At 34.6% G+C, this 72,089-nt stretch overlaps 1 protein-coding gene across 2 annotated transcripts; it reads right to left on the reverse strand.

Annotated features, from left to right (window-relative positions):
• Window positions 1–17,700: 17,700 nt before the first annotated feature.
• Window positions 17,701–40,731, reverse strand: LOC107863618 (heavy metal-associated isoprenylated plant protein 4). Of its 2 annotated transcripts, XM_047408211.1 has the most exons (4): window positions 36,039–36,265; window positions 18,787–18,856; window positions 18,323–18,596; window positions 17,701–18,246 (listed from the first exon to the last, which is right to left on the reverse strand). In XM_047408211.1, exons 2-4 carry the CDS (start codon window positions 18,847–18,849, stop codon window positions 17,996–17,998), a joined length of 588 nt encoding a protein of 195 aa, XP_047264167.1. In that variant the 5' UTR covers window positions 18,850–18,856; window positions 36,039–36,265; the 3' UTR covers window positions 17,701–17,995. The 2 variants fall into 2 exon arrangements, with proteins under 2 accessions (XP_047264167.1, XP_016565112.1); XM_016709626.2 differs by lacking the exons at window positions 18,787–18,856; window positions 36,039–36,265 and adding an exon at window positions 40,465–40,731.
• Between the last annotated feature and the right edge of the window lie 31,358 nt (window positions 40,732–72,089).

Consider the following 72,089-nt stretch of genomic DNA (forward strand, 5'->3'; position numbering starts at 1 on the left):
GACCAACCTATTGCAATAGATAATAAATCTATCGCAACAGATATACTATCTGTTACAACAGATAGACAATCTATTGCATTATAAAAAAATCAAATTTTGTAAAATATACAAAATTTTCACGGTATTTGTATTTGTACATATTCTTCTTTATACACAGGCTCCAAGCATTTAGTTAGTACCCCATAAGGCCAGCTCTCTTGTATTTTTTCCACAATGTCGTTCTACAGATCAAACATTTCTATGTCGGTTAGTAACTATTGGGTGTATGCAAGAGCGTATAGCCCGCATGCTATAATGCCCCAAGTCTGTACCCTGGACACTACACAGTGATTACGACCCCGAAAGACCACAAGCTAACCCATGACTGATATCTGTTGTGAGCACTGAAACATGATACTTTAATAAATGCGGAATAATAGGCTGAAATGTCATAAGGTTCAAAACATCTAAAATACTAATAAATTATATCATCTAAAATAACAATCTGTAAAACTGAACATTATCTGAAAACTAGTCTGAAAAGCCTCTAACTGAAACTATCTGGAAGTGGAGTTGATGGGACAATCCCCCAACTAACTCCATCTACTAAAAATTGAGTCTACTAAAATAATGAAATAAAAGAATATCCTCGAATGATGAGGACTCAGTGCTAATCTACTGCTGGTGGCTAAATTTGAGTCTATCTATGCACGATCGGGAACCTGAGCATCCGAACCTATGATATGAGACATCATAGCTCAAAAAAAGAGCATGCATCAGTACATGGAATGTACTGGTATGCTAGATGAGGTAAGACTGAATGAAAGGATTCATATGCATGAACAATTACTGACTGTATGATATAGAGTAACTGAACATGAGAGTACATAGATAACTGATATTGCTATAAATATTTAGTATGCACTAATGTGCATACAAATAAATACTGTGACTAAGCTTGTCTGAAGCTAAGTCCTAAGTCCTGATACTGAGTAACTGATATCTGAAGTTATTGATAACTGAGATACTGATACTAATTGACTATATCTGATAGTCCTAATTCTATAAAACTAAATTGAGTTCTATTCTGAAGACTAAGACTGAGACTGTGGAAGGTAATTATCTAACCAACATGCCCCAAATAAGATAACAGAGTTGGGGTCCAACCTGTGACCCTAGTTGGATAGGTGTTAGTACCGTTCCACGAGTAAAGACACTGGAGAGTTACCCTCATCTAGTAGGTACTCTAGTAAGAATGGTGGAACCCTTATCTGACAGGTTAAAACACCTCATCAACCCTCAACTACCAGGTTTGATGTCTCAACCTACGCTGGCTACGTAGTTCTGGAATGCAAGGATTGCTTCTAAGGATCACACCCTCTTCTGGAAGGTGAGCCCCTATCCTTGGGTTCACTCGATGCTAAATCCTACTCCCAACTGAAAGACATTGAACGAGTATACTGAATTGGACTAGACTGAATACTGAGTTTACTTAGTTTTCCTGAGTTCTGTAACTTACTACAAGTACTACTGATTGTGACATGACTGAGATTCTGTAAATGACACTGGCTCTAGGTTAACAGCTAAATTATCGGGCATTAAATACCCCCAGGACTCGTTAGCATAAGAGAAAGGCATATCATAATCTTAAAATACATAACAATGTACACTTATCCATAATTTATTCATAAAGACATTTTACCAAACACTTGTAATGCATTAACTTATACATGAATGGAGACTACATGCTATCATGTTATAATGGCACTATTTCATTCACATAGGCATTTTATCAAACACATGGGGATGCATAACTGAATCATTAAATCATAAACACTTAGGGTTGACATGATGTCAACAATCAACTTTCAAATTGAAGGGTTTATCATGAATATCATGTAAATCAACACATACTAGGATCAATTCTTGGAACTTATAATTTAAATCACGGATTAAAACCCAACAATAACATGAATATGAATTCAATTCAATTCAAACATGAAAGTTCATAATTTAACAATCTTGTAATTTGAAAAGATTTTTGGACTCTTTGGGTGAAAGGACTCCATAGATGAACACCTAACATACCTTAATTTGTGAGTTTCTTGAAGTTCTTGGTGAATCCCTTGAGATTGCTTTTAATTTGGGTAAATTGAGTGAATAATGACTTAAAACATTTTTAGGGAATAAATTCCACATCTGGGCATGTTAAAATCATGGGGAAAAGACCTATTTAACCTTGGACGAAGCTTTTAATCTCCATTGAAATTTCTGAAATAGGCACCTGGCGCGACGCGGCGCTATCGCGCCAAGCCACTAGAAAATGACAACTGGAATATGGTTGGTGGCACGACTCGGTGGAATCGCGTTGCAATACTAGATGGGAACTGAAATTCAGCGCAATGCGGTATAATCACATTGGCTCACTAGAAATTGGTAAATGCCATTTTGACATACTCCACGATCTGCTACTCGTCTGAATGATGGTGTTTAACGACTAGAACTTAAAGTAACCATAACTTCTTAGCCGGTTATCGAATTTAGGCAAATTTTATATCGTTGGAAAGCTAATTCAATTTTCTACACAATAGCAGGCTCTAACCTCAAAAATACTGAGCGTTTCAAAAATTTTATATTAGATAACTCATGAAGTAAGAGTTAAGTTAAGCTTGAGAAATACGTGTATTATAAAATCCCCTCTTGGGAACATTCATCCTCGAATGAGACTGATTAAGCTAAGACACTAATAGACTGAGTTTACACACTGAACATGCATATATATGCATGAATACATGACTTAACTACTAATAAACCAAACTATTACACTGAACATGCATATCTGATGCATAGAATTTATGACTGAAGCTACTGATAAGCTGGGTTTTCATACTGAACATGTATATCTGATGCATGAGTACATGACTGAACTAATTCATGAATTCATGACTAAATATGCAACGGGAAAGGATACCAAGTTATAATTATAGCCGAACATAGAACTGAGTAAAGGTAATAAAGACTGTTACCTTAAGCTAGATGTAAGGTTGTAGAGAAGAGGTGAGGTTACTTGGTCACATATCTGCTTTTGGTTCCCAAGTAGCTCCCTTAACGGACTGATTCCGCCAAAGAACTTTGACTAAGGGAACTTTTTTGTTCCTCGGTCTGCGAATCTGATGATCGAGGATCTGGATTAGAACCTCTTCGAAAGAGAGATCATTCTGAATATTTACATGCTATAAAAGAACTATGACTGTAGGGTCACCAATGTATTTTTTAGCAAGGAGACATGGAATACTGGATGCACTGAGGCTAGATCTGAAGGAAAATCAAGATCATAAGCTACCTTTCCAAAATAGATGAGAATTCTGTAAGGATTGACATATTAGGGATTGAGCTTTCCCTTCTTGCCGAACCTCTTTACTCCTTTCATGGGAGAGATTTTTAGGAACAGAAAATTACCAATCTTAAACTCGAGTTCCTTTTTTCTCACATCTGCATATGATTTTTGTTGGCTCTGGGCAGCCCTATGTCTTTCTCTGATTAACTGAACCTTATCTAAGGCATCAAACACTAGGTCAGGCCCTACTACTACAGCCTCACCTACCTCAAACCAACTAATTAGAGATCTACATCTCCTACCATAGAAAGATTTAAATGAAGCTATCTGAATACTGGAATGATAGATGTTATTGTATGCGAACTCGATCAAAGGTAAGTGATTATCCCAACTACCCTTAAAATTAACAACGCATGCTCTTAGCATATCCTTTAGAGTCTGAATGGTCCTTTCTTTTTGACCATCTGTCTGAGGGTAGAAGGTTGTACTGAGATGAACCTAGGTACCAAGACCCTTTTAGAATGCTTTCTAAAAATAAGAGGTAAACTGGGTACCTCTATCAGAGATAATGGATAATGGAACTTCGTGTAACCTGACCAACTCTCTGATATAGAGTTTAGCGTAATCCTCGGATGAATAAAAAGTATGGACTAGCAAGAAATGAGCTGATTTGGTTATCCTGTCTATAATAACCCAAATAGAATCATGTTGATGATGGGTACGAGGAAAACCTATCACAAAATCCATGTTCACTTCTTCCCACTTCCAAGTGGGAATACTAAACTCCTGCATAGACCTATTAGGTTTCTGGTGCTCAATCTTAACTTGTTGACCTGTAGAGCACTTAGCTACAAACTCTGCAATGTCTCTTTTTATCCTACTCCACTAGTAGATCTCCTACAAATCACGATACATCTTAGTGGCCCCTGGATTAATAGAGTAATGCATACCATGTGCTTCTGCAAAAATTTACTGCCTCAAGTCATCTACACCTGGAACACATAGACAACCCTGGCAACACAACAGTCTATCTTCCCCTTGGGAGAAAATCTCTACTTTTTGATCTTTGGCTGACTCTTTTAACTTAACAAGACTGGAATCTCTATCTTGCTTTTCCATCACCTCAGAAAGTAGAGAGGATTCGAAACTATTTTGCACCCATACACTACCTTCTTCTGAATCGACTAAACGGACACATAGTCGGGTAAGTTGATGAACTTCCTGAACTAACTTCTTCTTACTATCCTAAACATGAGCAATACTACCCATAAACAGTTTACTGAGAGCATCAACCACTACATTGGCTTTTCTCGAATGATAAAGAACACTCATGTCATAATCTTTCAATAATTCTAACCACCTTCTCTAACACAAATTTAAATCTTTCTAAGAAAAGACATACTGCAAGCTCTTATGATATGTGAACACATCTACATGCAGCCCATATAAATAGTTCCTTTAAATCTTTAAGGCAAACACTATAGTTGCTAACTCAAGATCATGAGTTGGATAATTATTCTTATGGGGCTTAAGCTACCTAGAGGTGTAGGCTATGACCTTACCTCTCTGTATGAGGACATAACTCAAACCTACTCTGGATATATCATAGTACACAACAAACCCATCTGAACTATCTGGTAGAGTTAAAACTGGGGTAGAGGTGAGTCGAGTCTTTAACTTTTGAAAACTCTTCTCACAAGAATCTGACCACTGAAACTGGACTTTCTTCTGAGTTATTCTGGACATGGGGGATGCAATAGACGAAAAACCTTTAACAAACTGATGGTAATAGCTAGCTAAACCCAAGAAACTCTAGATATCTGATGGAGAGATAGGTCTAGGCCTATTTCTCACTGCTTTGGTCTTTTGAGGATCAACTTAATGCCATCATCGAAAATAATATGACCAAGTAATGCAACTGACCTTAGCCAAAATTTCCACTAACTGAATTTGGTGAATAACTGATAAGTTCTGAGTGTCTTAAGTATGATTCTAAGGTGATCTGCATGATTATTCCTTCTACAGGAATCGACAAGAATGTCATCGATGAAGACTATAATGAACATGTCTAAGTACTGCTTAAACACGTGGTTCATTAAGTACATAAAAGCTATTGGGGCATTAGTAAGACCAAAGGACATGATTAAAAACTCGAAGTGACCATATCGGGTTCTGAAAGCCATTTTTGGAATATCACATTCTTTGACTTTGAGCTAATGATAGCCTGATTTGACGTCTATCTTAGAAAAATAATTGGTGCCCTAAAGTTGGTAAAACAAATCATCGATTTTGGGAAGTGGGTACTTATTCTTGAATATGACTTTGTTCAACTGACGGTAGTGTAGACACACTTTAAGAGAACCATTTTTCATATGTATGAATAAGACTGGTGCGTCCCATGGGGAAATGCTGGGTCTGATGAATCCCTTATCTAGGAGATCATTCAAATGTTCTTTTAACTCTTTAAGTTCTGCTGGTGACATTCTGTATGGCATAATAGATATAGGCTGAGTATCTAGAAGAAGTTCTATTCCTAAGTCAATTTCCCTTATAGGAGAGACTCTAGAAAGATTTTCGCGAAACACATCTGAGAATTCATTTACTACTTGAACTGACTTAAGACTGGGAGTTTTTGAACTAGATTCCTTGACCCGCACAAGATGGTTGACACATCCCATGGATATCATTTTTCTCGCTCTAAGTTATGAAATCAACTGACCCTTACGCGCTGTGGTACTACCCCTTCATTCAAGGACTGGTTTATTTGGAAACTGAAAATGAACTATTTTATTTCTACAATCAACTGAGGCATAACATGAGTGGAGCCAATCTATGGTGAGAATGACGTCAAAATTCACCATTTCTAGCTCTACAAAGTCTGTTGTAGTAACTTTCTGAGATATCATAACTGGACAGTTTATGTATTCCCGTTGGGCTATGATAGATTTACCCACTGAGGTAGAAACTGAGAAAGGATCTGCTAGAATTTCTGGACTGACTCCAAAGTTAACGGCTATATAAGGAGTTACGAAAGATAAAAAAGCTCCTGGATCTAACAAGGCATAAACATGTAAATGGAAGATCTGTAATGTACCAGTGACCACATCAGGAGAATTTTCCTTATCTTTTCTGGACTAAAGTGCATAAATCCTATTTGGTCGTTGCCCACTAGTGGTACTAGAAGTGTCACCCTGCTAATTTGGGCGATCGGACTCAGCTGAAGAAAGATTATGCTGACCTTGAGAACCTGACTGAGGACAATCTCTAACTTTATGGTCTGGCTTGCCATACCTGAAACAAATATCATTACCAGCTCTGCAGACACCCTTGTGGTTTTTGCCATATGTATGATAAAAAGGATTTGTTCAAGCACTGCTGACACTACCCTAAGATTTAGAGCTTAGCGCCTTATCGTTGTTACTATTTCTGAACTTAGGTACTGGAGCACTGGCTGAGGATGGAGCTAGAACTAAAGATTTTGGATGAAACTGGGAATGAGTACCGCCCTCTAATTTAGGCTGATTGAAATTGAAGCTACCTGTTCTAGCTTTTTGTTCTGCCTCTCTCTCTCTCTCTATTCTTAGCCTTTTCTATCTGCTGATCATGGACCGTGAGCCTAGATATGTCTATTTTCTTAATCAACATCGTAATTCTATACTCTTTAACTACACTATTTGATACCCCAGATATGAAGTTGCTTATTCTGGACCTACTATCTGCTACTACATAAGGAGCAACCAGGCTACCTGAGTAAACTTGAGGAAATACTTTTTCATGCTCATACTACCTTGCCTGAGTTTGATAAACTCTAACACCTTAGCTTCTCTCAGCTCTAAAGGAAAAAATCTCTCTAGAAAATCAGTAACAAACTCTTCCCATTCTATGGGCTCTGCATCTATGCCCCTGTCTACCTTCCACTTCTTAAACAAAGCATGAGCCACATCTTGTAGGTGATAAGTGGCCAACTCATCTCTCTCACTGGAACTCACTGCCATAATATCTGTGACTTTCTGAACCTGATCAAGGAACTCTTGTGGATCCTCTTCTGGCTTAAATCATAAGAATAGGGGAGGATTCATTTGGGTGAAGTCTCAAATCCTGGATACAATAGTATTGGCTATTGGATTGGCCAGAACAGCAGCTGGCCATTCATTCTGGGATACTACAGAGTTGTCTAGATTAGTGAATGCAACTCTGAATTCTGCATAAGAGACATTCTCTTCCAGGGGATCTACCTGAGCGGGCTGAGGTGTTGACTGATTTTCAGTTCTCCTTTTGCTAGTCCTTTTGGGAGGCATATTCTATAAACGAGAAGGAGGAAATTGATTATACTGAGAGTTTAACTTGAGCTCATGCTCACTCGCATGATATGAATACTGACAGAAGGGAAACTGTTTTCTAAAACATCTCATAACCTCCTATCCATAAGTGTGGCGCGCTACACACCCATGCATAAGACTCTACTAGATGCAGCTTTCTGACTTTCTAGGACACTGTTCAACCTTAGGCTCTGATACAAAGTTTATAACGCCTTGAGTCTGTACCCCGAATGTTACACAGTGCTTATGACCCCGAAGAACCATAAGCTAGCCTATGACTGATATCTGCTGAGAACACTGAAACATAATATTGTAATAAATATGGAATAATAGGTTGAAATGCAATAAGGTTCACAATATCTGAAATACTGATAAATTATATCATCTAAAATAACAATCTGTAAAATTGAACATTATCTAAAAAGTAGTCTGAAAAGCCTCAAACTAAAACTATCTGAAAGTGGAGTTGATGGAACAATCCCTTAACTAACTCCATTTACTGAAATACTGAGTCTACTAAAATAATAAAATGAAAGAATATCTTTGAATGATGAGGACTCACTGCTAATCTACTGCAGCTGGTAGAATTTGAGTCTATCTATGCACGATAGGGAATTTAAGCGTCTGAATCTATGACATGAGATATCATAGCGCAAAGAAAGAGTATCTATCAGTACGTGGAATGTACCGGTATGATAGATGAGGTAAGGCTAAATGCAAGGGTTCATATGCATGAACAATAACTGACTATATGATATAGAGTAACTGGACATGAGAGTACATGGATAACTGATACTACTGTAAATACTGAGTATGAACTAATGTGCATATATATAAATACTATGACTAAGATTGTCTGAAGCTAAGTCCTGAGTTTTGATACTGAGTAACTAATATTTGAAGTTACTGATAACTGAGTTACTGATACTGATTGACTGGATCAGAAAGTCATAATTCTGTAGAACTAAACTGAGTTTTATTTTGAAAATTGAGACTGAGACTGTGGGTGGTAATTATCTAACTGACATGGCCCAAATAAGATAACTGAGTTGGGGTCCAACCTGTGACCCCAGTTGGAAGGGTGTCAGTACCGTGCCATGGGTAAAGACGCTGAAGAGTTACCCTCATCTAGTAAGTACTTTAATGAGAGTGGTGGAACCCTCATCTAACAGGTTAAAACTCCTCATCAACCCTCAACTGGAAGGTTTGATGTCTCAACCTATGCTGGCTACGTAGTTCTAAAATGCAAGGATTGCTTCTATGGATCACACCCTCTACTGGCAAGTAGCCCCAATCCTTGGATTCACTTGGTGCAGAATCATACTCCCAACTGAAAGACACTGAACTGAGTATATTGAAATGGACTTGACTGAATACTGAGTTTACTGATTTTTCTTGAGTTCTGTAACCAACTGAGTTCTACCGAGTTCTGTAACTGATTGAGAGCACTACTAATCATGAAATAACTGAGATTGTATAACTGAAATGGGATCTAGGTAAACAGCTAAATTGTCGGGTATTAAATACCCCCAAGACTCGATAGCATAAAAGAAAGACATAGCATAATCTTGAAATACATAACAATGTACACTTGTCCATAGTTCATTCATAAAGCCATTTTTCAAACACTTGTAATGCATTAACTTGTACATGAATGGGGAATACATGCTATCATGTTATAATAGCACTATTTCATTCACATAGATATTTTATCAAACACATGAGGAGGCATAACTAAATCATTAAATCATAAACCCTTAGAGTTGACATGATTGCAACAATCAACTTGCAAATTGCAAGGTTTATCATGAATATCATGTAAATCAACACATACTAGGATCAATTCTTGGAACTTGTAATTTTAATCTTGGAATAAAACCCAACAACAACATGAACATGAATTCAATTCAATTCAAACATGGAAGTTCATAATTCAACAATCTTGTCATTTGAAAATGAATTTGTGGACTCTATGGATGAAATAAACCCATATATGAACACCTAACATTCCTTTATTTATGAGTTTCTTGAAGTTCTTGGTGAATCCCTTGATATTGCTCTTGGTTTCTTGAAGCTAGGGTTTGTAGTTTTGAAAGAGAATGCTTTTAATTTGGGGATAAATTGAGTGAGTAATGACTTAAGAAGTTTTTAAGGATTAAATCCCACTTCTAGGAATGTTAAAATCATGAGAAAAGACTCATTTAACCATGGACGAAGCTTTTAATCTCCATCAAAAATTTTGATATAGGAACCTGGCACGACACGGTACTATCGTGCCACCCCACTGGAAAATGACAACTGGAAATGTGGCTAGTGGCGTGACATGGTGGAATCGCATTGCAATACTGGATGGAACCTGGAAGCTTGAAGCGATGCGGTATAGTCGTGTTGGATCACTGAAAATTGATAAATGTCATTTTGACATACTCCATAACACGTTGATGGCCTGAATGACGGTGTTTAACGACTGAAACTTAAAATAGCCATAACTTCTTACCCGGTTATTGGATTTAGGAAAATTTTATATCGTTGAAAAGCTAATTTAATTTCCTACGCCTTGGCAAGCTCTAAACTGAAAAATACTGAGTGCTTCAAAAACTTTATATTGGATAAATTATGAGCTTAGAGTTAAGTTAAGCTTGAGAAATACGAGGTATTACACATGCGACATTGGTTTTATTTTTTTAAAGGTGCATGCCCTTGTTTCGACCTTCAAAATCCTATGATTTCTTTATCAAAACTTTTGCTGGTAATGATTCATCAGTTTGCTCTGCCTCAACAAGCTGGGGAGCAACTCCAATAGTAGTTGCATGTGGATAAAAAAGCATTGTTGTCGAAGACATGTAAGTTGCAGTCATACACCTTAATATTTACCTCCTTGAGAAGTATCTCAACAGTGTGAAAATGTTTGACTTCCACGATCATGAGTGCAATAATTCTCTTTGCCTTGGTCCAGCTCTTGTCGTGTGGATATGGCCTCTTCCCCCAACATAGTAAATCATATCTTCCCCTCATTCATATGTAGAAACTAACCAATCAAATCTAGGGCCACTGAGAGGTTTATCTAGGTCACTGAGCTTATTGTACCTATTCTTGAAATTATTGTAGAAGTTAAGGTTCATTATCCTATCAGCAGCATCATAAGCATCCGGGTATGCTAATTGCCTGCCCCTCATAAGGCAGATAATTTCATCAACATATATGATATAAGAAGATAATTTCTAAATAGGTTAGTAATTGTAAAGAATAAAAACATAGTAGAAAGATGCAACGGATGGTCTATCTATTGTAGAGGGTTCTCTGAGTCTGTTTACATATTACCCAGCTAACGCAACTTATGCAACAGATGTTTAATCTGTTATAGTAGAACAACCACCAGTTGCACCATAATACCTAGTTGTTGCAATAAATGACTCATATATTATATAGCTTCTTCCTCATGGAGTAGATTATAGGCTAGGTTAGGAAAAGTAATCCACGTACCACTTACGCATAGTTGTCATACTCCTGAAGTCTTGGTTGTCAAACATATGCATGGAGTATTCTTATGCAAGTTTTTTCTTCTTGGGATACTTGAAATTTCACAGTTCTATCCTCTCTTCATTACCAAGTATCGCGTATATGTCCGCCTTCTTTAGTGGCCCTAGAACTTCAATAACTTTTTGAGAGGGAGAAGCTGTAATCTTTTTTGTTTTTAGACTGGAGAGTATTTGACTAATTTTTCTTTTCTTCCTCCTAACCACCACTGTAGGAGTGAATGGCTCCCTCACCTTCTTGGATGGTATGACAACCCTTTTGGATTTCAATTCCTCGACAGATTTAAAGATAGGCTCTAGTTTTTACAAAAGTTTATCCTGTCTATCCTTGCACACTTTGCATTTGTAATGAAAACATGAGGGTGAAGAGGGGTGAGAAGGACCACTATAAGGGTGAGAGGGATCGGTGTAAAGGTGAGAGAAACCTGTGTATAGGGTGATTTCTAATGTATTTATTTTTTCTTGAGCATCAACATGCTCATCATCACGACTGGAATCAGCATCAGCATCAGAATGGATACCACCAACATCAAAAACTCCACTAGCAACACCTCCAGAAGAAGCACTCGAATCTGCTGCAGTAGGTTGGTTATGAAGAGCTTCAACATTAGACTAACCTTGCCTAACTGCTCTTCTTATGGCTGTTTCTCCAGCCAATTCCTTCTTTATTAACTCTCGCATTGGGTCTACTATTGTATCAATAAGACCTAGAGTAATAAAAGAAGTCATCCCCAACTCTTGCTCAGTAGGCACGATCCAAGGATGCACAACCTATAAAATAAAGTCAAATACATTTAAATCATATAATAATAATTGCAGTCAATTAGGTTACATATTTACACAGTTAATTTATGCAACAGATGATCTATCTGTCACAACAGTTGATCTATACATTGCAACAGATGGGTAATATATTGCATCAGATTACCCATATATTACATAATTTGTAGTAGATGGGTAACATGTTGAGTCAGGTTCAGAGAACTAGAGCAATATATGGTTAATCTATTGTAAAATATGGATAATCTATCACAATAGATTACTCATCTATTGCACTAGTTGTAGTAGATGGGTAATCTATTGCAACTGATGACCCATCTGTTGCAACGATGGCACATCTATTTTAATATCTTTCTTTGAGCCAAATTATTTTACTTGAAAGAAGACGTATTGCATAATCCGGAGGGTTAAAGATATCAACCTCTTTAATTCTTTTGTTGCTCTTTGCAGCCAACCACCTAAGGTCCTTTGATGAGAAAACTCATTCGAGTACTCCTTGACCTACTTTTGGAGGGGAGAAATTGCTTCAAATGCCAAAGCCTAAAATGTGAAAATAGGAAGCAACCAAAAAAGTCATAATAATTATTTAATATAAAATAATGGAGAAGTAAATAAATAGTTATTAAATTTACCATGAAAGCCCAAGGAAAGTCGTATAATGTGATCATTTTTGTGGATAGCTTTCTCAGTAAATATTTGGCAGTCAAGTTGTAGTTATCATATCCCCAAGGATAATTATTAAATTTCTCAAAATCCTCAGCAAACACCAATAAATCATCTTCTATGACTTTCTTGATGTCTTTTGTCAATAAAACGGAATGGGCAAACCAAACTACGAATAATTTACCCATGTACTTCTTTGATATGATTTTATCCTTGAGATCTTCTATCAAATTCGCTGCTATGTAGCTATGCCCATCAATGTCCAATAACCCATCTATTTTTCCTTGCATTTGTTGGTTTTGGTGGGTGGTTGCTTGGACAATGCCTTTCCTCTATTTGATGGTGGTGGTAGTTTGGTTTTCCTACTTACCTTAGACCTTTTATGGGGTGTTTCCTTGGTGAGAGGTTCTTCTGGACGATAGCATCTCAAGCCCTTTACTATGGCAAACTCTTTCAAGATAAAACAAACTCGCATGCCACAATAGTTGATCAGATTTCATCCATCTTTTTCCACCTCCTATGAATCTTTATCATCTCCCACATACTTGATCCTGTGTTTGAGAAGACCATATACCATACTCATTTAGAAACAGGCAGTGTGGTCCTCAAGCAGCTCAAGAAAGTATCCAAAGAAGCTCTTCTTAAAAAGTCTATCTATGTTTTCATTCTTCATAGTTTTCCTAAATTTATCAAAAGGTTTTCCCAACTGACATTTAAGTGCAAGATCACCAGTTAGTTCTACAGGGTCATTTATCGACATCGCAACTTGAAACCTTTCAATACTAATAGTTTTGACCGCCTCATGTTGGGATTTCGATCTTAATTCATGCCCTATTGGTGATGCATTATCATCATGTTGATCATCATCTTCTTTCTCACTTTCTACTTCTTCCTCTTCTTGTTTATCATTATGTTGATCAGCATCCTCTTTCTCACTTTCTACTACTTCCTCTTCTTGTTTATCACTATGTTGATCAACATTCTTTTTCTCACTTTTTACTTCTTCCTCTTCTTCTTCATGTTCTTCTTCTTCCTCCTCATTTTTATTCTCCTCACCAGCCTCTATATAACCTTCTCCACCTCCCTTTTCATAACTTTCCTCATCTTTATTTTTCCTTGACTGAGATTGTTTAGGAATTTCCTCCGAATCCATCTGTACTCTAGCCTTTTTTGTTAGGTGGTCAGAAGTTGATCCACTTTTACTTTCTGTTATTTTGGGAGACATGTTTTAACTACAAAAGTTGAAAAATAAAAAATACATTACATTTGATGTTAGCATAAATTTTTAAAAAATGGGAAGACAAATTTCAATAAATTATTATACACTATATTATAAAAAAAATACTCCAACGGATGACCCATCAATTGGAACAGATGGGGAATCTGTTTGAAGACCTATTTAATATCTCCCAATAGATGTTCCACTTATTGCAATAGATGGACCACCGATTCCACCACTAATTCCACCAAGACCACCACCAATGCCACCAAGACCACCAACAATGGCACTAAGACCACCAATAGCACCAAGACCACCAACACCACAACCAAGACCACCAACACTACTACCAATGCCACCAATACCTATATCAAGATCACCAAGATCGCCAACACTACCACCAATGCCACCAAGACTACTGACACCACCACCAAGACTACCAATACCGACACCACCAACAACATCCACCAACAATACCACAAATACCATCTAACAATACCACGACAGTCAATGAAATATTGTGATAAAAACTAAAGTTTTCTTAGGTTCTTTCTATATTTTTTAGCATCAAAACTCAAAATCCTTAACTCATTCTCGAAGATAATACAACTAAAAGTCTTCTTTTTTATCATTATCTAAAAAGACCTAATTTTCAAAATAATGAATAAATGTAGAACTCTTCTCGAACTCTGTTCCCTTCAAAGACAGAGAAAATGATGAATACAAGCAAGAATGAAGTCGAAAATAACAACTATGTGATCGGAAATGGGAAGAAAATTAATCTGTTTTGAAGTGTTGAGTAATATACTGAGTAGTTGTTGTCTGTATTATAGAGAGAGAAAGAAAAAAGTGAGAATTTGAGATTTTAAATGATAAACATTTTTCCCACAAATAGATGATTTGTATTGGGTTGATTTGTATTTTTTGGTAAAGAATGACAAGTTTTGAAATTGTTAATTTCGTCTGAATTGATCTTAATTATTTTTAAATCAATTGCAAAGAAATCTGTTGTGATAGATGACTGAGCTGTTGGAAATTTTCAAACAAATATTGATATCTATTGCAAAAGATGACATATCTGTTTGAAAATCTTTTTTTTTTTAATTTTATCTGAAAGAATAAAGATAAAATACTGCTAAGGCGGTAAAAAATATTTCTTGGATAACTCCATTTTGCAAAATAGACATATTAAAAAACTTTTTAGTTTTTTTGACACTTCTTGAAAAATTTAGTATTTAGACATTAGGTTGACATCATCACTTCTTATATACAACACTAGCGCACACAATTTATTGAATATATTATGTGTCAAGTCTATAGGGATTATTCTTTATATACCACATAGTTTATTATCTATTCTATTTCAAGTCTATTAAAAATCTAATTATTCAAATGAACAGATGAATAGTCGAGCATTTATGACACATCAAAAAAGCAGTTGCACATCCATTTACACGCTGCGTCAATTGGGTATACGCTATCTCTTTGAATTCCACCAACGCAAGTGTCTTCCTATAACTAACCAAGAAGACCAAAGGCTTCTATTTTGGTCTATATAAACAACCATCAAATATACATAATATGCATCTTCTTTAACCCAAAAAAATAACAAATATGACCAGATGCTGAGCATTCCACTCAGACAACGAAGGAGGGTTTGTTTCTAGTGTAGCCATGATATTCTCCTCCTCCGAAATAACCTAGATCGTCTCTTCTACAGTCTGGGTAAAGACAAAGAGCACCTCCATCATGAACTCTGATGTATTACCCAATTTTTACGGGCGATCATGGAGAGGCTAAACATTTAGTCCGAGGAATTCATCACCCCCCACCATCCTCGTAGTTTAGGTTTTAATTTTTGTTGTAGTTGTAGTTGTAAGTTCATTGCAAAGACGCTTTCATGGCTAGGGAATTTATTAGATGAAAGTTTCTTTCTTTTTCCCTTTTTGCTCATATTTTGTTGTAAATATGGTGTTAAACCATTGTTGCAATGAAATTATGACATAAAGTATTTGAAATTTTATTGCAATGCCCTTTTTGTTTGTCTCTACATTAATTATACAATTTTATTCTTGATTAAAATTTTACAATTTTCCTGTTAAAAGATAAATGAAACAGTTGTCAGACGTCAAACTAATGGTCTATCATATATATATATATATACGAATTCATATATGCTAATGGATAATGAATCTGGTCTATCAACGATTATGGTGATTTCTACAAAATTAATTGCACGGTTGGTATAGTTTATGATTGAACGAGATCAATCACTATGCATGACTTTCTACGTAATTGATGGATTCCATTATGTAGGTTCATGAAATATAAATAATTAAATAAATGTCATTGTGTCGATTGTAAATCATAGAATGCAAGCTTTACCACTAATATACCATACTATCGGACCTTTTGCATAGATCATAATATAATCGATGCCTTCTCATGCATTGGGTAGATGCTAAACCGTATAGATCCACACTCAGTCAATGCTAAGGTATATACGGATTGGTGCAATGGTAAAAAAAATATTAGTACATAGTCAAAGATATAAATAATTAAATAAGTAAAAGTGGTCATTTATTGTGTCCATTGTAAATCATAGACTTAAAGCCTTATCAATAATATACCACATTGTTTTACTGCTCTTAGTAGCATATTTGGAAAAGAAGAAATATTTAATTAATAAAATAAGAAATAGTTAGATTTTATGCAATTAAAAGAGCTTGAAAAAGTCATGCGATCATATAAGAGTCCACGTAAATTGGAGAAGTTGATCAAAGATGCATGCGGATGGGTAGTGCATGAACAAATAAATTTCTCACAACATATTTGTTCTTTGATAAAACATTGCCCTAAAGATTTTGGTTTTTAAATCACAAGTCATCACCTCACACATCTTTGATCACCACTTTTAATTTACGTGAACTCTCATACGATCACATGACTTGTTTAGTTTCATTCAATTGCATAAAATCCAATTGTATATTATCTTATTAATTAAATAATTATTTTTAAAATATATGCTAGTCATGGTCTATGAATATGTATCCTCGTCTAGTGCATTTATTAATGGAGTAGTCTATCGTTTAAGTTAAGACTATGCTTAGTTATTTACTCGATCTGATATAATCTAGAATAGACTGGGAACTACTTCCATAGTTAAATAACTAGAAGAGGATATTTATTTATAGACCATGACTAGCACATATTTTGAAAAGGATTATTTAATTAATAAAATAATAGAAAATTAGATTTTATGCAATTAATGAGCCTAAACAAGTCATATGATTGTATGAGAATCCACGTAAATTAAAGGTGGTGATCAAAGATGTGTGAGGTGATGGCTTGTGGTTGAACAAATGAATTCCTCACAACATACTTGTGATTTGGGTAAACATTACCCTGAGGATATTGGTTGTACAACCACTACCCATCTTCACACATCTTGGATCACCTTCAACAATTTACATGGACTCTCATACGATCACATGACTTGTTTAAGCTCATTTGATTGTATAAAATTCAATTATTTATTATTTTATTAATTAATTTTTTTTTTTTCTAATATGCTACTAAGGGTAATAAACCAATACGGTATATTATTAACAAGGCTTTGTATCTATGATTTACACTGGACACAATCGATGGACCTCTATAAACCATGATAGTTACTGAATTGGTGACACAATGCAACATATAACAGGAAACTTGTATATCGTCATTGTAAATATATGATTTATTCAATCGATCGTGCGTTCAGTCTAAAAATTATAGAGAACAACTTCTATAATATTTGCCATTGACCTCTATAATTTAGGACAATAGCTGAACTGGTAACCCAATGCAATCAACTATTTAATCCAATAAGACAATGGAATAACCGAATATAATTTCATCAGTAAATGTTGTCATTGACATGCCAAATATATGTAATTCAATTACCATAAAAAATTATTAAAAACAACAATTCATTAAGAAAATTGTTTGTTCCAAACCACCAAACTACATGTTATCATCATTGAGTTCCTTAACAATGCCCATCACATCCACTTTATTTTCTTCATGTTTTTTCTCCTCTTCTTCGACTTCTTTCTTCTCATTTTCTAATTTCCTCTCTTCTTCAATATTTTTGTCCTTTTGTACAACCACTTCTTATTTATCAACTTCCTTCTGGCTTTTCTTCTTCTTCTGGTTTTTCCTTATTTTCTGCTTCTTCTTCAGCTGTCCTCTTCTTATTTTCTTCTTCTTCTTTTTTCGTATCTTGTTCATCTGTTGTCTTCTCCTCTTTTGTTTCTTCTTCTTTCTTCTCTTCTTCAACTTTTTCATCTACTACAACAATGTCAATCACTACGACTGCAAGTTCTTCAAGGTTTACTTGATGCCGGTTACGAGGGGGACTGCCGAGGTGCACTGCATTATTTTGAAAGAATTACAAAAATTTTTGCAAGAAAATTAAATTGGAAGAACAAAAAATAAATTAGTTTACCTTCATCTTGATGCTTCTTGTTATTCTTCTCGATTCTCCTTAATCTCTTATCTCTAACAAAAGAAGCAGTATCCAAAATACTTTTCTCGAGCACAACAACTAGCTCACGCAGGTCATCATCATTGGAAGCGTCGGTTGTAGTTTTGATTCCACTTGAACCAGCATGATCAGAAGCAAGTGATGGACTTGGAACATAATTGTGACCACCCAAATCTTCATCTTCATCTGCAACCTCCGCTGATGAAGTCAGGACAGTCATGCCTTTTAGTTGCGCCTGCAAGGCATCGATGGATGTATCCTTAACTTTGGCTGTGTATGGCTTAAATATTTTCATGTATCTCTACTCCATCTCACGGAAAGTAGGAGTAAGGTACGGGTGCACAATTTATAAAAAAAAATATAAATTACATGACATTCACTAAAATAATAATATTATTATCATATTATAATAAGTATACTTTTACCTTTGTGTTGTTTCCTTTGTACTTAAATGGGTCGCCTTCCATTATGTTGTCACACTTCAACATGTTCCATCTAATAAGACGGGGAATGGGTAAAGGAGAATCCAATGACTTACCGACATACTTTTCCAGATGAGGAAAGACCTTATATATCCAAACTTGCAATCAATAGAAGCATAAGTAAATCTAAGTGGTCTATGTATTATTACATAAATAAGTAAGAGACTATAATAAATCAATAAAATGGTAGATTATAAGTATCAAAAACGCTCAGGGAAAGCCATATAACACGTATGATGCATTATTCCTCATCATACATGCTTCTTTCTGCTTGCTCAAATAAATCTTCTTTTTCAAATAGCTCAATGTCATCCCAAATGACTCTTTTCCCCATGGATACCCCTCGAAGAAATCTAAATCACCCGCCATCTTGATGTGGTCTGAATTCACCTTCTTTGACAGGTCCTTTCCCAGCAGCATCGAGTGCATGAACCAAACTAAAGCACGCTTCAACTTTTATTGATTAGTCAACCTGTTACCTTTTATCAGGCTAATCAACCTTGAGGCAGCAATGCTATTGTTCTTCGTCACCTTAAAATAAAAGCTTTTGTCATTTGGGATGACTTTGTTCATTTTTTATTCATGGGGATATGCTGAATAATTCAGCCCCGTAATCAGAGCAAATTCCTTTAAGCCGAAATAGGTTGGCTTACAGTTCACACAACCAAATTTCATGCAGTTTTTTATTATTTTTTATACATTGCAGCAACACATAATGGACCACCTGTCCATTAAACTTAAAATGTTCCGTCATATGTCACAAGTGTCCGAAACAAGTCTTCTTAAAATTAGCATACAACTTTTGTTCAACGAAAATCCTTCTAAACTCTCGATAGACCGCTATTCTTGCTCTTACAGATATTTGCAGAAAAAGAACCTAGCTCATCCATCCAAGTTGTTAGGCCGTACGAGTCAATGAAGATATCTCTCGCATAAATTGACAAGGATAGGAGATCATCATCCTCCCCGTATCTACTATCTCTCTTGTCCTCATCTTTACCGCTATAACTTTTACTTTCTTCTTCGCTTTCCCCTTCGGTTTTCCCTTCACCATCCTCAATATCGTCACTCTCATGTGCACTACTTTCTTCATATTCAAAAATATTGGTGAGGATTTTTTATTCAGTTTTTGACTCGGATTCATCGACTACAACTTTTTTCCTCTTTGAAGTTTTGGAAATTTCTTCGGCCTTTTGCTTTCTATTGCTAGAAGCAGTGGAAGCAGGCCTTTTAACTGCTCTATAAACTCTCACAATTTATGATCTACAACCAAAAATCAATCTGTAGTAGTCAATTTATCGACCACTAGTCTATTAATAAAAATAAAAAATGCAGCAAAAATAAATTTGTAGTGGTTAATCTATTAAGAAAAATGGGAAAATGTCTCGGATCAAACATGCAAATCAAGTGTCAACTTCTCTAAATATTGGAAGTGCAATTCACAACAACAAGAACACTATTAAAATGGGTCCAATTCAGCACAACAAATTCACTTAAATTTTGACTAATTCAATGCCGAATAGTGCGATTTTTGTTAACATCGAAGAACCCCAACACAAAGAGGAAACAAAAAAATATTCTAAAATAGATCTAAACTGATCGAAAAAAAAGAAGATTAAACTTACCTGAGTAAGAAAAACTAAAAATTTTTGACTTGGGAAGCAAGAGTCGACCAAAAATTTTTTGTTTGAAAATCTGAAGAAAAATTTCTAAGAATAAGAGGATTTGAGGAGACAGAAAAGTTTTTAAATTTATTAAATAATTTTAATAAATGTTTAAAAAATTAATAAATATAAAAAGGGATCGTATTGTATTTTTTTATAAAGTTGTATTCTCCAAATTAAGTTTTCAAACAGAGTTTGTTGAAAATTCTCAATAGTCTTTTGCATCTGTTACGACAGATGACTGAGCTGTTGGAAATTTTCAAATAGATATTGATATATGTTGCAACAGATGACATGTCTGCTTGAAAATCTATCTTTTTTTTAATTTTAAAGTAATCTTCTGTCCGAAAGAAGAAAGATAAAATACTACTAAGACGGTAAAAAATATTTTTTGGATAACTCAAAAATCTCCTCCTTGAGTAGTCTTATCTTTTCTTTTCAATGTCACCCGTCTTCCTCGAGCCCCTCAAGTTATTAATGAATATTTTAATCCATGTCTAGAATTATCCCTCTTTCAGTCCTAAATTTTTTCAGCTCTCTTCTTTTTCTTTCTCTCATCTTTAGGGTTATCACGACCGTCTCATTTTTTGCTCTTTTTTCTCTCCTCTTTCTCATAAGGATTCCTTCTGATCTCAATCGATCTATATCTTTTCTCGACTGAAATTGTTGTTTTGATCTCCTTGCTTTTGATACTGTAGGTATGGTTCACTATTGCTCTTTCATTCTCGTCTTCTTTGCAAGTTGTTTAAATTAATTATTTACATCTATTTTTTAATTTAATTACCCTTTACCCATATCATATTTATTTAAAAATCTTGAAAGAAAGGTTACTTTTAAGTCTTGAATGAATGAAAAGTTACTATTAAAATATGCAAAAAAGTCATCTGTTTGGAGAAGTTTAAAAGCCTTGTTGGCATTATTGTTTTTTTCTTATGTATTTTATTTGTTTCTTTGTTGTTGATGATGTTATTGATGTTGTTGGTGGGGTTGGTGTTGCTGGAACTTGTGGTGTATTGTTGTTGATGATGTTGGAACAAATAATGTTGTTCTTTGTTGTTGATGTTGTTTCTTTATTATTGATGTTGTTGTTGATGTTGCAACAGATAGAGCAACTGTTGAAACAAATCAAACCACTAGCAAGGCTAGTTTGATGTATTCCAATAGTTTACACATCTGTTGTAATAGACTCCACATCTGTTGCAATATCCTTCACATCTGTTACAACAAATTTACAATCTGTTGCACAAATAGGAAATTGATGCAACAAATGTGGAGCCTGTTGCAATAGATAAGTAATCTGTTGCAACATATGGATAATTTTATTTCTGTTCTTCTCTTATTTGACATCAATTTTTTTCTCATGTTTGTAGATATAAGAAAATGAATATTGATCAACTTTTACCCGACCAACACAAGAGGCTACAGTAAAGATTGATACGGAGGAATAAGCTACTTGCAAATGAAACCACTTTATATGTGGGAGATATGTATTACTGACAATGTTATTGTGAAAACACATATAGAGTACACGAATTTTGTGAGTGTTGTTTTTTATCGATTAGGCTTTGATCATTCAAATAAGATATCTGTAATTTTATAGTTAAGTTTTATAGGTCCAAACTGATAAGGCTAAGGGACCATGAATATGGTCCTGATACCTTGTTAAGATTGAATGACGGTTGTTGCTCATGTTTATGTGTCAAGTTTTGTAAAGTGATCATATTTTGGTGGCATTGTAAAAGATTCGATAGCGATTGGACTGACTTTTGGGGTGCATTGGACTCTGAGAGGGCCTTCGAAGCCTCCCACTGCTTCAACCAAGAACTGAAATCAATAAATTTATTGCCCTAGCCCAAATTTATAAGGTTGGGTTGCTCAGGGTGATGATTATACGCCAGAAGGAGCCGTAGGAGAATACTTGCGAGGGAAAGGAGGAGTTGATGAAAGCCTATATCATCTAAGAGCTAATTAACGAGGAAAACATAGGGTAGCAAGGAACTTCTAGCAAATCTGAATTAGAACATGAGAAATCTAAATCAAGTGCAAATATAAAATTGTATCCAGTACTAAAAATCCATTTGTTGTCACTCTTAAAGAAAATTAGTGCAGCTAGGCACTTTGCTGGGGAGGTGCGACTAGGTAGCGTGGTTGGAATGATCACCAATATAGAAATAGTAGAACACCAAGAAAACAGCTTTGCGGGCACCGAAGGTTGAAATGATGTTGTAACATAAGTGATAAGAATCGGGTTATGTTAATAAACAAGAAAATAATGCGGAAGTGAAAATACTAAGACTAAAGGCAAGAAATTAAAGATAGGCAAAATTGGAGGGTAAAATCCCCAATTTTGAGGTTAAGTGCTAAGAACCCTAATTGATCTTAGTATTCAAAGTTAGCAGATTAAGACTAATTATGATACTAATAGAGTCAATTCAAGAACTTAGATCAAAAGTGATCTAGACCCCTATTTCAAACAAACTAAAGACAACAATTAGTATAAGACTAATCACCTTCTTTAATTAACTTTAATAGAAATCAAAGATATCAAATTAAGAATTAATCTTACCTCCTAAGAATGGTTCTTATAGGGTTGCAAGATAAATCCCAAGTAGCCACACACAAAGGTGTAAATAATAGAAACTCTCAATTAATAATAATATTGTATGCTTGAAAATAACAAAATTCATCCCTATATATAGGGGAAAAAACCCATCCCAAATAGAATAGGATTGAGATCTACCTTTATCAAATCTAACTAGGACTAGGAAAAAGCTATCCCAAATAGCATGGGATTAGGATTTAATATTATGGAAATAATAAATGAAATCCTACTAGGACTAGGAAAGCATATAAAAATAATATCAAAAATTGTCCCCTACAAAAATAAGGGAAAGCTTCCAAATTAACTCACAACCCATATGGCCCAATCTTTTTATTTTTGGGCTTGGACTTGAATCATGAAATATATGTAGCATTTTTCCCATTTCTCTCCATAATTCTTAAACTCGTTCTTGGGCTCTTCTTCTATCATAAACATCTTCTTGATTCATATTGAAGCCCATCAATCTTAATGCAAGTGGGCCAGCCTGGATGCAATCATTCCCCTCTTCTTGAAAATAATTCATCCTCGAATTTGAATCTCGCATAATCAAGATGACATACAATATTAAACAACATTCATTATTTGAAAACAACAATGGTAGGTGATATGTGAGCTGATGCTAATACATTTGAGGCTTTTAACTGAGAATAATTGCAAAGTCTTAAGTAACTTTTGTCGGTTTTGATTGTTTTATCTTTGATTTTGCAGTAGAAGCCAAGATGCATGAGAACCAATAAGGATGGAAGCAAAAGAGTTGAAATCGGAAGCAAATAGAAGAGAAGTGTGGCTGACAACATTCCTGATAAGTCGTCATCCCTGTGATAAGTTATCAGCTTCATCGTCAGCCTTAGACAGAGAATGGAACTCAGCTAAAAGTTGTGACGACATTTCCTGATAAGCCGTCAAAGAGTTGATAGGACGTCAAAGTTGCCGTCACCCTAAGGCAGAACATGAGAGCTAAGGTAGAGAAGTGATGACATCCGTGATAAGTCATCAAAGATCTAATAGGTCGTCACATTTTGTCATCAGCCTTAAGCAGGAAGTGCTAAAACTGAAGAAGGAGCTGATGACATTTGTGATAAGTCAGGCTCCTGATAAGTTGTCACGAATGTCGTCGCCTAATTCGAGGAATTATTAAACTATGTGATTTTGTTTCCTTATTTAGGCTAAACTATTTAAAGTCTTGTTTAGGGTTTTCTAAGGGGTTCCAAACCTTAGTTGGAGACACATATTTTGTTACTTTTCTCTCTAGTTTCTTGGCTTGAAAAACAATTAACTTTGAAGATATTTTCATTGTGATCGAATTGGAGAATCACTAGTTATTATTCATCTTGTGGTAAGTTTATCTTTCAAATCATGAATACAACTAGTTGTTTCTATTTTTCCATTATGAGTGGCTAAATACCTTCAACCCGAATTATGGGATCTAGGGGTAAGTCTTGATAAGATGCTAAGTGTTCAAGATTCGAAAGGTAATAGGACTCCTTGATAATTCTGAGGTTTTAATTATCGTCTATTGGTTGCAAAGAATAGATAACACCTGCTTTGATTTGCTTAAGATAAGAAATAAATTATAGTAAGAAGTGAACTATCAGCAGGGACTTGGAAGCACTAAAAACTTCCATTTAATAATTGACGTTGTAATAAATTTGATTAACCTGAGAGAAGTCTGGTCAGTGAATATAAATTCCCTAAGTCCGAGAGGATTAGGTATTAAATGCTTAACTAGGTCGAAAGATATTTAGGCATAACTTTGATAAAGATAATCTGTTGTCCTACCTACTGTGAGAATCTTGAATCACTATTCGCATCTATCAAGTACCAAAACCCCTAGTGAACATAATTCTGGTTTTTCCATAAACTCTTAATTACAAACACCGAAGCTAAAGTGACCAACAATTATTTGTTAAACTCAAAAACCACCCATCTTAGGAAACATCCAACTATCAGTTGATTAAATCGCAAACAACTTAAGTTCGCATCATATTCCCTGTGAGATTCGACCCCAACCTAGTTGGGTTATATATTGACAATGATCGCTTACATTCTCATTAGAGGGGTGTAGTTTGAGCGTAATCAGTAGGAACAAAACAAGATAGTGACCATGCGTCCACTTAACCCAACTAATCCTTTCATGTATAAATACACTTTTATAAAGCATGTGGGCATCATCATCCCAATAGAAAATTCTCTTCCTTGTATGAGCACAACAATATTTATGTTTAGATGATGTAGGGAATGATATGTGTCTCTCCAATTTAGCTCTATTAATAAAGTACTCCACTGAGCTTGTCAAAGACGTCGTAAGCTCCATAAAATATGTATCAAATTTAACACTTTTATGATATAGCCAAGTATCATCACTTACACTTCTCAAAGATTTTTTCATATAATATTTATTCACATAAACATAGGAGATTTCAAGAAGGTTAGAAGAATCTTTCAATATCAAAATACAATCTCCATTAAATTCTAAGTAGCTGCTCAAATTCACCAATAAGGAATCATGAATAGGCTCAACAATGGGCATTTGATCACTTGTATCATAATAGTTATGGATTTCCTCATCACTAGTAGCAAACATTTTTTTAACCTTACAATCACCAAGACTTGAGGAGTTATTCCTTAATTTAGTCTTATGTAGCAAAGGAATAATATCACCTCATTTTTCCTTGCTTATTAGCGTTAGATCTACATCTGCCTTGTTGGACTTTTTGTTATAAGTCTCATCTTGGACAAGTCCAAAATAATTCTTTTTACTTATATCCTTCTTATGAACAACACTTGCTGGACATGTAGTTTCAACCACCTTAGTATTAAGTTCATCTAATGAAGTATAAAGTTCATCCAATGAAGGATTTTTAATGCAAACTTTTTCGTGAGTACCTATAAGTGAATCAAAGCAACTAAAAAAAAGTAGGAAGGTTAGATTTAGAATAAGAAATAACCTTACTTAAACTCCCTTGGTTCTCTTTCTCTACCTCATTATTATCCCTCTCTTTGTTCTCTCATGATCATCTCTCCTTTCTTTTCTCTTGACCTCACTTGACATCCTATTCTCTTCACACAACACAACCTTTCTTCTTTCCTCTCTTGAAATATCAACATGCACCCCCTTACCCTTATCATTTTTTTCTCTCTCAAAATTTTTCATTGCTTCTTTCACACGTTTGCGATCTTTATAAACTTGGGATGAAGTTATAGGTACAATTTTATATTTTCTTTAGTTTAACTCAAAAGAAACTCTATTCTTCCCCCCATCATAAATTGTATTCCTATCAAACTGTCAGGGATGCCCAAGCTTGATATGACAATCTTGCATTGGAATTACATCACAAAGAACATTATCAGAGTACCTTCCAATGAAGAAAGAAATCATGCATTGCTTAGTCACCTTAAATTCACCAAAATCATTGTGTTTGATGCATGTAAGTTTCAACTTCTCCACCACGTATGAACTTATCACATTAGTATCACTTTCAAAATCAATAATCATAGAGCAAATATTATCCTTTATCCCACACCTTGTATGAAAAACACTTCTCCTTAAACCAGTTATATTCACCTGATTAGGTGGATTTTAGGTGACCTCTAATGCATTGAGTCGATCAAAAATCCTTCTAAGTGCCTTATCTATGCCATTGTTTTGAGTCCCCGCATTATTATCTTTTTGAAACATCTCTAAAAATTAAAGAAAACAAAAACTCTCAATTTGACCCTTTTTTATCTCACCCCTCTTGCCTTTTCCCACTCAAATTACAACCTTTGGCTAATTTCTTTAGGATTTATATATTAACCCTACTAGTAACAATCCCTTTAGAAGTAGGATGTAGAGAGAAAAAGAAATTACCAACTCCTAGACGAATTGGGTTTAGTGAGACAAGAAAAAAGACCAATTTAAAAAAAATTCTCAATTTCTCCACTTCTTGATTTTCCTTCTTGATGTTGGAAAACAAAAAACACAATAAATTTGAAATTTCTTGATCTACAACAAACTTTTTTTTTACTACGAAACTCCCAAGAATTATCAAGAATGAAACCTTGATAGAACCACTCTGATACCACTTGATAAGAATAGAATTTTGTTAATAAACAAGAAAATAATGCGGATGCGAAAATACTAAGATTAAAGACAAGAAATTAAAGATAGGCAAAATTGGAGAATAAAATTTCCAATTTCGAAGTTAAGTGCTAAGAACTCTAATTGATCTTAGTATTCAAAATTAGCAGATTAAGACTAATTATTATACTAATAGAGTCAATTTAAGAACTTAGATCAAAAGTGATCTAGACCCCTATTTCAAACAAACTAAAACGACAATTAGTATAAGACTAATCACCTTCTTTAATTAACTTTAATAGAAATCAAAGATATCAAATTAAGAATTAATCTTATCTCCTAAAGAATGGTTCTTATAGGGTTGCAAGATAAATCCCAAGTAGCCACACACAAAGGTGTAAATAATAGAAACTCTCAATTAATAATAATATTGTATGCTTGAAAATAACAAAATTCATCCCTATATATAAGGAAAAAAATCTATCCCAAATAGCATGGGATTGGAATCTACCTTTATCAAATCTAACTAGGACTAGGAAAAAATTATCCCAAATAGCATGTGATTAGGATCTACTATTATGGAAATAATAAATAAAATCCTACTAGGACTAGGAAATCATATAAAAATAATATCAAAAATTCTTCCCTACGAAAATAAGGGAAAGCTTCCAAATTTACTCACAAGCCATATGGGCCCAATCTTCTTCCTTTTGGGCTTGAAATTGAATCATGAAATATGTGTAGCACTTTGCCTATTCCTCTCCATAATTCTTTGACTCATTCTTGAGCTCTTCTTCTATCATAAATATCTTCTTGATTTACATTGAAACCTATCAATCTTAATGCAAGTGGGTCATCCTGGATGCTATGAGTAAGTAAAGAAAACTTGGCCCCAAAATAGTTGTATTTAAAATAAGCAATCTAAGTGAAGGCAGCAATTTCTGAATTTTACCTTACATCTCATGCCTTCTTGTTTGTGGTTCCGATTAGGTCCACTGCTATTGACTTGATTGAAACCATAAACAAGATTGAAAGGTAGATTGAGTATCATTACTTTCTTAGCAATATGGATATAATTGATTGTGTTTTCTTTCCTAAGAATGCTTTCAACATATCTTGGAGATAATCAGAGGCTTGATGTAGTAAGTGAATCCCGATAATTTTTTATCTTGCCTCCAGCTTGCTGATTTGGTATTCAAGTTTGTAGTTGTCGTCTTTGAGGTACTATAGAGTTCTTGGTCTTTTGTAAGCTTTTTAATGGGGGAGGAACACTTTCTTCGAAGCCGTGGCATTGTCAAAGGCCTTTAGAAAGTTTCCAGAACACTTTCTTCGGAAGGATTAAATGATACATGGAGGGTCTCTATGTTTGTTTTAGGTCACCGACTTGATGCACACTCAAGCAGCAGTTCCAACAGTTGAACAACTCATTTTCTCGAGTGTTGTTCAATGCAGCTTGTTCAATCAACATTCAAAGGATAGCAGCCTAAAGGATATCCTATCAAATCTTTTTAAGGTTGGTTGAACAAGCTGCATTGAATAGTGCTCAAGAAATTCAGCTATTCAACTGTTGGGACCACTGCTTGAGTGTGCATCAAGACATTGACCTAAGACAAACATAGCCCCTTTATGTATCATTTAAGCCTTCCGAAGTAAGTGTTGCGGAAGCCTTCTAAAGGCCTTTTGAAATGCCACAGCTTTGAAGAAAGTGTTCCTCCCTCATCGATGATCTCACAAAGACCAAGAACTCTATCCTAACCTCAAAGAAGGAAATAACAAACTTGAATCCGGAATAAGCAAGCTGGAAGCAAGCTACTTTCGTGGTGTTCTGTTATTTTCTATGTAGGTGATCATTCCGACTATGCTACCTAGTCGCAGCTCCCCAACAAAGTGACCAACTGCACTAAACACTTTAATATTTGTACTTAATTCAGATTACTCGTGTTCTAATTCTGCTTCATCGGCCAGATTCGCTAGTAGTTCCTTGATATCCTATGTTTTCATCTTTAATTAGATCTTAGATGATATAGTCTTTTATCAACTCCCCCTTTCCCTCAAAATTATTCTCCTACAACTCCTTCTAGTGTATAATCATCTTCTCGAACAACCCTTCCATATAAATTTAGGCGAGGAAAATTTCTATTGGTATTTCATTCTTTATTTATGCAGTGTGATGCTTCGAAAGCCTTCTCAGAGTCCAATGCACACTTAAAGTTAAGTCCAATCGCTATTGGATCTCTACAATGACACCAAATATCCCTTTTCAAAACTTGAAATGCATAAACATGAGCAACAACCATCATTAATTCATAACAGGGTATCGGCACCATCTTTATGGGCCCCTCAGCCTCATGAATTCAAACCTATCAAACTAAAACTGTACAATACAGGATCTTGTTTGAATGATCAATGCCTAATCGGTTAAAAACTGCATTCACAAAATCATTCTACATTATGTATGTTGTCCCGATGACCTTATCAATAATACATTACTCCCATACATGAAAGTGGATCCATCCATCTGCATGCATTTTATTCTTCCTAGCCCATCTATGGCTTAATTTGAATAAATAGATGACTAACCCATTGCAACAGATGACACATCTGTTAAAATTATCAAACAATTATAGATATATGTTATGACAGATGATCAATCTGTTGCAACTATGACTTAGCTGTTGGAAAAATTAAACAGATATATCCATTTGTTGCAATAGATTGTCAATATATTGTAAATTATCAAACAGATATAATATATTTTGCAACAGATTACCCATCTGTTAGATTTATTTCAAAGCAATTTTCTTTTCTTTTTGAAATACAATAAAAGATAAAATATTGTATTTAGATTAGTTTTTTTAATTTACATATTCAAAAAGTCACCAGTTTTATTTAATTAAGAAATGTATTTATACATAACACTACTTCTAGATATGGCTGATCTGAATTTGGACAAGGTGATTTTGCGCGACTCCTTGTGGGAACTTGAAAGACAGATTAATGAACTCTGGTGGGAGTTGGGCGACATGAGAGCAAGGCTGAGGAAGGACCTGCTGTTGCGGGATGACGATGGGTTCGTTAACAATAATAATAATAATAATAGTAATAATAATAATAATGATGTTATGTTTTTTCTTTTAGTGTATGTATTTCTTCTATTATATCGGATTTACCCAAGGGTATGTTTTTTTATTGTATATATTTGTATACAATGGATTCAAAAATCTATGTTTGGTCGCCTTTGAATTTATAATTTTTATTTAATATTTAATTTTCATTCTATCTATTCGTTATTCTCAATATGTTGGCGGTTGGAGGTAGGGATTGAGCGTTTGTGGCAGCAGATGAACCATATACTGCAACAGATGGTTAATCTGTTGCGACAGATGAATCATACATTGCAACAGATGGTTATTAATAAAAAAAGGGTTATTGTTATTAAGGGTGAAAAGCCATGGCTTTTTGATTATTTAATATGAAAAACAGTTCATAAATAAATAATAAGAAAATAAATGATAAACACAATTTATAACCGTAAAAGAACGATTATTTAATTTTAATAACTGATCGTGACTTTTCATCATTTTTGTTTTTAAATCTATTTTTTAAATTATTTATTGATTATATAATAAAAAAGTCACAACATTGGATTAACTAAGGTATATGATGATTGTTAGAAAAAGATGAACAGTCGTAACTTTTTGTAAAAATTCACCCGATTGATTTAATTAAGTCATTTCTTTTCACAGAAAACAATAAGGAAATAAATGATAAACACAATTTATAACATTAAAAAAATGGTTATTTAATTTGAATAATTGATGTTAATATAAAATAGGCGACAAGTAGTGACTTTTTTTGCCATTTTTGTTTTTAAATCCATTTTTTAAATTTATATAATAAAAAAGTCACCAAATTTGAATTATTATATGTTGCAATAGATAGATTATCTGATGCAACATGTTATCGTTTTGTTGCAACAAATGGTATATCTATTGTCGTAAATGAGTTACCTGATGCAACAGATAGTATATCTGTTGTCGCAGATAGGTTATCTGATGCAATAGATATAAAATCTGCTGCCACAACTCAATAAAAACGGTTACTGAAAAGAACTAATTAATAATAATAAGCTGAAAAACGGTTACTGAAAAGAACTAATTAATAATAATAAGCTGAAAAGTCATGACTTATCACAATAATCAAAAAAGTCAGTCAGCAGCTTCATTTAATTAAGTCATAACTTTTCATAGTAATCAAAAAGTCATCAGTTTGTATGTAATTAATAAATGGAGGTGAACAGTCGTGCCTTTTTGCCTAGTTCATTCAAATTCAATCCTCTATAAATAGGTCTCTCCTTACTCATTCATTCAACTAAATTTATTTCTTACATCTTGTCTTTCATATTATACTTTCAACCACTTTCTCTTCCCTGACTCAGGTAAGTTTTTTTCTTGCTTCTTGTGTAAATATACCCAATTGGTAGCATACGTTGTATAAAATTCATATTTTTAATATACCCAATTGGTAGTATACATTGTATAAAATTCATATTTTTTTCTTTACTTTTGTTTTAATGCTTTTTTTCAATTCATTTGTGTTCTAGATATGGCTGATCCAGTGTGGGACATTGCTATTTTACAAAACACAGTGCGGGAACTTCAGACTCAGATTCATGACCTGCAATGTGAGTTGTCTGCAATGAGAGCAAGGATGCTCTGGGAGATCCGAAGGTTGAGGAGGGCACTGCTGCTGCCGGTTAAAAATTGGTCGACTAGCAATAATAATAATAATAATTAGATTTTTTTGCTTTTAGCCTATGTATTTTAATTTTTTTTTGTTTAATAAAAAATTTATATTTGATCGACTTTGATGTTTTAATTCTTATTTAATTTTCATTCTGTCTATTTCTTCTTCTCAACAAATATATCGATGATTAAAGAATAATTTAAATCCAATAGCAATAGCAAGAGTTGAAACTTAAAACTTGACCCAATGCATACATTAATACACAAGCAGAGACCACTATTAGATCAGATCATATTAATTAAGCACTTAGTAAATTATTAAAGTTGATCAAATAAAAATTACAACATACCTAGTATAATCCCACAAGTGGGATCTGGGGATGGTGGTGTATCCCCAGACCTTAACCCCCTACCTCGTGAAGGCAAATTATTTTATTTCTTTTAGACTACATATTTTCATTTATTTTTTTTACTAAAAAAATTATGTTTGAACGACTTTGACGTTTTATTTCTTATTTAATTCTCATTTTGTCTATTTCTTCTTCTCAACAAACATGTCGACGATTAAGAAATAATTTGAATCTAGTATCAATAGCAAGAGCTAAAACATATGGGTTATCTGTTGGGTTTGTGGCAAGAGTTGTATTGTGTTATTCCAAATAGATTACTCATCTTTTGCAACAGAATAATTATCTATTGCAACAGATATATAGTTTGTTGCAATAGATTTCTCGTCTGTTGCAACAGATAATTATCTGTTACAACAGAATAATTATTTATTATAACAGATAACACGTCTATTGCAACAGATTAACTATCTGTTTGACTCATGTTACGGGTATTATAGAACCATAAATGTGAATCTAACATATGAATCTTCTGTTGCAACAAAATATGTATTTGTTGCAACAGACTGAGCGATCTGTTTAAATTGTAGGCTCTTATGTTGTATTCATGAACGAGCTCTATCTATTGTTGAAAAAACAGCAATAGCAGTATACTCAGATGACAAATTCAAATAAAAATCATTATTTTACTTTCCAAAGTCACCTATAAAGTAATGAAAAAATGAAAAGTGATGTACGAAATAAAATTTCACCTAAAAAATTGGACAAGTAGTAGCAGTAGCGGGAAAAACAACAACAATTGTCGACAAGAAGAAGATGAAGATGATAATGAAGTAGAAGATGATGATAATGAAGCAGAAGATAATGAATAAAGTAGCAACAACAATAAACAACAAAAATCACAAAAACAGAGAAAACAACAACAGACGAGAAGAGAGGGAAACTCGTTTTTTCCCCTCCATTTTCCGTTATATTAACTAATATTTGGATCAAAGTATAAATTAAAAAACTTGTGGGCTATTTTCAAAATTTTTCGACTTTCTTAATCCATAATAAAGTAATTGTCATCTCCACTTAATTATTAAGACTTGAGTTACCTACACCTCATTTTCAAACTCTTTTGTCACTTTTAGCTCAAAGCCTCAAGAAAAGTACATACTTGAAATCAATAATGTTAATATCACAAAATATTTTTGTAATTCAAGAGGATAGAAAGAAAGCTTCCCTCGTATATCATCCATTCTTCAAGATGATAGACAACAGACATTTAGTTTCTAACAACAAAAGAGCAATTAGAATATAATAATGATTTTAATCTACAGTTCTATTGACTTAATGAAATGAAATATGCAATCATCAACACATGACCAAAGGACAACACAAATTAGACTATATAGAACTGGCAGATTCTCCACGTACAAAAAAGCAGATACAAAACAAACATCACAACCTAACACGGTACACATATACGTAACTACAATGATATTCATGACTAAGCTGTGATGATTTGAACCGCAGAAGAATGAAGGCATTATGAAGTACATATCCTTAACCAAGAATAAAAAACCAGCATAAGAGTTTTGAAGTGTGGATAAGAGCATCGATGAAAAAAAACACGAAAAATATACTAATCCAATAGATACCAAAATATATTGGGGTGATTGGTTATATAAATCTATGGGAGCAATCGTATGTGTGTATTTTCACCTAATGGATGTTACTTGGATACTCAAGTTATACATATTGGACACAATTTTTAGCTTAGGATGGAAATATTTCAGCTTTATCCTTATCTCTTGTCTCTCAAGTAGCATTATTTTTTTAAAAAGCTAAGGTTTTTTCAGAGAATTAATCATTTGAAACTGAATGAATAGATGAAAACCACATAATACGAGAATTTTGACAGCAATTTAGAGGAAACAAACCTCTTAAACCACAATATGCAAATGCTTATGCTCAGAATAAGCAGCAAGAAAAATGCAATATCCTAATTTCCAGACACCGAATAATTCAAATACAACTTATAGCTTCTAAAACATAATACTCCCTTCATTTTAATTTATTAGTCATACTCTTTCTTTTCTGAATTTTTTTTTAATTTTAAATTTCCATGTGTCATGTTTAAACCTACAAAATTAAATTGTATTTAGTACATTTTGCCTAAACTATGCTTCAAAAGTCAAAATCAAATAAACAGATTGAAACTGAGAGAGTAATAAGTAACTTACATGCCAGTAATCCTGGTCAATCGTGATCAACTTAGTAATAGCAAAAGAACCTACAACTAAAACAATAATTGCATTGATAGCTCTATCAACAAATTTCTCCATATCCTCTTTATTATCCCCATTAGGCCTACCAACACCACTTGAAAATCCAAACATTTTCGCCATTGATCAATATGTTATATGTAATGGCATCAGAAAGTACTCTTTTTTTGATATATCATTCAGCAAATCATCAATTTCTGCCATTCTGCCATCAAGAAATAATGTTGTAAAAAAATGTCTTTTCTAGGTCCCCCCTATTACAACATGAATCTATTAGAGTGTTGTAAGTGACAGTTGTAGGGATCAACCTAAACATTTTCATTTTCTCTAACAAGGAAGACACCTCATTTTCCCTCCCTACTTTCACCATCCCTCTAACTAGAGAATTGAACACATACGAATCAGATTCAATTCCTTTTGTTGTCATATCCTCGAAAATCTTATTCGCTACTTCCATATCCCCTCTCAAACAATAACCATGAATCACAGTATTATACGATATAAAATTTGGCTTAACCCCTAAACAGTGCATATGTTAAATGAGCTCCTTTGCCTTCATCAACTTCCCTTCTCTACATAGTACATTGATCATTATATTAAAGGTACAAACAGTAGAATTATTCTTCGTCCTAAACATCTCAACATACACGATCCACGGAAAATGGGTCCTGTTCAATTTAAGAAAAAGACTCAATGAATCATTACATGTCTCCACTTTGGACACAATCCTCTTCTACTTCATTAAATGAAAGCACTTCAATGCCACCTCGCCTTTTTTCAATTCACCATAAGCCATTGCAAGAAAATCTAACACAATCGAACTCTTTATCTCCAACTTCTCCCGCGCACTCACAAACCCGTGGAAAATCTCATTATGTGATGCCATGCGGGAATTAATCACTTTTTTTATAAGATGTGTGGCTGGTTTAGGCAAGGAAAGACTACAGAGTATTGAAATTTTTAGGCAATAACATGAAATGTCTAGGCAATTAGGACTTAGATTTCTATTAAAGTGAGTACTTGAACTAGAAATGAACGAAGGTTTGGAAGAGTGGCGGAAATTAAGCAGAGGTTTAGTTGTCCTGTAAACTATTTGATGAACTGCCACTGAGAAGAAGTGATTAATTTTAACAGGATATCAGGAGCAATGGGGATTGTAGGAGAAGTTGATTTGAATAGAGTAAGTGTACAGAAATGGGGGAGGGAGAGGGTAGAAAGCTTGGCGCTTCAAACGACAACCTCCCTTCATTTCCAAACCCACCCACCACCACCTCTTCCCGCCTACTTCTACTTGTCTTTCCAGCCCAATTAAGACGCCATTTTGTTGGTCTGCACTGGGCTAAGCACTCTCAATTTTTTTCGTGTAATCAAACACATTATAAAGAAATAGAAACACAAGGAATTTCACCAGAAAGGTCAAAACAATAGACAACTCAATGCCGGAAAACTAGCAATTAAAATAAGAAGTCACTCAATGCAGATAAATAGAAAAAATATTGAATCTTACCACACCCTTTGGTAGATCGTTGTGATGTCGATATAGGCGATTTCGTTGATTTGAGGGATTTGAGCTAAAGTGTTTCGAGAGAGAAAGAGGTTGGTGGGTTCAACACTATTTTACGCAAATGGGAGTTGGGATCTGTATTTTTTTATTAAATATAAAAAGAAATTTGTATTTTAAAAATAATTCTTGACCACTTTAATCAAAATAAAGAGACCTTGGGAGGTGATTATTTATGATATCTTTTAAAGCAATCATAAATGTTTAGATGCTAACTTTTTCCAAAATTATTTTCGATCTCATAAAGTCACTATTATTATTTTATGATTTTTTTTATGATTAACTGACCTCATGAAGTCTATTTCTTTAAAAAGAAATTTTAAAACATAAGCAACCTCATGAGGTCTCTTATTTTTAACCTATTTTTGAGGTCTTTTATTTTAGGTCTCTTTTTACAACTTTTTTAGTAGTAAGTGAAGACATTAACTATCTCAAATAGTTTATGCTCTTCAAATACATAATAAATAATTTTAAGTCTAATATTGACTTCTAATCACATGCTAAATGTCCTCACGCCTTAAACATATCAAGTATTTTTGCATATCACATATAGAGAAAACTAAATTCACTACCTCATGTTCTCTAGATCTCTATTCATTTATAACAACCTTCAAGTATAGACAAGTAATTGTAAGCAAAGAAATATTTTATACCATTGTGCAACCAGAAAATAAAGGGAAAATACTCAAAAAAAAAAAATATCTGAACTTTGACCGGATTTGTAGTTGAGCATAGTTAAGCATACTAAACTTTGCGGGGGTCCTATTACCCCCTAGACTTCTTTTTTTCGTATTTTAATAGCATATATCTGTCTACTTGGACAAGTGTGTGTAATTCACGCGCATTGAGTGCGTGAGAGTATTAAAAAACGTTAAAAACCTTTTTTTTGTCAAATAGCGATCAATTTTCTGATTTTTAAAATTTTTATATTTTTTATTTATTTTTTCATTCTTTCTCTTCTCTCTTCTTTCTTTCTCTTCTCTCTTCTTCTTTCTTCTCTTCAATGGTGCTCCAATGGTGCTTCTTTCTTTCATCTTCAACACATCCAATTCATTTCCATCAATTTGACCTAATTCCAAATTGGAAAAGAAAAATTCATCGCAAAATTGAAAAACTAATCATCTTTCACGTTTGGTCGGAAAAAAATCTTTCTCTTCTCTCTTCTTTCTTTCTTCTCTTCAATGGTGCTCCAATGGTGCTTCTTTCTTTCATCTTCAACACACCCAATTCATTTCCATCAATTTGACCCAATTTCAAATTGGAAAAGAAAAATTATCGCAAAATTAAAAAACTAATCATCTTTTATATTTGGTCGAAAGAAAAATTAAAATCTTTATCAAATTTGGGAGGGAATTAATTCCACCATTGTTGTCGGCAGCCACCATTGCAGCCGACATTTGGGCATAATTAAGAAACTTTGGGAAAAGATTTAGTATGAACTAAATAAAAGTCAAATTTCAAGAAAAGTGTTCTGTTCGATTTGAATAAAATTATTGAAGAAAGTTTTCGATTTGAATTTGAAATTTAGGAAAAAATTTAGTATGAACTAAATAAAAGTCAAATTTCAAGAATTAGAAATCATGATTTTGGTGAAAAAATAGTGAAAAAATAATAAAAATTGATGAAAAGAATAAGAATGGAGAAAAAAATAAATAAAAATTAATTTATTTTAAAAAAACACGTGTAAAAACGAGATTGACGTGTGTATTACACTGCCAGCCGTCAAAATTGGGTATAGCATTTCGGGGGAAATTAAATTCACTTTTAAAAAAATTCTAGATGGGTAATAGGAACTCGCAAAGTTCAGTACGCTCAGATATTTTTATGAGTATTTTTCCGAAAATAAATTTGACACGTGATTTTTTATGCAAGAATAACGATCCACAATGATCACATAAGAAAATATTATTAATAAAATTATTAAGCGTTAGAAGATCATAAAAAATATCATCTATCCTACTATTTATGAAAATAAATTCACAAAATCACAAAGATAAAACCTTATAAATAAATACAAAATAGAGTTAAAGAAAATAGAACGCACTTTCGCCACTTATGTTTTTCTTGAACCAAAAATTGTTGTCATTGCTAAGCAGTTCATGATAATTGTCCGTTTGACTCCACATCAGAAAGCAAGATCACAAAAATTGGACTTAAGAACTCTACTTCCATTTCGAAGCACCCACCGAAAAATTAACCTAGAGTTCTTTAGGCCAAAAATATTATTCTTTGGGTTGATGTAATATTTTTTTTACTGTTCTATTCCAAAAGTTTATAATTTCCTCCAAATTTCTTTCTGCATAGACCACATACTACACCAGCCAGTGAACGAAATTCTCCAAATTTTAATCTCTTGGCAACAAACGATCTGTACATGATCACCATAATAGGATGACAAAGTGATATAATTTGGACACCTGTTCAGACACCATATAAATTTGCTAAATAAAACATCTAATTTACTCGGGTACAGATCTGAGACCAAATTTCACTTTTATTAGACCAATCAGTCTATCGAAGGCTTCTCCATATCGCAGAAATTGGATTTTCTTTCATTTATATAATACTAAACATCGAAGGTTCGTGCTTATAGATATTATTTTGTGTTGATACAAATATAATTTAGATAATCAATTATTAAAATAATTTATATTTTTAGTTATTGTGATTTATAATACTTTTTCTTTTATTCCGATTTAAGTGACACGGATATAAATTCGAGAGTCAATCGAATATTTTATATATTTTATATTTTTAAGTTGAAAAATATGTGAGTCATAACGCTTTTAGCATAATTTTTCAATAAGTTATGTTTTATTCTGTCCCATAGTAATTTCTGTGGCACTAATATAATTTCGATAGTCAAACAAATATTTTATGTTGACATATCATTTTGTGTGTATTTTTTTTTTTTATGAAATATTATTAATTTTTTAATACTTAGATGTCCATAAAAATTAATTAGGGTGATATAATAAAATCACGATTAAAATAATGAAGCAGATATGTCTTAAATAACTTATAACAACTAATTAGAAGTGATAAAACAAAATTATTTATAAAAAATACATGTGAAAAAAAATTGAATGGATCTCATATAAGACATCAAGTTAATTAAAACATTGAAAATTAATTTATCATTTTATGTTTATTTTATTTTTTATTAAATATTATTAATTTGTTAATACTTAAATGACGTATAATAATTAATTAGGAATAATACAGTAAAATTATGATTAAAGCAGTTGAAGAAGGTAGTACAAAACATCAAGAGTTAATTTACTACTTTATTTCTATTTTATCTTTTTCAGAATTAAATATGATATGATAAAATCACGATTGAAACAACGAAGCAAACATGTCTTAAATGACCTATAATAGTGATATAATGAAATTACTATAAAAAATACTTGTGAAATTTTAAATAGGTCTTATATAAGACATCAAGTAGAAATAAAACGTCAATAATTAATTTATCATTTATATTCAATTTATCATTTTTATTAAATATTATTAATTATTTTATACTTAGATGACTTATAATGATTAATTATGGATGATAGGGTAAAATAACGATTGAAACAGCTGAAGCAGGCAGCTGAAGCAGGCACGTCGAAGAGGTGCCTGCTTATTGCCATTTATAAGTAAGTAAAATATTATTTTTAGATTGTTGAAAAACATGTTCCATGAACACATATAAAAATGTATGAAGAATAACATAAAGATGAAGGTTTAATAATCAGAACAACAAACACAAAGTAAAAGACTTGAAACACGCATGAAACGTTTTTCTAAAAATAATATTTGCTCCCTCTCCTCTACGAGATTGCTATAAAATTATATGCAAATAATTTTAGTGGATATCACAAGTCTATAAATTTCTCCACTAAGCAAATAGTGAAATAATCCTATTGGGAAAAAAAAGTCAGGACTTAATCTTTTAAGGAAGAAAAAATTTGGGGAAAACTCTGTAAAAAAAATACATTGTAAAATTATAATTGAAATCTATAAAGTTGAATTTAAATAGAATTGAGGTAATCAAAGATTAAAGGACACAATCTTTCACCAAAAAAATAACTTTTCATAAAAGAGGCAACCTTTTAGGTAAGTGGCACCTCTTCATCTAAAGACACATCTTATTAAAAAAGCATCACTTCACTAACATACTTATAATTATTAATTTATTTGTAAACAAAAATCCAACAAGAACTAATCTAATCCTTACTTAACCTGAACGTCATTTATGCAAATTTCGTTTCATACTAATATATATTTCTACTTTCTACCACTTAGATATGAAATAAAATCATGGTGATTTTGTCAAAATCAGCTCAGGATTTCAGGACAATGGTATGAATGGCAAGAAGCTTACACTGAAAAGATCTGCAAGTTCCAGTTGGGTACTTTCTTCTGTTAGTGCGAGCAACACGACAATATCGTCATGAGGCATAGGATTGCACTCAAAGAACGAGGCGACAGAAATGGAGATTGATGATGGAACTACGTGGAAGCAGCATCTGGGTAGTCCAGGAGATATTTTTTGGTAACTAGACATAAACGTAGAGGACCGGGTATTATTTTGGGCTTATTGAAGCCATGTAATGCTGGCACAATGTTGAGACATTTGTGGGCCTTGACCGAATTTGATGATTAATAATAAGTATAAATAATATAAATATCAATCATTTTGAAAGTAATTCTACTCTCTTTCACTTTTTTAATTACTCTACTCTCTCTTTCTATTAATATATATAACATAACCGACATATACATAACATTTTGTGTATATGTTGAGATTTTTGTGATATATTTAGGGAATTGAAATTTTTTGTAATATTGAAAACATAAGTTATGTATTTGTGTAATTTTTAGTAATAATAAAAGGTCTGTAAAGGTCACCAAAAATTTAATTAAAAAAAAATAAGCAAAACAATTACAAGAATATCTTTTTTTCTTTCTAATATTCTCATTAATTACAAGGAATATTTTGCAGCAATCCAGCTAATGAATTCCATTCTGTTTGACTGTTTAACGAAATTAAGTCTATTAAAATGGGATTAACGGAGGAATAACATAAGTTTCCTAGTGGTTAGCTCACTAGGTCGATTAAGCAAGTGTCGGGGGTTTGATTCTCGCCTTGTGCATGCAGCAATTAATTGGTCAGCGGCAAAGCCTTAAATGGAGCTCAAATCCGCGGAGGATTAGCCCTTCGTCTGTCGGGCTGGGGAATATCTTGAGAAATAAAAAAATATATATATAAGTTAAACATAAGTTTCCTAAATTTCGTAAGTGTACACAACCAAAGATTAAGAAAATTAAAAAAATCCTTTATTTTCATAGTATGTCAGCTGTTAGTGGCCTATTTGGGAGATAAAGTCGAAAGTTAGAATGTGTAGTGATAATAACATTTATATGCATAGTGCTATTAATATTTTTTTTTTAATGTATTTGGGCGTAAATATTTGCCTTTTCTGAGTTAAGGAAAAAGTACATGAATAGTTAAATGTATTTTTGATATGATAAAAAAATATTTTTTAAGAAATATTTTTCGTGGAAAGTCTTTTCAAAAAAATATTTTTCGTTTAAATTAAAATGGTCTTTTGTTTTTGTGGTTTTTTAAAAAAATTCATTTTAGTTTTATATCTTTTTTCATAAAAGATACTTATTTTATGCATATGAGCATTAAAATACCACTCACAAAAGATCTTTGTAGGACATTTTCTTATATTGGTGCTCATAATTGCCTTGGAAACAATTTTTTTTTGGTTTAAACCACCCGGTGTTCGGTACCCGCTTTTTATGAGTCCGACTATATTTGGATTCGCCCCGCGTCAGGCCCCATTTGAGAGGGAGAGCTCCCAAGAGAGTGTTTGTCCATACATTTCAGCCTTGGAAACAATTACTTCACTCTATGTACCAAAGACATTTCTTATAACTATCTTTAACTTTAAATTTCATATCAATATCAAGATAATATATCGACATTATTCTAACTGGTTATTAACACCTATTCATAATGAAGTAAATATCGTAAATTGTATTTATGTTAGTTGTGTAATTATAATAATTATGAGTAATCCCGTTTCTTGAGTCGGGGGTCTATCGGAAACAACCTCTCTACTTCTTTGGAGGTAGCGATATGGACTGCGTACATTTTATCCTCACCAGACCTAACTTTATGGGAACACACTGGGTTTGTTATTATTGTTGTATGAGTAATCCCGTTGGGATAGAAAGACAATTATTAAACTCTTATTCGAATAGGGAAACCAAGACTAATCTATAAAAGGAGGTGATATTGTGTCACAATCCAAAAATTCATGTCATGATGACACCTATTAATTTCCACCAGTTGGTTAGCCAAACTCCATACCCCAAAGGAAGAGGTAATATACTAACAAAATAAAAGAGCAAATCATAAAAGCAGACGGGCTAAATATAAAGATATATGTAGATGATACAACCCATAAGTATGTTTGTGAAGAGCGAAGGAGCAAAATATACAAAATACACCAAAGACCTACTATCCGTTGGTACAAAAGCTACTACCAGTGGCGGAGCCACATTGAATTTAAGAGGTTCATCCGAACCCCCTTCATCGAAAAATTATACTATTATTATATGGTCAAAAATTATTTTATGTATATATAGTAGATGTTGAACCCCCTCTGACTAGACCATATATTTACTTCTAAACTCCTTAATGAAAATTCTGGCTCCACCACTGGCTACAACATACATCAGGAGTATGATATAAGTCCAATTTGTACAGAACTATTTGTGAATAACAAATTAAAGATTAGCCCTAAATCAAAGGGAGACGGAATAGCTCCGGACTTTAAGAGCTCACCCCAAGTCTCTATTCAAAATGTTGCACTTAAGGTAGGCATCAACAAAAAAAACTCATACTAGGATTTGCATTAGATAAAAATGCAGAAATGTCGTATGAGTACAAAAATACACTGTACGCAGTAACATCATATAGGCCAACCAAGATCAAATAAGATATAAATATAATAAAGTGCGAATGTAAGGTAAGCTAAACACAATAATACTAGACAAAGTCTAGCTAGACATATCTAAGCAATGGAGAGCAATATAAACATGTAAATAATCATTGTACATAATAATAATAATATAACTACAACCTAATCGGGGTCCCACAAGCCCAAAAGGCACAAGCAGCAAGCAATATAACCCAACCAGAACCTATAAGCACAGCATGTACAAATAACATACTATACTAGCTATGAGTAGTACATATTGATGAATGAGTTAAAAAGGGGTAGGTACTGTAAATGCAGAAAGAGAACCTTGCAATAAGTGACCCAGAATCTACCTCGAGACGTCTGATATTTACCTCAGACATAGACAATGAATCAAGTGTAATTACTCTCGAAATCTTACATCAGGAATAACCATAAGATAAAGAATACAAGAACTGAGATCTTCCTCGTACCGATTTCTAGAAGGTAGTGCAACAACTTTTGAAAGATCACCATTGAAAAACTATCAATATAAGGTGACATAACTCCTTAAAGCTTAAACAATATGATAAAAAAAGAGGCAAATCCCCTAAAACTAAAGTTGGTAGAAAGTCCCTCCATACCACATCAAACTCAAAGTATAAGAATGCATAAGAGTATGCATGCTATTCCAAATACAAGAGTACGTGCATAGATATACAGATCACTAACACATCTAAAATTCCTCGAAGACCTAACCTAACACAAAAAGGCTACCCAAACCTAGACTAATGCTCCCAATAGTAATCCTATATCTATCAGAAATCCTAAGTTAAGCCCTTATCTAGATGTAACTACCTTAACTAAGAATTTACAGAGAAACTCTATCCTAAGAAGCCTAAATGAGCTAATGGTACTAGGAATATGTAGACTAGTCACCTCCAAACCACCATGTACCATTACCAAGTAGCAAGTTATAAGACATATACCTTATTCAAGCCAAGTCTAAAATTAGGTAAGACAAAACCAAAATGGAGGTAAAATAGCTCGCTTTTGAACTACTACTCCGAGGTTTTTCTTTCTTGGGAAGTATCCGACTACTGCCATGTTGTCAAAACAATGATCTATACATCAAAATGAGAAAAAATATATCCATCCTGTAAAGTTATACTCTGAGACAAAAGCTGAGTCAAAAACCAACCTATGGAACCCACTAATGAAATTAAAAAATTGAACCTGTAACTAGGTATCTCATAAACGATGTGTCACGTGCTAAAAAAATTTAGCATGACTGAAGCCCAAATAAGGCTCAAAATTAGTCTACAAATTTTGAGTAATGCAAGAGCCAAAACTAAGAAATTTCAATGAATTAGGATGGGTTTTGACAAGAAAACTAATGGAAAAAGCTTAAGAGAGGTAAGGTTATCATACTTGAACTCAATAAAGTGATATCTTTTCATTGTGATCTTAGGAGACCTATCATGATTGCATGGGTCCACTGCGGTAGACTATCACAAATGCAATGGTCCCTTTGTAATTGGACAGAAGGTTCGAACCCCAGGGTACTATGGACTCTTCATCATAAATGCAATAAGCCTCTGATGATTTCAAAGGATAATTGGATTGACCTTTGCGAATGCAACTAGTTTATCACATGTGCGAAGAACACCTAGTGCCTACACTACATGTTGTGCACCAATAGTATTCCTTAGGTTGGAAATTCTCTTAATAAGTCCTCTAGATTTTTAGGAACCACGTGTACTCAAATCAAATATGCTACCTGTAATGGGGTCAACTTTTTCTATTTAGACACAAATCAACAACCCACCTATGGATTCAACCCTCAAATTTTTCCTTCAACACATAGTTTCCTTGGCTTACGAAATTTAAACCACAAGCATATATAGGAAATAACTTTTCCAACTTTGTATTAAACTCGTGCCACAAAGAAGCACAAAAAATCAGCCTTATAAAATTTAGCCAACATACCCAAATTTGGCTTGTGACTACTTGTTTGTGCCAACATATAGGACATAACCCAATAACTTGCCAATCATATACGAAACACATATTAAACATATGCCAATATACTAAAATAATTGACACACCCAACTAATAGGCAAATTTAAATACAAATTCAAATTACAACAACAACAAAGTTTGCTACATTATTTTATTCCAAGGTGAAGAGTTTGATTTTACCTATCAATCAATTTGTTTATAAAGTTAAATCCAAGTAGGCTGTAACTGCACAACTGTTGGAATGTACAAGGCGCATGCCCAATGCCAACACACTTTTGGTAGTAGTTATTGTAAATTTGCACCAGGACCCCAGGTATCCTGTGCACACGCCCATGCCACTGCCTTGTTATCTTCCAACTTTGCCTTGCTATGTCAACTATGCTTACCTTACCTAAGCCACATTATTATAACACGACACAACTTAGCCTTGATATACCTTTGCTTGCCTAACACTGTCACGACTTAGCCAAATTATTTCCAAGGTCTTGCTATGTTTTATCGACATGCCCATATTGGTAAAATATCCTTAAGTATGCTAAACCTCAATTAAAGTCATTGGGTCACGTCTAGATTCATCATGCAAATCTATATATATGTCTAAGCTCCCAAAATCATCAAGTTGATGGTCTAACAACCCCCCCACTAGATCAGCTTGTAGTCCTCAATGAGGTAAAATATAAGTAAACCTTGACTTCATCCCTTCATCCTCAAATGGTCGCATTGATGGTCCTTTATACCAAGTAGCATCACACATTTTCTTACCATTCTATTGAACTAGAAATTTTGGATGCCTATTCTTCTTGCCTTGTCCCAAAGTCCAGTGATCCAAAATCTTTTCAGTCTTTATACTATTATCACATAACAGGAGGAGCACGTCTGGTTGTTAAATATGCTGGATCTTCAACATCTTTATAAAATAGCTTCAGAAAGATTACATAGAAAGTAGGATTGATTTTTAACCTTTGCACTAGATTCAACTAGTATGCTACTTCACCCACACATTCTATCACTTCAAAAGGCCCATCATACTTTGATATCATCCCAAGATGAATAATCTTGATATTGATTTCTTTTAAATTTAGGTAGTAAGATTCTACAGCATCTTTTCAGCAACCTGGAATTCTAAAGAACACCAATTTCTGTCAGTATACTTCTTTATCAATTCTTTTCCTTCCTCAAACTGTCTTGCACTTCATTTAGAAACTATTGCTTTTCTTGCGCATATCTATAGATATCCAGATACTTTCCCTCTATTCTTGACATATGACTTCTAGAAGCATGTTAGGTTGTATGCCGAACACTAGTTCAAAGGGACTCTTCTCAGTTGCCAATGACCCATGTAGATTATTGCAAAATTGCACAAAGTCTAATAATTCCACCTAGTTCCACCGACTTATAGTCATATAGTGCCTCAAATACTTTTCAAAAAAATGATTGTTTCTTTTGGTATGTCCATCTATTTGTGGACGATTCACAATTATGAACTTCAGTTTAATACCTATCATGCTAAATAATGCAGTCTAAAAAAGACCTGTGAATAGGGAATCTTGATCACTCTTAATATCAAGTGCAACCCCAAAGATCTTCACAACTAACTTGTAGAATAATTTAGAAGCTTTATCCAAAGAACAAAGAGCAGGAGCGTCAATCAAAATAGTATACTTTAAGAACCAGTCAATCATAACTGTGATCAATGCTTTGTCATCAACTTTTGGAAACCCACTAATCAAATCCATAAAAATGGAATCCCTTGGAAATTCTTCAATAGGAATAGGTTGTAACAAACCAGCTTCCTTCCTTCTTTCAGTCTTATCAAGTTGACACGCAACACATGACTTCACAAAAAATTCAATGTCATCTTTTATTTTTAGAAGAAATAATTTTGAGATAATATCCATCATCCTTTTAGCTCTCAAATGACTAAAATAGATAGTATCATGTGTTTCTATAGGTGTTTTGACGCAACCCATTACCTTCAATACCATGATCCCCCTCTTAAAATATAATAGATCATCCTTGATCTAATGCTGTCTAACTGTCCCTTATTTTACTTAATCCATCAATTTCAAATGTAATGAATCAAATACAATGCTAAACTTTATCTTATCTAAGAAATCAGATTTAGGACTAGTAAGCGTGTAAATTACACTAAATACCTCTTTGCAACTTAAGGCATCTGCAACTTGATTTTTCTTGCTTGGTTTATGTATCCTAGAAAAGTATTCACCAAGTATCTCTTGCCATAGAGTCTATCTCATTCTCATATTTTGTTAAGTTTTGAAGTATGTATTATCCATATTGTCCATCTTGACAACAAATTTTACATTCCCAGCAAATACGTCCATCAGATTTGGAGAAAATAAAGGATTACCACCATCTCTTTTTAATAAACATAATACCTTTGCTCTACAGGATTCAATTTTCTACTCTCAAATGCTGCCAAATGCTCCTTCTACACCATTACACCACTGACTGTATAATTAGACGTATTTGTGTGAACTTGAAATGACAAATCCAAATCAGGCAACCAAAATATTGGTTTATAAACAATGGCCTTCTTCAAAGGATATAAAGCCTTGTCACTTGAACCTTACCAAACCCACTTAACATTTTTTTCAACAAATCGGTCAATGGGGTAGTTTTCTTTGAATAGCCTATAGTGAAGTTTTGATAATAGTTTTCTAAGCTCAAACTTTTGATCTCACAACATATAAGCTCACACTTTTCTATCTTGACATAAAGTTGATACTCTCCTAGTCTTTGCAATACTATTCTCAAATACAATAAATAATGCTCTAATGTTTTACTATAAATGATTATGTCATCTAACTAAATAACCATAAAGTAATTAAGGTACTCATAAAGAACATTATTCATTATGTTGCAAAAAGTAGCCGGGGCACTAGTCAGCCCAAATGACATTACAAGGTTTTCATAGCTACCATATGTAGTTACACGAGTGGTATTTGGGGCATCCCCCTCGAAAATGTGCATTTTCCAATACCTAAACCTTAAGTCTTACTTAGAAAAAAACTAGACTTAGACAACCTATCAGTCAAGTCTTAAAATAGCGGCACTGAATACTTATTCTTCGAAGTAACTTTCTTTAGAGCATGATAGTCCACACACATTCACCGACTTCCATCCTACTTTTTTGGGAAAAAAATTGGTGTACCATATGGAGCCTTTGAAGTCTGTCTCTATTTCGCCTCAAGCTATTCAAACAACTTTTGCCAACTTTAATGGAGACATGCAATAAAAAGGGCAAGATGTTGCGCTGATCTAAGAACTAGTTCAATCTTGTGATCAATTTTCTTCCATGAAGGAAAATATTTAGGCAAATCTAACTTAGCAACAATATCAGAACTTCAATATATATATTAGGATTCACTTGAACTAAGGCAGTAAGATAAATAGTCTCGCCTTTTTTCAAGCTTTTTTAAAGCCATGATCAATAATATTACATTACTTTTTGTCATAACCTGACCCTCGGGCCTAGCTATGATGGGTATCTCAAGCCCACCGTGGGCCGGAGACCACCCCCATAGCCTCTACAAACCGAGCATAATCCAAATAATAACAAGTAGAAGATAACCATAGAATAAAGATAAAATCATTAATGTAACTCAAGAAAAAACTTTAAGAGTCAACAACACCATCCAACCCACACACATGTCCACAAAAACATCTAAACCAGTCCAAAAATCAAATTGGGTCGGGACATTTCCCTGACCATGACAGTGACAATGACAATGATAATGTTAATATGAAATCTTCAATTCTAAAGTATGGAAAGAAACCGATGGAATGACCAAGTTTTTCGAAAGATGAAAGCTCACCACTTCACCGCAAACCAACCGACGAACCGAATCACCTAATGCTGCACAGGGGTAAAAGAAATGTCTTTGGAACCTACATAATGATACAATATAGCATCCTAGATCGGTTAGCAGGGTCAGCACTAGCATGTAGCTTATGATAGGGATAAAATAATGCCATTTCAAAATCAAGTCCAAACTTATTGTACATGTTCACATAAATGCATATATACCTACATACATATATATATGTGTGTGTGTATGTGTGTGTGTGTAAAAGATGCTAGGATAGGGAAAAAGGTTTAGCATGAGACTTAAAATCACTAACCTGGACTGTGTAGCTCTAACCATCCTAAAAACACCTACGAGCTATATGGGTTCATCTTCCCCCACCGGAACAGCCCTAGTGCGTGTTAGCCATACAAACCAGAGAAGTCCAAGGAAAGGCTAGGGTATCCACGACCCACACCAATCCAAGGTACATATATATATATATACATATACATATACATATATAAATGCATATATATATATGCATATATATATATATGTATATATATGTATGTGTTTTATATACATATATACACACACACACACATATATATATATCAAGTAGGAACTATGCACACAATCATTAAGCCTAATTAAAATGACCTCCACCTTTCACGACGAGCTACACAACCCCCATTAAGCCTAATTAAAATGTTTGCACATAACCCATCCATTTATCCAATAATCATATCTTAAGGCATTTCCCGCTGGTATCGTCATACTAATATGTTTGCAAGCTTATAGAATCATAATATTCTAATTATCCTCCAACTTGGAGCAGTCCACGACCCCCAAGCTTTAATTTAAAACTAGATCATGGCCTCTAAGGCCTTTTATAACCATTTATATTCCATTAACCTTCTATGTAATGCAATAGTTTCAAAAATGATTAACTTATGCATATAGACATATTTCAAAGTCAATTTTATAAAGGCAGGTTGAGGTTATACCAATTCCAATACCAAAAATCCATATAATTCGGGGGAATCCATGACTCTCATTCCATTATTCATAATTTCTTGAGGGAATCGATGACCCCCATTCCATTATCCATACCCATGCACTCAATGAGTTCTAAAATCCATCAATAAAGAATTAGAAAATGTATGTAAAACATAGGAATTTCGTTCAAGCAATAATCATTCAAAACCTTCAACCCAAATTTCAAAACCAAACATTAAAACCATAGAAATAACAAACCATTGCATGCCAAAATAAAATACAAGTTTAGGGTAAGAGATATATGCCTAAATATACAAAGAATTTGGAGAAGAAACCACATTTTGAGCCCTAGATGACCAATCCCTAGAAACCCTAGCCTTGATTTTGATTGGGGAATTTAAAAGAGAAGAATAGTTTATGATTATGTTAATTTAGTGAAAATAGGCTAAGGAAAGGTTTTAATTTATGGGATTAGTGTAAAGAAAGGTAAAATACCAATTTCCCTTAATGAAATACAAGTAAGAAAATAACTCCCAGTTACTACGGGTTTCATAACGACTCCTGGTCACTGGCCACGCGTGTCACCATGACTCATAGTCTAGGCAGTGACTCAAGGCCACCTTATTGGTTTGGTCACGATTTCCACCCTATGATTTATGGCTAGACCTTACAACTCGTGGGTTCCTAGTCGTACTTAAGATTGAAACATAGGTAATTCTCACTAGTTTGACTACGACAAGCACTGCGCGACTCGTATAGAGTGACTATGACTCATAATGTCTTAGTCATAGCCTAGACAGTGAACTCAACACATATAGAATTTTCAAAGTCCAATAACCTGAGGTATTACATTACCCTCCCCCAGGTTCATTCATCCCCGAATGAGGAGTCGAGCCACCCATTAGCACAATAATAAGAAAGAATGAAACCATAAAACCAAGAACAAATTTTGAAAAGCGATAAGAGTAAAAAGAGAGACCGTACCTCAAATACCTTCATCCAAAACGGGGAACAAGAATGCATATTTAGACTTCATGTCCTCTTTAGCTTCCTAAGTAGCTTCCTCTACCTTCTGAAGGTTCCTCCAAAGGACTTTTACCGAAGCCATATCAATAGTCCTCAATTTACAGACTTGCTTATCCAAAATTTCAATAGGGACTTTTTCATAAAACAACGAATTCGAAATACCAACATCCTCAATAGGAATAATCAAAGAAGGGTCACCCACATGCTTTTTGAACATTGATACATGGAAAACTGGATAAATAGAACCCAAAATCATAGGCAACTCTAATTCACAGGCAAAACTCCCAACTCTCCTAAAAATTTGATAAGGACCAGCATAGCAGGGACTAAGCTTCCCTTTCTTCCCAAACCGCATCACTCTCTTCATAGGAGTAACTTTTAAGAACACCCAATCATTACTTGCTAACTCCAACTCCCTTCGCCTTATATCCATATAGGACTTTTGGCAACTCTGAGCGGTCTTAATCCTATCCCTAATCACCTTCACCTTTTACATGGCTTGATGAATAGAGTCAGGACCAAATAATCGAGTCTCACCAATATCGAACCACCCAATAGAATACCTACACCTCCTACCATATAAATCCTTGAAAGAAGCTATTTGAATACTTGAGTAATAACTATTATTACACACGAACTTAATGAGAGGTACATAATCAACCCAACTGCCTCCAAAATCAATCACACAATCCCTTAGTATATCCTCTAAGTACTGAATAATATGTTCCACTTATCTATCCATTTGAGGGTGGAAATTAATGCTAAGGTTCACCTTAGTCTCCAAACCTCTCTAAAATGAACACCAAAAGTGAGAAGAAAATTGCCTACCTCGATATGAAATAATGGAAATAGGGGCACCATGCAATCTAACTATCTCTTTAATGAACTACTCAACATAATCCTCTCTAAGGTAAGTAGACCTTACAGGCAAGAAGGGATCCGGCTTAGTCATCCTATCTACAATGACCACAATCAAATCATACTAATTGTGAGACCGTGGAAGACCCGTAATTAAATCTATATTGATTATATCCCACTTCCACATGGGTAACTCAATCTCTTGAGATATGTCGCCAGGCCTCAAGTGCTCAACCTTCACTTCCTGACACACTATGAACTTAGCCACAAAGTTAGCCATATCTCTCTTCATGTTGTTCCGCTAATAGATTTTCTTCAAATCATAATATATTTTTGTTAAACCCGAATAAACTATATACCTCGACTCATGAGCCTCTGTTAAAATCCTTTCTCATAGCTTATCAATATTAATAACACACAACTTACCTTGGTACCTCAAGATACTATCTCCACCGATCTCAAAGGACATAACCTTTTGTTGTCACACCTCATCCTTAATCTGTATAAAAATAGGATCGAAAGCCTATTTTTCCTTCACTCAGTACCAAGAGATGATTTTACCACTTCTCAAACAATAACTCCTTTATCCTTAGATTCCAAAAAATGAACTCTTAAATTAGCCAATCGATGAATATCCTTCACCAATCCTATGTTCTCCTCATCCACATGAGATAAGATCCTTATGGAAAATCTGCTAAGAACACCAACAACCATATTACCTTTACCTGAATGGTAGTGAAAACACATGTCAGAGTCCTTTAGTAACTCAAGTCATCATCTCTATCAAAGATTCAACTCTTTTTAGGTAAAAACGTACTGCAGGCTTTTATGATCCAAATAAATGTCTACATGTACCTCGTACAAATAATGGCGACAAATCTTCAATAAAAAAACCACAACCACCAAATCTATATCATGAGTAGGATAATTCCTTTAATGAACCTTGATCTTCCTAGAGGCATATGCCATGATCTTACCATGCTGTATCAAAACACAAAATAGTCCCACACAAGACATATCACAATACACGACAAATCCATCAGTACCCTCAGGCAAGGTCAGAACTAGCGTGGAAGTTAACTTATCCTTCAGTTTCTCAAAGATACCCTTACAAGCATCAGACCATAAGAAATTCACCTTTTTCTGAGTAAACTTTATCATTGGAGCAGCAATTAAAGAGAAACTCTTCACAAACTTCCTATAATATCCAGCCAAGCCCAAAAAACTTCGAATGTTGGTTGGAATCGTGAGTCTAGGACACCTATTTACTACCTTAACTTTATGTGGATCTACTTTGAACCCTTCATTAGAAACTATATGACCTAGGAAAGTCACTACATGCAGCCAAATCTCACGCTTAGAGAATTTAGCATACAACTTTTGATCGTTAAAAGTCTACAACACAATTCAGACATGAACCTACTCACTCTTGGAATACATCAAAATATTATCAATGAAGACTATCACGAACAAGTCCAGAAACTGTCTAAACAGCCTCTTCTTAAGATCCATGAAAGCAGTCGGAGTATTAGTCAAACTAAATGACATAACTAGGAACTCACAATGACCATATCGGGTTCGAAAATCAATCTTAGGGATATTAGTCTCACTAATATTGAACTGATGATAACTCAAGCAAAGATCAATCTTAGAGAAGCAACTAGCACCCTGAAGCAGGTCGAAAAGATCATCAATTCTAGAAAGAGGATACTTATCCTTTATCAGAAACTTATTCAACTACTGATAATCTATACACATCCAAAGAGACCCATCTTTTTTATGGATGAAAAAAATGGGAGAACCCCATAAAGAAACACTAGGTTGAATAAAGCCCTTATCAAGGAGATTTTTTAACTGCTCCTTTAGCTTTTTTAATTTAACTGAGGCCATTCTATAAGGAGGAATAGAGATGGGATGGGTATTTGGTAGAAGATCAATCCCAAAGTCTATTTCTCTATCAGGAGGAATGATAGAAAGATCCTCGAGAAATACTTCAGGAAATTTATTCACAATAAGGACAGATTACAAGGACGGATCCTTAGAATTAAAATCTTTAACTCAGACCAAATGATAATGACACCCTTTAGAAATCAACTTTCAGGCTTTAAGATAAGAAATAAACCTCTCTTTAGGCACCAAGGATCTTACCTCCCATTCAATTATCAGTTTGTTAGGGAATTGGAAACTTACCTTTTGGGTCCTATAATCCAAGAAAACATAGCACAAATAGAGACAATCCACCACCAAGATAATATCAAAATCCACCATGTCTAACTCTATCAAATCCACTAAGGTTTTCTTATGAAAGATGGATACCACACAACCCCTATAGACCTTTCTAAACACAATGGAATCATCCACCGACAGACATAATAAAGGTCTTAGTAATAGTCTTGGGACCAAAAGCAAAATGCGCAGCCACATAAGAAAGGGTAGACCCCAAATTAAGCAAATAATACACATCACGAGAAAAGTGTTGTAGCATACCAGTAACAATGTTAGGAGATGCCTCAGATTCCTGGCAAGTAGAAAGAGCATAGAGATAATTTTGGCCAGTATCGGTACCAAAAGTAGTACCCTTTGGTTCAGGAGATAAAGTAGCAACTGGGACCTTATTAGCTCCTGTGGAAACTTTAACTGCCAAACAATGTTGCTGCATATGACCAGGATGGCCATAATTAAAGCACTGATTCCTCTCCTCATCACATTGACCATGATGAAGCCATCCAAAAAATTAATAAGGAGGATGTGATAGGGCTCACTGAGTTCCACTAGCTTGAGATTAGGCACCCTGTGCCTTAAAACCACTATCAACCTAAAAAAGAAGATCACCAGACGTCTTAGGATAGGAAGCACTAGCCAAAGAATATGAACTAGAATTTTCCCAAGTATTCTTCTTGCTCCACTGCCTACCATTTCTTCCACTATTTTGCTAATTTGCACCCTGCTCTGAATACCCGAACATCTTATTCTTTGTCTCTCAAATTTTTGCCTATTTTTTTTCTCATCCTCAACTTGCTACATATAAACCACAAGCCTGGAGATATCTATATCATTGTTCAACATTGCATCCTTACATTCAAATACCAAGTCACGAGACAAACTCAAAGAAAATTTCCTCATTCTAGCCCTTATGCTAAACACTAACTTCGAAGCATAGCGAGACAACTGATAGAACTTCACGGCATATTCCTTCACACTAATCTTGCCCTACTTCAGATTCATAAACTGTTCTGCCTCTACTTTCCTTAACTCTTGAGGAAAGAAATGATCAAGGAAGGAACTAGAGAACTCATCCCATATAGGCGGCTCAGCATCATCACCTCTATAGTGCTCCCACTCTTCATACTACTGATATGCCATATCTTTTAACTAATATACAACAAACTCTACACCCTCAGAATTGAAAATATGCATCACCATAAAGATATTCTCAATCTCATCAATAAATTCTTGAAGATCCTCCTAAACCTTAGATCCAGTAAAGTTTTGGGGATTCAATCCCAAAAACTGGCCAACTCGAGAAACCTCAGAAGAACTCACAGCAATACCAAAAGAACCAAGCTGACGAGACAGAGATGTCACCAACCAAGTAAGAAAATGAATGGATCGATGAAACTCCACATTAGAGATATCACCCTGAGGCGTTGGGGCATAAGTATCATCAGCCCAAGAAGCCCAAGAAGGACTGGTGGGAACTGGTGGAACTCAATGAAGAACAATGCAATCAGGAGAAGGGATCCTATACCTAGTTTGTAATCCATAAGTATGTTGAGTTCCATCCACATTGTCCTTAGGTAAGACAGAGGGTCCGACAGAGTTTCTACGAATATCAAATTTTCAAGGAGTCATGATCTGAAATATGAGCAAATCAAAAGTTAGTGAAATTCCTTTACCCTAGACTCTATAGCCCGAAATAGAATATAAGAAAGGAAAACATTCCTAAATGTCTTATCGCCTCCCTCTTATAAGTGTGGCATGGTACACTCCCATAAAAAGGAATCTACTAGAAACGAATTTGTGGACACCTAATGACCTTGAACCTAAGCTCTGATACCAAGCTTGTCACAACCCGACTCCCAAACCTAGCTGTGATGGGTATCTTAAGCCTATCGTGGTCCAGATACGACCCCCATAACCTGTCCAAACCAAGCATAATCCAGATAGTAACAAGATGAAAACAATCAGATAATAAAGATAAATTAGCTAATGTAACTCAAGAAAAAGCTTTAAGAGTCAGCAACACCATCCAACCCACAGACATGTCCATAAAAGCCTCTAAACAAATTCAAAAATAAATTAGGTCGGGATATGCCCCCGACCATTATAGGGACAATGACAATGATAATGTTAATGTGAACTCTTTAATTTTAAAGTATGGAAAGAAACCAATGGAATAACCAAGCTTTCTGAAATATGGAAGATCACCACTTCACTATAAACCAATCGATAAATAGGATCACTTAACGCTGTATATGGGTAAAAAAGGTATCTTTGAGCCCTACATTATAAAATAATGTAGCATCCTAGAATGGTTAGTAGGGTAAGCGTTGACATGTAACTTGGGATAGGGATAACATAATGCCATTTCAAAATCAACTCCAAACTCAGTGTATATGTTCACATACATACATACATACATACATATGTACGTACATATATATACATACACACACACATACATACATCTATATATATATATAAGATGTTAGGATAGGAAACAAGATTTATCATAAGATTTAAAATCATTAACTTAGACTATGTAGCTTTAACTGTCATAAAATTACCCACGGGCTATTGTGTTTGGCTTTCCTCACTGAAAGGGCCCAGTGCGTGTTAGCCGTAGGAACCAGAGAAGTCCAAGGAAAGGCCAGAGAATCTATGACCCCATGCTAATCCAAGGTACATAGATATATCAAGTGTGAACTATGCACACGATCATGAAGATCCCCATGAAGAAAAATATGGTTTCCAGTATTGGTTCTTCCTGGGACCTCCACCTTTCACAGCGAGCTACACAACCCCTATTAAGCCCAATTAAAACATTTTCATATAACCCATCCATTTAACTAATAAGTATTTATTAAGGAATTCACCACTGGTATCATTATACCAATATGCTTGCAAGCTTATAAAATCATGCCATTATAATTATCCACCAACCTGGGGGAATCCACAACCCCCAAGCTCTAATTTAAAATCAAATCAAGGCTATTAAGGCCTTTCCAAACCATTTATATTCCATTAACCTTTTATGCAATGCAATAGTTTAAAAAATGGTTAGCTTATGCATATAGTCATGTTTTAAATCCAATTTCATAATGGTGGGTTGAGGTTATTACCAATTCCAATACAAAAATCCATGTAATTCAGGGGAATCCACGATCTTTATTCTATTATTCATAAAATTTTGGGGATCTAAATTCCAAAACCAAACATTAAAATTGTAGAAATAATAAACCATTGCATGCCAAAATAAAATACAAATTTAGGGGAAGAGATACATGCCTACAAATACCAAGAACTTGGAGAAGAAACCACACTTTGAGCCCTAGATGACCAATCCCTAGAAACCCTAGCCTTGCTCTTGATTGGGGAATGTGAGAGAGAAGAGTAGTTTATGATTGTGTTAATTGTGTGAACATATGTTTAAGAAAAGGTTTTAAGTCATGGGAATAATGTAAAGGAAAGGAAATACCAGTTTACCCTTAATAAAAATATGTAGGAAAATAACTCCCAGTCGTTATGGGTCTAGTAATGACTTGTAGTCACTGACTATGAGTCATCACTATAACTCATAATCTGGCAGTGACTTAGGGCGACCTCACTTGTTTGGTCATGAGTCCTACTCTATGACTCGTGACTAGGCCTTACAACTTATGGGTTCCTAGTTGTACTTAAGATAGAAACATATGTAATTCTCACTGGTTTGACTACAATAGGCACTACATGACTCGTATAGAGTAACTATGAATCATAGATTATTAATCATAGCGTGGACAGTGAACTCAACACAAATGGAATTTTTATAGTCTAACTACCTGAGGTATTACACTTTTGGTGTGTTTCCTCTTCTTTTACTCATCAAAGAGATAAATACCATTCACAAATATAGGTTTCCCCCCAAACATCAAGCCATCTAAATGAGAAATTTTAGTAAGCCTGAACTTTCTCATAAAATCAATCCCAAGTAGAATATTTAATCCGTTAAGCGACACCACAATTAAGTAATACATTCCAGTCCAATGTATTGTAGTCAGCCAGACATCTAATGCCGTGACATAACCTGGTTGCACAGTATAATTTATAGACTTTACTCTCATTGCACAATCAGTAACCTTCAAGCCATACTCCTTTAGTATCTTTGAGGCCACAAAATTGTGAGTAGCCCTAGTATCAACCATTTTCACCATACACCTGTCCCCAATTTCATGTCAGTACTCAACAAAGTACTACAAGCATCTAATAGATCATCAACCTTTTTAGTAGTACTTATGTAGGCCACTTTTATTATAGTATCATCTTCCTTTATCTCCCTCATATTTATACTAGACACCATATGCAGTGGGTTCACATAGGCAATAATTTCCTATCCTTTGATTTGTTTCTCCTATTCAATAAGAAGAACATTGATTTTACCTTGCTTTTGATGGTTTCTTGCATGATGCCCTTATTTGTGAAAATTCTAACAAACTTATTCACCTGCTTGCTTGCTTTGGATAGACAAAGTAGATTTAATCTTTCCCTTGGCTTTATTATTCCCTTTTTGCCTTCGATTTCCCTTCTTCATATCTTGTCCCTTTTCCTTCTTCCTACTCTTAGAAGGGGTAGGATAAGGAATAATACTACAAGAACAAAAATCTGTCAAGTCATTTACCACCATAATGGCATTAGACAGATCTTAAAACTCCTACTGATGTGGTTCATTCTGTGCCCAACCTTCATTGAAAAAATGAAATTGTGCAACTTATCTTCATCAAACATATTCTAATTATGAAACATCAAGGACAAAATTTCCTTGAGATGCTCTGAATGGAACCAACTTGTTTTAACTTCAATTTTTCTTAAAAAAACCCAAGACGAATTCCTAGATAGAAACTTTTTATGAAGTGTATCCCTTAATTTTTCCTAGGTATCACACATGATCTATCAGTATTTTCCTTATTATCCTTCTTTGTATGCCACTCCAACATTGGATTTTCCTAAAATAACAAATTGCTATGGTCAAATTGCTAGTTGTAGGCATATGAATAGTAGCAAATAGTGCTCCAAATATTATAAAACATTTTCCTGTTCCTTAGTGGCATGAACAATATCAAAGTACTTTATTTCTATGATCTTAATTTTGGTATAATACCCATAAGACAAACTTGCAACAACTCGATAAAGGTCTATTAACTCTGCCTTAAGATCTGCATTTTTCTTCAATGATATGTCAAATGTGCGTAACCATAGTCTCGCTAAAAGTAGCAAGACTAGTCACTTGTCTACAAATAATGACACAACAACTTGCTAGCTCTGTCTTAATGCCATAAATTTGAGCCAAGATATCGACCAATTCTTCTGCATCATCTGTCAAACCAACCATAACATCTGGCCTTACAACTTTCTCGCATAACTTATTATAGTTACTTTAGCCAGCCATCAAAATTCAAGTCTGTGATACTAATTGTAATAGAATTAACTTTTTTAATTTAGACATCACACAACAACCATGCACCTATGGATTCAACCATTATATTTTTCTATCAAAACATAGTTTTCTATGCGAACAAAATAAAAAATTCAAGCATATACATGAAATCACTTTCCCAACTTTGTACTAAACCCATGACACAAAAAAGCACACAAAGTCATCCTTATAAGATTTAGACAACACATCTAAATCTGGCTTGTCACCGCCTGCATGTGCCTATATATAGGACACATCCTAGTAACATGCCAAGTACATGTCAAAGACATGCCCCTATCCAAAAAGAATTAACCTCTTCGATTTTTATGTAAATTCTAATTGAAATAGAAACTGATATTACAATAATAGCTAAGTCTACAAAGTCTACCATATGGCCAAGTTGGTTGTAACTGCCTGACTGTCGGCATGTGCAAGGCACGCTTAGTGCCAATGCGCTCTTAGAATCAGTCATGCTGAATTTTCATCATTGCCTTGAGCAGCTTGTGTACATACCTATGCCACTACCTTGTCAGCCTCTAGCTGTTTGCCTTTCTATATCCACTCAGCTAGCCTTGTCTTAGACATGTTATCATAAGTTGACTTTTATGATCCTTGATCTACCTTAAATTTGATTTGAAATAGGTTTCCCAGCTCTTTTCATGCCTTATCCATGCCATCACCAAGGTCTTTCCATGCCCAATTGACACACACCATTCCCTTCCTATATGCCCATGTCAACATTTTGGTCTCAAGTAAACTTAACCTTAACCAAAGTCATGGCTAAGTTCATCATATAAATCCCTAGCCATGCTCGAGCCACCCGATCTATCAAGCTGAGGGTCAAACACTACCCTAATAGAAAAGGAATTCTGAGTTCAACAAAGTAAGAAAAATTCCTAACAAAGGTCATTTCGATGAAATATAGGCCCCAAGCCTATTATATCTACTTTAACAAAAATCCATTTGATTTCCTAAAATGAGTCCAGAAGCTTTTAGACCCAAACAAAAGGCCCCCTACACTAAACTCTATGTTTTAGAGCTAAAAAATTATCAGAATTCTCATTCGATGTCATTTACAAAAAGTTTTGACCAAAGCCCTATTTCCCAACTCCAAAAGCTCTAAAATAGGGAAATAAGATTAAAACTCCAATGATCTACACAAACCATCAGTTCCAAAAAGTCATAAATGATATGTAGCATCTAAAAGAAAATCCAAAACATAGGAAATGCATGAAATAGAGAAAATGACTTGGAGGGTCATTACAGTATCCACTACTATACGGACTTTCAGGGATAAGAGGTACCTAAAGGCTCAAACAAGTTAGGATATCGGGTGTGCTTGTTATACCTGATCTCTTAATTAGCCTTCTTAATGCCTCCACTGAACCTTAACTACTGAAATCTCTATAGAGCTTATTCGTATAACATCAACGATGAATACTTATACTCGGATCTGCACCAAAAAGGTACAAATGTGTAGTATGAGTACCAAAACCACAGGTACTCAGAAGGTATCATCGGCCTACTAAGCCAAATGTTAATATAAGAATGATAAATATGCAAGATAAATAAGCTAAGTCAAGAGGGTGCAATCAAGAAAGTAAATAACCAAAATTTTATTAATTAACCATATATCAAGCTATAACCATGAATTTGTCCATACTATAACACACCATAAATGAACTCTCAATGCAAGACTTGAATAGAAACTCAATATTATCATCATTTGCAAGACTTGAACCAGAACTCATATTATTAATTGTCAGATTTAAATCAAAACTCATATCAATAAATGGTCAGACTTGGTCCAAAAGTAGTACCAACTCCTAAGTACTAGTCTAGAATAAACATTAATAATCTATTCTCTTCAAATCTAAAATATGGGCTTTAAAGATAAAATACTCCTAAGAAGTCTATAAGGAGCTAACTAAAGTCTTAGTCTAAGGTGGGCTGGAGGAGCCCATTTCTAATATCCGAAATCCATTCTAAGGCAAATGCAACCCCATAATAGGATAAGGTATCTAAATTTACTTTAAGATGTTAAATAAGCCACAATTATCCCTAATATAGAAATTCTACTTAAACATGAATAGCTAAGTCAATTACGCCAAAATTATGACTCCATAATAGGCTAAACAATCTATATAATACTAATTGTATCTCCAAAACTTAATTCTCAACTGATATCCAGCACAACATCATAAATATATTTTGAATTAGCTCAATCTATAAGGAAGATAAATCCAGCCTATTTGGATGCCGAAGAAAAGATCAGTGAATTTTGTAAAATTATTGATTTCCTATTCCGAGAAGCTTTCATAAGATATCATGCTATCAAAATCATAATATACTTATCAATATGAGAACAACATTTCCCATATTGCACTTTTGTGCTTTGATTCCAAAATTACGTAAAAATTCCATGTGGGTCCTACTTGCAAAATCGCACTTTCAAAATTGATAATGCGTTGCTCTAAGTGCAAGGAACATTTACCCTCACAAATAGGTAAATTTTGAACTCAAATAATCCTACAATCAACCCACCAATATTCAAGGGAATTTGGGAAACAATAGAGAAATTAACCATGGAATTAATGAAAACTTACTTAGAATTTGGAGAAGAAATGAGTAATTTAAGCTTATGAACACTCCAAAATCACATACTAATGTTTTTGTCAAGTTCCCAAATGTTCTATGGTTTTTAACTCTTGAATTTATATGAAAATGGAAGAGAATTTAGGCAAATAGGACATTTAAAGGTTGCTAAGTGTCACTTAAGCAGACACTAGGCCGCTTAAGTAGTCAATGCTTTCACAACCAAATATTACTTTAGTGGTACTAGCTGCCTACACGGCTATTTCTGAAGCAATATTCTTTCCACTTAAGCGGCCATAGCTTAAGCGGTGAGAGATCTAATTTATCAGCCCTTAACTGGGCATGCCTAGTCGCTTAAGCGATTCGCTGGCCGCTTTAGCAGCCCTTTGCTTAACCAAACCCAAAGGGAACTTATGCTGGTGCACCAGCTGGAGACTTGGTGTAATGCCCCGTAAAATCCTTTTCCAGTCTGAGCCTTAGAGCGTATTTGGTAAAGCAAAATCTGAGTCTAAATGTTTCAGAAATATCTTCCCAAGTATGAAATACTTTGAATAGCATGGGAATCTATTTGAGCATTAATTAATATCATAGAGGTCCCCTAATTTAAGGACGATTTGAAAGCTTTCCTATCGTTCAAGTTTTAGTGAGTGTAAAAACTTTGGTCAACTTGAATCGACTATAACTCCTTGTATATATCTAATTATAGGACCTACTATATATTAAATAAAATCTCTTTAAATTATTTTTCCAATGATACCAATTTCATCAAGAAATAATATCGAAGAAAAGAGTTATGCCCATTTTACTCTAGCATGTCTAGATGGAAAACTGGTGACGATAATTGTGACAAGCCATCATGCCCGTGATGGACTATCACCAATGTCGTCAAACCTGGGTCATTTCTGACCCTAGTGATGACATTTTGTGATAAGTCGTCACACCCGTGACGGCCTATCACCAATGTCATCAACCTTAACCAGAAACTCAAAATTTCACCCTTTTGTGACGGCCTATCACCAACTTGATGGCTTGTTATGGATGTCGTCAGCTATTTTTTTCAGCAATTTAAGAACATTTTTGCAAGGTTATTTTGGTCATTTCTCACCTTTTGGAAGCCTCTATAAATATGAGAACCCACATTCAAACCCTAATTTCTTTATTTCTCCTCCAATTCTTTAAAGAGAGAATATCTAGGGTTTCAATTCAAGAACCCTAAACTTCCAAAAAATAATCCATAAATCTTCAAGATTTCTTCAAGAATAGAGTTCCTCATAGTGTGGGATTCGAGAATCATTTATTACAAGTGCGGATAGAGTCTCAAGCATTAGAATTCATCTAATTTCAAAGATTAAGGTATGTAGATGTTGATTCTTGGGTCTTTTTCATCCAAGAAGCTCAAGAACCCTTTTCAAAACTCAAAATTTTTTAAGTTTATGAGTTGTTAATGATTTGTATGAGTTGAAATTGATGTTCAATGTGTTGTTTAGTTTTGATTCATGTTTTTTTACAAGATTCATGAGCCTTAACCCTAGTAGGTGGAATCCATGTGATATTTGTGATGAATCTTCCTTATGTTGCTCTCTATGTGATGTGTTCATGTCAAATGGGTGTAGAAATGGTTGAATAAGTGAAGCATGTTCCCCCTAGGTTTGATAAAGAGCTTAGGTGAAGCATAAGGGCCATTGTAGCTTGTTGAAGATGAAACCCCAAATTGTGAGTTAGTTTATGCATGCCTAGTATTTGATAAAATGCCCAAGTGAATGAATTATTCCATGATAGTATGAAGTTTCCTCAAGCCATGTGATATCCAAACATATGTCAAGACTGATATAGGTATGAAATAGTTGAGGTAAAACCTTGTTGAATGGAGTACGATCTAGTAGCATATTTTCCCTATGTTATTATATGATTATGATTCCAAGATGCTTAAAGTGCCTTTGACGACTGTGAAAATGCTTTAATGATTATAATGATGCTTTAATAATTATGAGATGCTTTAATGATTGTGATGATACATGAATGATTGTGATGATGAATGAGTAATTGTGATGATATATGAATGATCGTGATAATGAATGAATGATTATGCTTTACTTTTATGCTATCGAGTCTTGGGGGTATTTATATCCAACAAAGGAGCTGTTGTCTAGATCCCATGTCAGTTTCTCGATAATTCTAGTCGAGCCATGATTCTCAGAACTCAGTGAACTATAGAACTCTATATCCTCAAAAAAGTGCCGAATTTAAGAAAGCTCAAAAATCACAGTTATCTCAGTAATATCTGTATCGCTAGTAATCTAGCCTCAACCCTACAATTAGCTCAGATCTAATAGTATTCAAGTGATTCAATTATAATCTCAGAAGCAATACAAGTAATCTATTCTACCTCTATATCCTCAGTCAGATACCATGATTCGATACCTTTTTCGTCAGATATAGAACTAAGTAATCTTAGCATAACTCAGTCAAATTTTTTGAGAAACATAATCAGTATCAAATTTAGTTCAGTTGTGCTCAGTTAAGCTTTTAGTTCAAAGTTTTTCAGTTGGGAGTAGGAGCTAGCACTGAGCCAGAGAAGGGATGACGGCTCCCCTTCAGATAGGTCGAGTCTCTAGGAGCAATCCCTAAACTCCAAAACTGCATAGCCAGTGCAGGATGCAGGAGTCCCCATCAGTAGAGGCTATCACCTTCAGAGAGGTTTGACTATTATATTACCTCAGGCCAACTTACTGTGAGGGCCATCCTGTTAAAGAGGCTTGACCAGAGAGGTCTTTACCCGTGGCATGGTATTGACACCCTTTCAGCTGGGATTACAGGTTGGACCCCACCTGTGGTAGGTTGGGGCATGTTGGTTAAGTAACTACTTCCCACAATTACAGTTTTAGTATCAATCTTTATAAATCAGAACTGTATGGTACAGTTATTTATCTCAGTGAGGAATTAATATAGTTCCATTTATTCATGGACCATCCCATCAGATAGGCTTAGTCTCATATATTGATACTTATTATCATATCTAGAGATCTCCCATCTAATAGGATTGATCTCCATCTCAGATTCTGTTGAGTATTCTTGTTTTCAGATTCGTACATGATCATACTTTTTATCATTGATAATCCTTCTGGAGTAATCGTTAGAAAATTTGATCTCTAATACTATCAGTCAAAAGTAATAAGCTCAAAATTCAGTCCTTGATATGAGTACATCTAGACTCTCAGTTATCAATATCAGATGAGTCAGTGATTCAATATCTCAGTGTCAATAGTATGTTCAGTCTACAGTAAAGTGGTATTTGAGTTTCAGTATCTAGAGTTGCGATGATTGTGTTCATGGTCTGTGCATTCATATATGTGTTCTCATGCGGCATCTTCATGATTATTCAGTTTAGATATTGTGCATGCATGAGCCCTTGCATTATCCTACCTCATCTACATACTCGGTACATTCCTATACTGACGCATTTGCGCTATGGTGTTTTATTTGACACCATAGGTTTAGAGGCATAGGATCCAGAGTATCCTCAGCAGTTCAGTCCCAGTCAGCAGCAGTAGCAGTGAATCCTCTTCTTTTGAAGATGAATCTCAGTTTACTATTATTGCTTCAGACTTTGTTTCTTTTCAGTTGAGGGAGTTAGTTGGGGACCTATCCCATTAACTCCGTAGTTCAGATAGTGTAGAGGCTTTTCAGAAGGATGTATTATTATTTAGTATTTTTGTATTATGAGTATTCATAGATGTGTTGAACCTTATGTCTAGTTTCCACATTTATTTTACATATTATGCAATATATAGGTACAAATATAATAAAGGGTTAGCTTATGGTTCTTCGGGGTCATAAGCACTGTGTGACATCTCAGGATGGGATCTCGGGGTGCTACAAACTTTGTATCAAAGCCTAAGGTTCAAGAGTATCTTAGGGACTCTGTAAAGCCGCATCTAGTAGAGTTTTATGCATGGGTATGTAGCGCACCACATTTATGTACCAGAGGCTACGGGATGTTCTTAGGAGCAGTTCTTTTTTTTTTAGTGATCATTTTATGTGAGTAAGCATGAACTCAAGTTGATCCTCAGTCTAATCCACTTGTTTCTTCCAATTACAGAGTATGCCTCCTTGTAGAGATTTTGTCCGTGGGGTTGATGATCAGCCCTCATTGCCAGTAGATCCTGAGAATGAGAGTGTGTCATATGCAGTGTTTTGGGTAGCTTTTAAAGTGCTAGATCAACATGTGACTTATGTTCAGGGCAATCGTCAGACTTCAGCCCCACCTCAGCAAGATGGGGACTCAGCTGCAGTCAGAATCAAAAGTTTCATGAAAATAAACCCGCCAAAATTCTTTGGGTCAGTAGTAGGTGAGGACCCGCAGCTTTATCTAGAGGAAGTGAAGAAGATCACGTAAATTATGCATGTTTCTGAGAAGAAGAGTGTTGAGTTAGCATCTTATTGGTTGAAGAATGTTACTTTTGATTGGGTAGTGATGTGGGAAAAGAGTAGATGGGAGAATGTAGCTTCTGTGACTTGGCTAGAGTTTTAGAGTACCTTTATAGATAGTTTTTTCCCTCTAGAGATAATATAAGCTAAGGTAGAAAAGTTCATGAACCTAAGGCAAGGTTCCATGACCGTGAAAGAGTATTGTCTTAAGTTTAACCAATTAGCTAAGTATGCTCCTGACTTGATACCTCACCCTAGAGCGAGTATGAGTAAGTTTGTGACTGGTGTATCTGGGTTAGTGTTGAAAGAATGTAGGAATGCTATGATTCATAGAAATATGGACCTTTCTAGACTGATGATGCATGCGCAACTGATTAAGGCAGATAAGATAAAGGAGAGAGAGACAGTAAGAGAGCCAAGACAGGTAGTCATGGTTTCTCCCAGTCAGAGTCTCAAGGTGGTAGTAGTTTTCAGTAGGAGAATTTTAGTTCTAGCTCCATCTTCAGCTAGTGTACCCGCACCTGTGTTTGGAGGTGTCATATCTGAGGGAGCGCCAAGCTCCAAAGCCCAGAGTAGTACTAGTGGTGTTCGTACCCATCCACGTTGTAGAGAGTGTTGCAGGCGCCACCAAGGTATGTGTAGAGTCGGTAGTGATATGTGTTTTGGTTGTGGTGATCCAGGCCATAGAATGCGAGAATGTAGAGTGCTGATTCAGAGGGGTAGACTCCGCGCGTTTCAGGCTTGCCTTGATTGGGAAGTATTCCTTAAAATAGACCCGGGTATGTTATGAGCCCTTCATCTTTATGAAGTGCATTGATAGATCCTTTGCTCCCATTTTGAGCTTATACATTAGCATGAGTCATGCATGAGTTTCAGATCTTGATCGGTCAATCATGACCTAGTCTGTAGGTGCCCCGCGCACCGCCCCAGTATTTCAGCGAAGTGTGTTTAGAGGGACATAGAGTCCCAAGGGGGAGATACCCATAGCATTATGATGTTGCATGCCATTAGATTCATCTTGATGCATGTTCAGATTTTCTTTATGAAGTTAGCATCAGTCATTTTTGCATTGTCAAGTCGTGCTTTCGAAAGTCAGCTTAGCCGGACATTCATACATTAGATATACACATTTAGTAGAAATGAGTTCAACTTGTTAGTGTGTGATCAGTCATGCATTCTTGAGATCAACCCAGTTATGAGTCGATGCATCAGATATGCATGAGTGTTATGAGAATTCAGCTAAGTATATTCAGTCGAGTATTCCATGCATCAGATATGCATGCCCAGTGTGAGAACTCTATATGTCAGTGGTTCCAGTTCCGTAAGCATGCCTTGAAATATTTCCGTTCTTTGAGTAGGTTCTGTTGATTCGTATTTTCAATCTATCAAGATAAATTCTAGGACGAATTTTCCTAAGGGGGAGATAATGCAATGCCGCACAAAATCCTCTTCCAGTCTGAGCCTTAGAGCGTATTTGGTAAAGCAAAAATCTGAGTCTAAATGTTTCAGAAATATCTTCCCAAGTATAAAATACTTTGAATCCTGTGGGAATCTATTTGAGCATGAATTAAGATCATAGAGATCCCCTAACTCAAGGACGAGTTGAAAGCTTTCCTATCATTCAAGTTTTAGTGAGTGTCAAAACTTTGGTCAATTTTAATTGACCATAAATCCTTGTATTAATCAAATTATAGGACCTACTATATATCAAATAAAATATATTTGAATTATCTTTCCAACGATACCAATTTCCTCAAAAACTGACATCGAAGCAAAGAGTTATGCCCATTTTACTCCAGTATGTCTGGCTGGGAAAATGGTGACGACAATTGTGACAAGCCGTCACGCCCGTGATGGCCTATCACCAATGTCGTCAAACCTGGGCAGATTTCTGACCCTGGTGATGACATTTTGTGATAATCCATCACGCTCGTGATGGCCTATCACCAATGTCTTCAACCTTAACCAGAAACTCAAAATTTTACCCTTTTGTGACGACAATTCGTGACGGCCTATCACTAACTTGACGGCTTGTCACGGATGTCGTCAGCTATTTTTTCTCAGCAATTTAAGGACATTTTTGCAAGGGTATTTTGGTCATTTACCACCTTTTGGAAGCCTCTATAAATATGAGAACCCTCATTCAAATCCTAATTTATCCATTTCTCTTCCAATTCTCTAAAGAGAGAATATCTTGGGTTTCAATTCAAGAACCCAAAACTTCCAAAAAATTATCCATAAATCTTCAAGATTTCTTCAAGAATCAAGTTTCTCATAGTGTGGGCTTTGAGAATCATTTATTACAAGTGCGGATAGAGTTTCAGGCATTAGAATTCATCCAATTTCAAAGATTAAGGTATGTAGATGTTGATTCTTGGGTCTCTTTCATCCAATAAGCTCAAGAACCCTTTTCAAAACTCAAAGATTTTTATGTTTATGAGTTGTTAATGATTTGTATGAGTCAAAATTGATTTTCAATATGTTTTTGAGTTTTGATTCATGTTTGTTTACAAGATTCATGAGCCTTAACCCTAGTAGGTGGAATCCATGTGATATTTGTGATGAATCTTCCTTATGTTGCTTTCTATGTGATGTGTTTATGTCAAGTGGGTGTAGAAATGGTTGAATAAGCAAAGCATGTTCCCCCAGGTTTGATAAAGAGCTTAGGTGAAGCATAAGGGTCATAATAGCATGTTGAAGATGAAACCCCAAATTATGAGTTAGTTTATGCATGCCTAGTTTTTTTTATAAAATGCCCAAGTGAATGAATTATTCCATGATAGTATGAAGTTTCCTCAAGCCATGTGATATCCAAACACATGTCAAGAATGATATAGGTATGAAATAGTTGAGGTAAAATCTTATTGAATGGAGTACGATATAGTAGCATGTTTCCCCTACGTTATTAAATGATTATGATTCCGAGATGCTTAAAGTAACCCTTCGCGACTGTGAAAATGCTTTAATGATAATGATGATGCTTTAATAATTATGATATTCTTTAATGATTGTTATGATGCCTGAATGATTGTGATGATGAATGGGTGATTGTGATGATATATGAATGATCGTGATGATGAATGAATGATTATGCTTTACTTTTATGCTATCGAGTCCTGGGGGTATTTATATCCAACAATGGAGCTGTTGTCTAGATCCCATGTCAGTTTCTCGATAATTCTAGTCGAGCCATGATTCTCAGAACTCAGTGAACTATAGAACTCTATATCCTCAGAAAAGTGCAGAATTTAAGAAAGCTCAAAAATCACAGTTATCTCAGTAATATCTGTATCGCTAGTAATCTAGCCTCAACCCTACAATTAGCTCAGATCTAATAGTATTCAAGTGATTCAATTATAATCTCATAAGCAATACAAGTAATCTATTCTAGCTCTATATCCTCAGTCAGATACCATGATTCGATACCTTTTTTGTCAGATACAGAACTAAGTAATCTTAGCATAACTCAGTCAAATTTTTTGAGAAACATGATCAGTATCAAATTTAGTCGAGTTGTGTTCAGTTAAGCTTTCTATTCAGATTCTTTTAGTTGGGAGTATGAGCTAGCACTAAGCGAGGGAAGGGATGACGACTCCCCGTTAGAGAGGCCGTGTCTCTAGGAGCAATCCTTGAACTCCAGAACTGCATAGCCAGCGCAGGATGTAGGAGTCCCCGGCAGTAGAGGCTATCACCGTTAGAGAGGTTTGACTATTATGTTGCCTTAAGATGACTTACTGTGAGGGCCATCCCGTTAGAGAGGCTTGACCAGAGAGGTCTTTACGCGTGGCACGGTATTGACACCCTTTCATCTGGGGTTACAGGTTAGACCTCACCTGTGGTAGGTTAGGGCATGTTGGTTAAGTAACTACTTCCCACAGTTGCAGTTTCAGTATCAATCTTTAGAAATCAGGACTGTGTGGTACAATCATCTATCTTAGTGAGGAATTCAGGTAGTTCCATTGATTCATGGACCTTCCCGTTAGATAGGCTTGGTCTCATATACAAATACTTATTATAATTTCTAGATATCTCCCATCAGATAGGCTTAATCTCTATCTCAGATTTTGTTAAGCATTCTTATTGTCAGATTTTAACATGATCATACTTTTTATCATTAATAATCGCTCTCGGAGTAATCCATTAGAAAATTTGATCTCTAATCCTATCAGTCAAAAGCAGTAAGCTTAGAATTCAGTCCTTAATGTGAGTACGTCCAGACTCTCAGTTATTAGTATCAGATGAGTCAGTGATTCAGTATCTCAGTGTCAGTAGTGAGTTCAGTCTGCAGTAAAGTGGATCCGAGTTTCAGTATCTAGAGTTGAGATGATTGTGTTCATAGTCTATGCATTCATATATGTGTTCTCATGCGGCATCTTCATGATTATTCAGTTTACATATTATGTATGCATGAGCCCTTGCATTAGACTACCTCGTCTACATACTCTGTATATTCCTGTACTAAAGCATTTGTGCTATGGTGTTTTATTTTACACCATAAGTTCAGACGCACAGGAACCAGAGTATCCTCAGCAGTTCAGTCCTAGTCAGTAGCAATAGCAGTGAGTCCTCTTCTTTCGAGGATGAATCTCAGTTTACTATTATTGCTTTAGACTTTATTTCTTTTCAGTTGAGGGAGTTAGTTGGGGGCCTGTCCCATCAACTCTGTAGTTTAGATAGTTTAGAGGCTTTTCAGACGGATGTATTAGTATTTAGTTTTCCTATATTATGAGTATTCATTGATGGTATTGAACCTTATGGCTAGTTTCTGTATTTATTTTAGATATTATGCAGTGTACAGGTACAGATATCAATAAAGGGTTAACTTATGGTTCTTCGGGGTCATAAGTACCGTGTGACGTCTCGAGATGGTATCTTGGGGCGTTACACTTGGTATTTTTCTATGCCTCCACAAACCCTTTGATATTTGTTTAGAAGTCCATATACATGAAAAAACTATGCTACCCTATCAAATTTTGATGTTCCAAACTCAATGGCACAGTCAAAATTTTCTTTTGATGTTATTTCGACAAAAAATAGATCCCACACCCAAGTGCCATTTTTCTTAAGTCCCATCCAATAGCCTAAAATGAGTTTGGAAGCCTTGGGAACCAAATCAAGGTTCCACCCAGACTAAAATCAACCTTCCAAAGCTGGTACAACTATAAGAATCAACATATGAGGTCGTTTGACTAAGGTTTTCACCTGGTAGCTTCTTACAAACAAAGACTTCAAAATAGGAAATTGGATATAAAAATCTAAATGAACTTTTTGGTAATCGAACTGCCAGCTCCAACAGGTCATAAATGACTTAGGACAGCTATAGAAAAGCCCACATAGAAAAAATGTAGAAAATGATCTGGAGGGTCATTACGTCTATGTATGTATGTATGTGTGTATATATATATGTATATATATATATATATAAGATCTCAAATCTAATAATCATTGTATGACAATAATTAAGAATCATATGTAATGCCTAAAGGTTAATCATATATATTCAGTTTACATATAAGCATAGTGTCAAATCAAGATTAAACTACTATTAAAGCATAACCTACATCAATTCTTTGCATAAATAACTATTTAGCCATAGTCTTGTCTTTCCTTTTGATTTCAA

This window comes from Capsicum annuum, chromosome 3 (genome assembly GCF_002878395.1).
Source record: "Capsicum annuum cultivar UCD-10X-F1 chromosome 3, UCD10Xv1.1, whole genome shotgun sequence".
NCBI classification, from domain to species: domain Eukaryota; kingdom Viridiplantae; phylum Streptophyta; class Magnoliopsida; order Solanales; family Solanaceae; genus Capsicum; species Capsicum annuum.

Coding starts and splice junctions, on each gene's coding strand:
- LOC107863618 (XM_016709626.2), bottom strand. CDS start 40,647: ATGTCTAGTTACCAAAAAATATCTCCTGGACTACCCAGATGCTGCTTC. Junction 18,597..40,464: donor AACTTGCAGATCTTTTCAGT/GTAAGCTTCTTG, acceptor GATGCCTTGCAG/GCGCAACTAAAAGGCATGAC. Junction 18,247..18,322: donor CAAGAAGCATCAAGATGAAG/GTAAACTAATTT, acceptor AAAATAATGCAG/TGCACCTCGGCAGTCCCCCT.